Here is a 72,089-nt window from a genome sequence, read left to right as displayed (position 1 = left end):
TCTTCAATCACGCCTGATGGGTATTTAATGGAGCCATCAGCAAGTTGGAGACATATCCGGGTTGGTTTAACTTCCTCAGTTAAACCAAGCTTTCTGATAGTGGATGCAGGTATCAGGTTGATGCTTGCCCCAAGATCACATAAAGCTGTCTTGGTGCAATTACCTTCTAATGTGCATGGTATCAGAAAACTCCCAGGGTCTTTAAGCTTTTCAGGGAAGCTTTTCAGAATGACTGCACTGCATTCTTCAGTGAGGAGAACTCTTTCTGTTTCTCTCCAATCCTTTTTATGACTCAAGATCTCTTTCATGAACTTGGCATAAGAAGGTATTTGCTCCAGTGCCTCTGCAAATGGGATCTTTATTTCAAGAGTCCTGAGATAATCTGCAAAGCGAGCAAATTGCTTATCCTGCTCCTCTTTCCGGAGTTTTTGAGGATAAGGTATCTTGGCTTTATATTCCTCAACCTTAGTTGCTGTAGGTTTATTGCCTACAGAAGTGGTTGAAGAATCCTTTTTAGAGGGGTTGTCATTAGCACTTGTGTGTATCTGATCCCTCTCTGGTAATTGAGTGCCAGAGTTAGAAGCTGGAGTGACGTTAGACTCCAACTCCTTGTCTGTTCCTGGCGTCTGAACGCCAGAACTGTGCCCCTTTTGGGTGTTCAACGCCAGATCCTGCCCATTTTGGGCGTTCAACGCCAGATCCTTGCTTGTTTCTGGCGTTGAACGCCAGTCTTTGCTTATTACTGGCGTTGAACGCCAGTCTTGGGCATGGTCTGGGCGTTCAGCGCCAGCCTTCCACCAGATTTCTGGCTTTTTAGTGCCAGAATTACTTTTCCCTGGGCTCTTACTGTCCTCAGGTGAATTTTGGGTGGTTTGCTCATTCCTTAGCTCTTTGCTGCCTTGAGGTGGGGTATTTAATGTTTTCCCACTTTTTAATTGAACTGCTTGGCATTCTTCTGTTATTTGTCTTGACAGCTGCTGCTTTGTTTGCTTCAATTGTTCTCCCATATTTATATTAGCCATCCTTGTCTCTTGTAGTTTATCCTTAAATTCAGCTAACTGCTTTGTTAGGAAATCCAATTGCTGATTGAATTCAGCAGCTTGCTCTGCAGGACTGAGTTCAGCAGTTGCTGTTTTAGCCTCTTCTTTCATGGAAGGGTCACTGCTTAAGTACAGATGCTGATTTCTAGCAACTGTATCAATGAGCTCTTGAGCTTCTTCAATTGTCTTTCTCATGTGGATAGATCCACCAGATGAGCAATCTAAAGAGATCTGAGCTCTTTCTGTAAGCCCATAATAGAAGATGTCTAACTGAACCCACTCTGAAAATATTTCAGAGGGGCATTTTCGTAGCATCTCTCTATATCTCTCCCAGGTATCATAAAGAGATTCATTATCTCCTTGTTTAAAGCCTTGGATGTCCAGCCTTAGCTGTGTCATCCATTTTGGAGGAAAGTATTGATTCAGAAATTTTTCTGTCAGCTGTTTCCATGTCCTTATGCTAGCCTTAGGTTGGTTATTTAACCACCTTTTGGCTTGGTCTTTTACAGCTAATGGAAACAGTAATAATCTGTAGACATCCTGATCTACTTCCTTATCATGTACTGTGTCAGCAATTTGTAAAAACTGTGCTAGAAACTCTGTAGGTTCTTCCTGTGGAAGACCGGAATACTGGCAGCTTTGCTGCACCATGATAATGAGCTGAGGATTCAACTCAAAGCTACTGACTCCAATGGAAGGTATGCAGATACTACTCCCATATGAAGCAGTAGAGGGGTTAGCATATGACCCCAGAGTCCTCCTGGACTGTTCATTTCCGCTTAGATCCATGATGGAGAAAGGGAGATGATGTCAAATAAAAATTTTATTTTTATTTATTTATTTATTTCAAAAATGAAATAAATTAAAATACAATAAACAAAAATGGTTGAAAATTTTCGAAAGAATAAGGAGAGAGAAAGTGGTTAGGAAGTTTTGAAAAGGATATGATGATTTTTGAAAAAGGTTTTAAATTTTAAAAAAAAAATCTGAATTTTAAAGGTAAATTTCGAAAATTTGCTTTAAGATAGAGAGAAAAGATATTTTTGAATTTAAAGAGGAGAGAGAAAAATAATAAGATAGCACAAGATTTAAAATTTTAAGATCTAATGCTCCTTGTTTTTTTTTTTTTTTTTGAAATTTTGGAAGGAAAACACCAAGGAACACCAAACTTAAAAATTTTAAGATCAAGACACAAGGAAAACTCAAGAACACTTTGAAGACTCACAAGAACACAAGAACATGAAGAAAGAACACCAAACTTAAAATTTTTAGAAAACCAAGCTAAAATTTTCGAAAACCAAAGGGAAATCAACAATAAAACACCAAACTTAAAGTTTGGCACAAAATTTAATAGAGAAATTATTATTTTTGAAAAAGATTTTTAAAAAAATGAGTATACCAAACTGCCACGGACTTAGACCAACGCTCTAGCCAAAAAGAAAAATTTTTCCTAATCTAAGCAACAAAATAAACCGTCAGTTGTTCAAACACGAACAATCCCCGGCAACGGCGCCAAAAACTTGGTGCACGAATTATGAATAACACGTTTCAAAACTGGTACCACTAATCAGCAAGTGCACTGGGTCGTCCAAGTAGTACCTTACGTTAGTAAGGGTCGATCCCACGGAGATTGTTGGTTTGAAGCAAGCTATGGTTATCTTGCAATTCTCAGTCAGGATATTAATTGGTGGTTATCAATTGACTTGCAAATGGACAAGGGAGCATAAATTAAAAGTTACTTGTTATGCAGTAATGGAGAATATGTTGGAGTTTAGGAGATGCTTTGTCTTCTGAAATTCTGGTTTCCTCTGTTTCTGATTCACGCATGCACGTCCTCCTATGGCAAGCTGTATGTTGGCGGATCACCGTTGTCAATGGCTACCATCCATCTTTCCAGTGAAAAGGGTCCAAATGCGCTGTCACCGCACGGCTAATCATCTGCAGGTTCTCAATCATACCGGAATAGGATTTACTATCTTTTTGCGTCTGTCACTACGCCCAGCATTCGTGAGTTTGAAGTTCGTCACAGCCATTCAATCCCAGAATCCTACTCGGAATACCACAGACAAGGTTTAGACTTTCCGGATTCTCATGAATGCTGCCATCAATCTAGCTTATACCACGGAGATTCTGATTAAGGAATCTAAGAGATATTCATTCAATCTGATGTAGAACAGAGGTGATTGTCAGACACACGTTCATGGAGTGAGGAAGGTGATGAGTGTCACGGATCATCACCTTCTCCATAAGGAGGCGCGGATGGATATCTTAGATAGGAACCCGCATGTTTGAATGGAAAACAGAAATACTTGCATTAATTCATCGAGACACAGCAGAGCTCCTCACCCCCAACAATGGAGTTTAGAGACTCATTCTGTCAAAGAGTACAAAGTTCAGATCTAAAATGTCATGAGATACAAAGTAAGTCCCTAAAAGTTGTTTAAATACTAAACTAGTAACCTAGGTTTACAGAAAATGAGTAAACTATAGCAGATAGTGCAGAAATCCACTTCTGGAGCCCACTTGGTGTGTGCTAGGGCTGAGACTAAAGCTTTCACGTGCCTGGGGCTGTTTTGGGCAGCTTTGGATCCTTTTCTGGCGTTGAACTCCAACTTGCAACTTGTTTCTGGCGCTGGACGCTAGAATTAGGCAGAGAACTGGCGTTGAATGCCAGTTTACATCGTCTATCCTTAAGCAAAGTATGGACTATTATATATTGCTGGAAAGCCCTGAATGTCTACTTTCCAACGCAATTAAAAGCACGCCATTTGGAGTCCTGTAGCTCCAGAAAATCCATTTTGAGTGCAGGGAGGTTAGAATCCAACAGCATCAGCAGTCCTTTTTCAGCCTGAATCAGATTTTTTCTCAGCTCCCTCAATTTCAGCCAGAAAATACCTGAAATTACAGAAAAATATACAAACTCATAGTAAAGTCCAGAAATATGAATTTTTCCTAGAAACTAATGAAAATAAACTAAAAACCAACTAAAACATACTAAAATCTATATGAAATTAACCGCAAAAAGCGTATAAAATATCCGCTCATCAATTATCCCTATTTTTAAGTGAAATTACTAAAATGTCCCTAACCCTAATTTTCAAAATGATGAAACCCTAACCCTGAAACCATAACCCACGACCCGATTTCCTCACAACTGCTGCAGCCCCTCCCTTCTAACAGCAGCCGCCCTTGTTTCCCCTTTCTAACAAAACATACGGCACAAAGAAAGAAACAGAAAGAAAGAGGAATCTGAGGGGGAGTAGAGGAGATCGGAGAAGAAAGGGGGAAGGTGGCCACGTTGCTGCCGCTACCCAATCCGCGCCGCCATCGCTGTCCGTCCATGGAGCCATGTGGCGCGCCTCTGTCACCGAGAGGAGGGAGAAGGCGCGACGCTGAGGAGTAGCACCCAGTCCCTATCGCGTCGCGTCGCACGCAAGAGGGTCACCGGGGGAGAGCAATGCCGAAGAGAGAGAGAGGCCAAACGTAGGGCCTTCGTCATCACTCGCGCCGCTGACTAGCTCGTCGCCGCTGTTGTGGTGTTCGCGCCGCCGCTTCTGTCCTTGCCGTCATCGTCACCATCGGTGGAAGAGAGAGAGAGATCGCGTCGGAGACTGGAGAGACGTGGTCTGAGCTGCTGCTGCCTCCGTCGCGACTGGTTCGCCGGCGCCACTGCTGGGGGTCGTCGCCGGTCTACGCGCCGTCGTTGTGCTCCTTGCTGCAATGCCGCCGCTGTGTGCCGGCGAGAGGGAAGCCGCCGGGTCGTACAGAGGAGAGGAGGCATAACCGCGCCCAGCCACCGCCGTTTCTGCTGCCAAGAAACCCCGTTGTGCCTCTAGTTGTCGGGAAACGGTGTGGTTGCTACAGGAGGTCGCCACTGGAGCTGCTGCTCCATTCTTCTGGTAAGGGTTTTAATTGAGGTTTCTGCCTTTCTGGATTTCGAGAAGGTTTTAATGCTGCGTGGTTTTTATAGTTGATCCATCGGAGCTTCTGGCCGCCGCCGGAGCTGTTGCCGGGCTCGTCCGATATTGCAGCTACTTCATTTCGCTTGTTCAGTAAGTATTTATGTTTCGGAAAGCCTCGCGTTAGTATTCTGTTGTGTTCGGTTAATGAATGAGTTTTGATAACGTGGGGTCGAGTCCTGATTATTGTATGTTGCGATTAGTGTTGCTATGGTTATTGCGAACGTGATTGGGACTGAGGTTTTGGTTGCCGTCAGCTCAGGTTGAGGCAGAAAGGACTCTGTGAGGCGTTTGGGTTATGGAATTGCGTTTTGAGGTAGGGGCGCTTTCCAAAAACTATAGTTTATTATTGGAATTATTACATATGGGTACTGATGTGAGATATTGTGTATTTGGTGATTGTATCTGCCTTACGTATTATTTGATTGACCCGAATGACTATGGATGTTGGTTTGGCTGAATTGTTATGTGGCTTGTGAAATGTAATGTTTGAAGTTGATTCTTTAAAGATTTGAAATGAGTTTAATCCGTTGAGGATTGGTTTGAATCGAGTCAATTATTTTGATGATGTGAAAGATAGAATACTCTTGAAATTCAGCCTGGGTTTCTTTAATTGATTTGGTTTTGATAAATGATTTATTGCTGAACCGATTCTTTAAAGCGTTAGAAATGAGTTAAATCGGTTGATATTGAGTTGATTTTTGAAATGGTTTCCTTGAGATGTGCCACTGAGGCGACTGTTGGATTTAGCTTGCTTTTGAATTGATTTCTGGTTTTGAGCTGTTGAAAAGGAATGAGAAACGATTTAGTTGGGACCCGAACCGGGTGGCAAAAGTCCAAGTTTTAGGGGAGGTGCTGCCGAAATTTCTATAAAATCTTAGTCTTGTTTGAAAGGTTATTTAAAAGGTTTGGATTTGAGAAATTGTATTATTTGATTTATTAAGAGGATATTTATGCTTTCCAGCTTAATTTATTTGATGAACCTTATACGTTGAGTTCGGCTTATTTAGAATTGAACTATTTTTACCGTTTGAATCACTGAAGGAAATAATGATGCTCTAATATTGATTTCAATATAAAAAGGAGTTTTTAGTAATTTTTAAAGGAACCTAGACTTTTGATTGAGTAATCAAGTTTGAGGCATTTTGGAAGAGTTGGAAAAATGGGTTCCAAAAAGAAATCTGAAAGCGGTTTGATTCAAATGAACCGGTTCCGTTTCGAATGAGTTGATTTTTGGACCGGGTTGGAACTTGTGATTTTGTATGGTTCGGTTTCATAATAAATTCAATTTTATTTACTTGAACCGAGAATCTATAATTTTAAAAGTTTCAATGAATTTTTAGGAATTGATGTAAGTTGACCTTCCCTTAAAGACTTGGGACTCTGCCGAAAAACTTTTGTTATGAAATTCCACTGTTGGGTGGGTGATTTTGGATACTTTGAAATAAATCCTTAACTTGCCATGGTTTCGGAAGTTTTGGAAAGAGAATGCCGAGAGTGGCTTTGTTTTAAAAAGGGAACTCACTTTGAGTAAAAGTGGCTTGTGAGTCTAAGATGATTTGAGAAATGAGATCTTTAAAGCCAAGGCTGAAAAGAGTTGAAATTTGATTTCAAAGTGAAATGGCTTGAGAAAAGTGATTTATGGCTTAAATGCCGGTTTATGAATTTGATGATGTTGAGTGGTGGAAGTGCTGTTTTGTTATGGGCCGGAATGGCTGTGTATGATTATGAATATTGGCTGGTTTTGGATTGAACCGTGAGCCGGAATGGCTGTGTATGATATTGATTTATGGCTGATTGTCGAATGAGTTATGGGCCGTATGGCTGACTATGAATTATGAATTTAAGCCGGATGGCTGAGATGGATGTTGATCCATGACTGGGACTGAATGAATATATGCTTGAGATACCTGGGTAGTAGCAAGGGTTGTGGTTCGTCCCACTTGCTCCAGGTCAGAGACTGTGACGCCTGGGTAATAGCGGTAGTAGTGGTTACTCTACTCGCTCCAGGTTGAGCTGTTAAACACCCGCCTGGGTAGTAGCCACAGTAGTGGTTATTCCACTGGCTCTGGGTTGAGCGGGTAGTAGCAATGGGGTTGTAGCTCAAACCTACTTGCTCCGCGATGGGTGTTTCTGTCCATGGTTAGCTACCAGGACGTGTCGGGTTGGCTATATAATCGACAGATGATATCATCAGCCACTAGGGACAGGCATGCATCATATGCATCTATGTGATATTGTTTGGGTGTGCATATTATACTTGGTTTACCTATGTGATTAATTGCTAATTGTCCTACTTGCAATACCTGTTTGTTTGTGCTTGAACTTCCTATCTGTGTTTGCATCTGGGACTCTGTTGGTGTGTGGTTATTGGTTGATGGATTGGATTGTTTGGGCCTAGGGCCGTGGTTGGAATGAGATGAGCCGATGGTTGATTTCGTTTTTGTGTTTCTGGTTTGGAATAAAATATGAAAGGCTATTTTGTTTCAGCATAGATAAACCATTTTGAAAGACTTTTGAGTTTTTGAGAATTGAACGGTTCCTCTTTTAGAAAAGATTTCCGACCTTACTTTTATTGTAAACAGTTGTTTTTGAAAAGAGGCATAAGTCGGTTATTAATCACTGGTACGGTTTATCTTCATGTATCCTATTACAGTAATTCCCAAAAACCCTCTACTGAGAACCCTTTCGAGGATGATGTTCTCACCCCCCCTACATTTTTCCCCCTTTCAGGATATGGGTGCAGAAGTCACGAAGAGTTTATTTTGTTATTAAGATGCTCTATGTTGCTTTAGATTATTATTTTTGTACCCTCGCCTTTATCTTGATTTATTCCGTAAGAGGGATAGGACTTGTATTGGTTAATGTTTGTAATATTATTTATGTATACGTATGTATATATATGGATGTACTCTTTATGAGTTTTTGTAAGTTGTATGGTATCTATGGATGTACGTTATCGAACAAAAGTAATTTTCGAGAGTGGTTTTGCGGTTTAAAGTTTCAAACAAGCTCATATTTTAGTTTTAAATAGTATAAGTGTCGTCGTAATGTCCGAACTATCAGAGTAGCGCAGCCGGAAGTGTGAGCTTTGGTAGTTAGGGTGTTACAAAGTTGAAAAGGTTAAATGCATTAAATAATTAGCTTGGTGATGATATTGGATAAATTTATGATTGAGTTTGAATTAGAATTATGAGCTTAAGTTATTGATATTGTTGAATGTGTGCACTTGGATTTATTAATGATGGGTTGGTGTTGATGTTGATATATGTTAATAAAGGGTTGATATACGTGTTGATGGGTTAATATATGTGAAGGGTTGATATATGTGTTGAAGGATTGATATATGTGAAGGGTTTATATATGTTAATGAAGGGTTGCTCATATATGTGATATATGTTGATATGAATTGGTGGTTATGGCTTGTTGAATTTGTTAAAGGTAGTTTGAGAGTGGTTGTTGATGAATTGGGGCTGGATATGTTATTAACATGCAGGTTTTATAGGTAAGGACTATGAATGTGGTGAAAATGAAGTTTGGATGTTGTTGGTAAAAGTGAATTTTGGTGAACTTTGGAAGTCCATAACTTGCTCCTCAAATATTGGATGGAAATGTGGTTTACTTCAAATAAAAGATGGTTTTATAAGCTTTTAAATGATATCAATTTTGTGAAAAACAGAATTTTGTAGAGAAAGTTATGGACGATGGAAAATTGGTGTATAAAAATGTATTATGCAGGTGTTAAAACTGGTTTGTAGTAGCTTTCTGGGCATTCTGCCAATTTTTGAAAAACGCATATCCACGCGTACGCGTGGCACAGAATTTTAACGACGCGTGCATGAGTAGCCATGCGTATGCGTGACGTGCTATTTTCACCACGCGTGCCCGTGGCCCATGCGCACGTGTGGCCCCTGTTTGCTGCAAAATTGGATTTTAACCTTTTAAACCATATTTTCCACTTCTAAACCTTCATTTTCTCCTTTTTAGACTTAAGGTATAGTACTAAACCCAGTAGCTAGCTGAAGCTAGGAAAATAAGGTAACTTGAAGGTGAAGTAAGAGACAAAATGATGAGTTTTACAAAGAAGATGAGAATGTTAAAGGAAGTTTAATACCATTTCTTGATAAATAATTATATAATGATTATGAAAATGAAATGGCTTATGAATGATGATATCTGATATACAAGTTTCCCTGGGTAAGAACCGTGGCTTGCCACCACGTGTTCCAGGTTGAATCTCGATACTCTGTTCACCCTACGTCGTAAGGGTGACCGGGCGTATAAATTCCCAGGTATGGATAGCTCCCATTGAGTGATTATATGATGAATGAATATAAAATCTATGCATAGACTCTTGGGGATGCGCGACGGGGAACAGTCTAAGGTTTTCGGACTTGTCGGGTTGGCTGGATAACCGACAGATGAGCCTCATCAGCTATAGGACAGGCATGCATCATATGCATTTGTGTGTTTTGATTGCTATGCATTTCTTGGGTTTGCTGGTGCACGAATTATGAATCACACTTTTCACAACTCGTACCACTGACCAGCAAGTGCACTGGGTCGTCCAAGTAATACCTCACGTGAGTAAGGGTCGAATCCCACGGAGATTGTTGGTTTGAAGCAATCTATGGTTATCTTGTAAATCTTAGTCAAGAAGTCAATTATGTTTATCAGTTGAATTGCAAATAACCAAGAGAGCATGAATTAAAAGTTACTTGTTATGCAGTAATGGAGAATATGTTGGAGTTTTGGAGATACTCTATCTTCTGAATCTCTGTTTTCCTCTATCTTCTGATTCACGCACGCACGTCCTCCTATGGCAAGCTGTGTGTTGGTGGATCACCGTTGTCAATGGCTACCTTCCATCTTTCCAGTGAAAACTACGCTCACGTGCTCTGTCACAGCACGGCTAATCACCGATTGGTTCTCGATCCGGTTGGAATAGGATTTACTATCCTTTTGCGTCTATCACTAACGCCCAGCCTTCAGGAGTTTGAAGCTCGTCACAGTCATTCAATCCTTGAATCCTACTCGGAATACCACAGACAAGGTTTAGACTTTCCGGATTCTCATGAATGCCGCCATCAGTTCTAGCTTATATCACGGAGATTCTGATTAAGAAATCTAAGAGATACTCATTCAATCGTATATAGAACGGAGGTGATTGTCAGGCACACGTTCATGATTTGAGGAAGGTGATGAGTGTCACAGATCATCACCTCCATCACAGTTAAGCGCGAATGAACATCTTAGATAGGAACAAGCGTGTTTGAATGGAAAACAGAAATACTTGCATTAATTCATTGAGACACAGCAGAGCTCCTCACCCCCAACAATGGGGTTTAGAGACTCATGCCGTCAGAGAATACAAAGTTTAGATCTAAAATGTCATGAGATACAAAATAAGTCTCTAAAAGTTGTTTAAATACTAAACTAGTAGCCTAGGTTTACAAAAAATGAGTAGACTATGATGGATGATGCAGAGATCCACTTCTGGGGCCCACTTGGTGTGTGCTGGGCTGAGACTTAAGTAATTCACGTGCAGAGGCCATTTGTGGAGTTGAACGCCAGTTTTTATGCCAATTTGGGCGTTCAACTCCAGCTTTTGATCCTTTTCTGGCGCTAGACGCCAGAATTGGGCAGAGAACTGGCGTTGAATGCCAGTTTACATCATCTATCCTTATGCAAAGTATGGACTATTATATATTGCTGGAAAGCCCTGGATGTCTACTTTCCAACGCAATTGGAAGCATGCCATTTTGAGTTCTGTAGCTCCAGAAAATCCACTTTGAGTGTAGGGAGGTCAGAATCCAACAGCATCAGCAGTCCTTTTTCAGCCTAAATCAGATTTTTGCTCAGCTCCTTCAATTTCAGTCAGAAAAGTACCTGAAATTACAGAAAAACACACAACTCATAGTAAAGTCCAGAAATATGAATTTTTTCCTAAAACTAATGAAAATAGACTAAAAACTAACTAAAACATACTCAAAACTATATGAAATTAACCCCAAAAAGCGTATAAAATATCCGCTCATCACAACACCAAACTTAAACTGTTGCTTGTCCTCAAGCAACTAGACAAATAAAATAGAAGACTAATAGGTTGAGAAGCAATAATATCTCAGAGTTTTTGAATGAAGCTCAGATTCTAATTAGATGAGCGGGGCTAGTAGCTTTTTGCTTCTGAACAGTTTTGGCATCTCACTTTATCCATTGAAGCTCAGAGTGATTGGTATCTATAGGGACTTAGAATTCAGATAGTGTTATTGATTCTCTTAGTTCAGTGTGATGATTCTTGAACACAGCTTCTTTATGAGTCTTGGTCGTGGCCCTAAGCACTTTGTTCTCCAGTATTACCACCGGATACATAAATGCCACAGACACATAACTGGGTGAACCTTTTCAGATTGTGACTCAGCTTTGCTAAAGTCCCCAATTAGAGGTGTCCAGAGTTCTTAAGCACACTCTTCTTTTTTTTTGCTTTGGACCTTGACTTTAACCGCTCAGTCTCAAGTTTTCACTTGACACCTTCACGCCACAAGCACATGGTTAGGGACAGGTTGGTTTAGCCGCTTAGACCAGGATTTTAGTCCTTTAGGCCCTCCTATCCACTGATGCTCAAAGCCTTGGGATCCTTTTCATTTGCCCTTGCCTTTTGGTTTTAAGGGTTATTGGATTTTTCTGCTTGCTTTTTCTCTCTCTCTCTCTTTTTTTTTTTTCAAGCTTTGTTCTTTGCTGCTTTTTCTTGCTTCAAGAATCATTTTTATGATTTTTCAAATTATCAATAACATGTCTCATGTTCATCATCCTTTCAAGAGCCAACATATTTAACAGTCTTAAACAACAAATTCAAAAGACATATGCACTGTTCAAGCATTCATTCAGAAGACAGAAAGCATTGCCACCACATGTTACTAATTAGAATTTTTCTTATTAAAAACTCAAAATTTTATTGCCTCTTATTCAAAAGATCTACTATTTTATTCATGTTTGCTGATGATGAGAAAAATAGACTATAACTTAATTGGGGATAAAATCAAACTAGACACTAATTACTACTAATGATCATGTAATGAAGACACAAACATAGATAAGCACTTAACATAGAGAAAACGAAAAACAGAGAAAGTAAGAACAAGGAACGAGTCCACCTTAGTGATGATGGCATTTCCTTCTTGAGGCACCAATGATATTCTTGAGCTCTTTTATGTCTCTTCCTTGCCTTTGTGGCTTGATTCCTAGTGATTTTTGGTATTTCTATCCTCAGTTGCTTCCAATAATTATGTGGAGGGAAGTGCATCCCCTGAGGTATCTCTTGATTTGCAGCCACATGTTCTACCACTGAGCTATAGATCCTTCACATAATTGTTTTACCACACCAAACTTAGAATGTTGCTCGCCCTCGAGCAAAAGAAGATGGAATAGATGAAGAAGAAGATGTGGAAAGAAAAAAACTAGGATTATGAGGAGGGAAGGCGGGGATCCTGTGGGGTCCACAGATCTTGAAATGATCCTGTGAGGTCCACAGATCTTGAGGTGTCAAGGCATTTACATCCCTGCACCAATTTGGGCATGCAAAATGCCCTTGCACACAACTCTGGGCGTTCAGCGCCAGGTTGGTGCCCATTTTGGGCGTTCAACGCCCATTTACTAGCCATTTCTGGCGTTGAACGCCAGAACCATGCTCTGTTCTGGCGTTGAACGCCAGACAGGTGCTTCCTCCAGGGTGTGATTTTTCTTCTGCTATTTTTGATTCCGTTTTCAATTTTTAATATTTATTTTGTGACTCCACATGATCATGAACCTAATAAAACATGAAAAACCATGAAAATAAATAAAAATTGGGTTGCCTCCCAACAAGCGCTTCTTTAATGTCCTTAGCTGGACCTTGCTGAGCTTTTAATCTAGCTTCAGCCTTGAGCATTCTTGCTCAATGTTGCCTTCAAGATAATGCTTGATTCTCTGTCCATTGACAATGAACTTCTTATCAGAATCAATATCTTGAAGCTCCACATAACCATATGGTGATACACTTGTAATCACGTATGGTCCCCTCCACCGGGATTTCAGTTTCCCGGGGAATAGCCTGAGTCTAGAGTTAAACAACAGAACCTTCTGTCCTGGTTCAAAGATTCTAGATGACAGCTTTTTGTCATGCCACTTTTTTTATGTTTCTTTATATAGCTTGGCATTTTCGAAAGCTGTGAATCTGAACTCCTCTAGCTCATTTAGCTGGAGCAATCTTTTTTCTCCTGCTAATTTGGCATCAAAGTTTAGGAATCTGGTTGCCCAGTAGGCCTTATGTTCCAGTTCCACAGGCAGGTGACATGCCTTACCATACACCAGTTGGTATGGAAAGGTCCCTATAGGGGTCTTGAATGCTGTTCTGTAAGCCCACAGAGCATCATCCAAGCTCCGTGCCCAATTCTTTCTACGGGTATTTACTGTCCGTTCCAGGATTCTCTTTAATTCTCTATTAGAGACTTCAGCTTGCCCATTGGTTTGTGGATGATATGGAGTGGCCACCTTGTGGCGAATTCCATACCGAACCACGGCAGAGTAAAGCTGTTTATTGCAGAAGTGAGTGCCCCCATCACTGATTAGTACTCTAGGGACACCAAACCTGCTAAAGATATGTTTTTGGAGGAACTTCAGCACTGTTTTAGTATCATTGGTGGGTGTGGCAATAGCCTCAACCCATTTTGATACATAGTCAACTGCCACCAGAATATAAGTGTTTGAGTATGATGGTGGGAAAGGTCCCATGAAGTCAATTCCCCATACGTCAAACAACTCAATCTCCAAGATTCCTTATTGAGGCATGGCGTAACCATGAGGCAGATTGCCAGCTCTTTGACAACTGTCACAGTTACGTACAAACTCTCGGGAATCTTTATAGAGTGTGGGCCAATAGAAGCCACATTGGACGAACTTGGTGGCTGTTCGCTCACCTCCGAAATGGCCTCCATATTGTGATCCATGGCAATGCCATAGGATCCTCTGTGCTTCTTCTCTAGGCACACACCAACGGATTATTCCGTCTGCACATCTCTTAAAGAGATAGGGTTCATCCCACAAGTAATACTTTGCATCAGTGATTAATTTCTTCTTTTGTATCCTGTTGTACTCCTTGGGTATGAACCTTGCAGCTTTATAGTTTGCAATATCGGCAAACCATGGTGCTTCCTGAATGGCAAATAGATGCTCATCAGGAAACGTCTCAGAGATCTCAAGAAAGGGGAGGGACGTCCCTTCCACTAGCTCTATCCGGGACAGATGGTCAGCCACTTGGTTCTCTGTCCCTTTTCTGTCTCTTATTTCTATATCAAACTCTTGCAGAAGCAATACCCATCTGATGAGCCTGGGTTTTGAATCCTGCTTTGTGAGTAGATATTTAAGAGCAGCATGGTCAGTATACACAATCACTTTTGATCCTACTAAGTATGATCTGAACTTGTCAATGGCATAAACCACTGCAAGTAATTCTTTTTCTGTGGTTGTGTAATTTTTCTGGACATCATTTAGAACGCGACTGGCATAATAAATGACATGCAGAAGCTTGTCATGCCTCTGTCCCAATACTGCACCAATGGCATGATCACTGGCATCACACATTAGCTCAAATGGCAACGTCCAGTCTGGTGCAGAAATGACTGGTGCTGTGACCAGCTTAGCTTTCAGCATTTCAAACGCCTGCAGGCACTCTGTGTCAAACACAAATGGCGTGTCAGCAGCTAGCAGATTGCTTAGAGGTTTTGCAATTTTTGAAAAATCCTTTATAAACTTTCTATAGAATCCTGCATGCCCCAGAAAGCTTCTGATTGCCTTAACATTGGCAGGTGGTGGTAATTTTTCAATTACCTCTATTTTTGCTTGATCCACCTCTATTTCCTTGTTTGAGATTTTATGCCCAAGGACAATCCCTTCAGTCACCATGAAGTGACATTTTTCCCAGTTTAAAACTAGGTTGGTCTCTTGGCATCTTTTCAGAACAAGTTTCAGGTGATCAAGACAGGAGCTGAATGAGTCTCCATATACTGAGAAGTCATCCATGAAGACTTCCAGAAATTTTTCCACCATATCAGAGAAAATAGAGAGCATGCATCTCTGGAAGGTTGTAGGCGCATTACACAGCCCAAATGGCATCCTTCTATAAGCAAACACTCCAGATGGACATGTGAATGCTGTTTTCTCTTGATCCTGGGGATCTACTGCAATCTGGTTATAGCCTGAGTAGCCGTCCAAAAAGTAGTAATACTCATGACCTGCCAGTCTTTCTAGCATCTGGTCTATGAATGGTAAAGGAAAATGATCCTTTCTGGTGGCTGTATTGAGTATTCTGTAGTCAATACACATGCGCCATCCTGTAACTGTTCTTGTAGGAACCAGTTCATTCTTTTCATTATGAATCACTGTCATGCCGCCCTTTTTTGGGACGACTTGGACAGGGCTCACCCAGGGGCTATCAAAAATAGGATAAATGATCCTAGCCTCTAGTAATTTGGTGACCTCTTTCTGCACCACTTCCTTCATGGCTAGATTTAGCCGCCTCTGTGGTTGAACCACTGGTTTGGCATTATCCTCCAATAGGATTTTGTGCATGCATCTAGCTGGGCTTATGCCCTTAAGGTCACCTATGGACCACCCAAGAGCTGTCTTGTGTGTCCTTAGCACTTGAATAAGTGCTTCCTCTTCCTGTGAATTTAAAGCAGAGCTTATGATCACTGGAAAAGTATCACCTTCTCCCAGAAATGCATATTTCAAGGATGGTGGTAATGGCTTGAGCTCGGGTTTAGGAGGTTTTTCCTCTTTCAGAAGAAATTTCAGAGGCTCCTTCATGTCCTATGAATCCTCCGAATCAGGCTGAACATCTTTAAAGATGTTTTCCAACTCTGATTCGAGATTCTCAGCCATGTTGATCTCCTCTACCAATGAGTCAATAGGATCAACTTTCATGCAGTCTGTTGATGTGTCTGGATGCTGCATGGCTTTGACAGCGTTCAACTTAAACTCATCATCATTGACTCTCAGGGTTATTTTCCCCTGTTGGACGTCAATGAGGGATCGTCCAGTTGCTAGGAAGGGTCTTCCTAGAATGAGAGTAGCACTCTTGTGCTCCTCCATTTCCAGCACAACAAAGTCAGTGGGAAAGGCGAATGGCCCAACTCTGACAATCATGTCTTCAATCACGCCTGATGGGTATTTAGTAGAACCATCAGCAAGTTGGAGACATATCCGGGTTGGTTTAACTTCTTCAGTTAAGCCAAGCTTTCTGATAGTGGATGCTGGTATTAGGTTGATGCTTGCCCCAAGATCGCATAAAGCTGTCTTGGTGCAATTACCTTCTAATATGCATGGTATCAGAAAACTCCCAAGGTCTTTAAGCTTTTCAGGAAAGCTTTTCAGAATGACTGCACTGCATTCTTCAGTGAGGAGAACTCTTTCTGTTTCTCTCCAATCCTTTTTATGACTCAAGATCTCTTTCATGAACTTGGCATAAGAAGGTATTTGCTCAAGTGCTTCTGCAAATGGAATCTTTATTTCAAGAGTCCTGAGATAGTCTGCAAAGTGAGCAAATTGCTTATCCTGCTCCTCTTTCCGGAGTTTTTGAGGATAAGGTATCTTGGCTTTATATTCTTCAACCTTAGTTGCTGCAGGTTTATCGCCTACAGAAGTGTTTGAAGAAGCCTTTTTAGAGGGGTTGTTATCAGCATTTGTATGTGTCTGATCCCTCACTGGCAATTGAGTGCCAGAGTTAGAAACTGGAGTGACGTTAGACGCCAACTCCTTGTCTGTTCCTGGCGTCTGAACGCCAGAATTGTGCCCATTTTGGGCGTTCAGCGCCAGATCTTGCCCAAGTTGGGCGTTCAACGCCAGATCCTTGCCCATTTCTGGCGTTGAACGCCAGTTTTGCCTTGTTTCTGTCGTTGAACGCCAGTTTTGGGCGTGGTCGGGGCGTTCAGCGCCAGCCTTCCACCAATTTTCTGGCGTTTTAGTGCCAGAATTATTTTTTCCTGGGCTCTTACTGTCCTCAGGTGAATTTTGGGTGGTTTGCTCATTCCTTAGCTTTTTGCTGGCTTGAGGTGGGGTATTTAATATTTTCCCACTTCTTAATTGAACTGCTTGGCATTCTTCTGTTATTTGTCTTGACAGCTGCTGCTTTGTTTGCTTAAACTGTTCTTCCATATGTATATTAGCCATCCTTGTCTCTTGTAGTCTATCTTTGAATTCGGCTAGCTGCTTTGTTAGAAAGTCCAATTGCTGATTAAATTCAGCAGCTTGTTTTACAGGACTGAGTTCAGCAGTTACTGTTTTAACCTCTTTATTCATGGAAGGGTTGCTGCTTAGGTACAGATGCTGATTCCTGGCAACTGTATCAATGAGCTCTTGAGCCTCTTCAATTGTCTTTCTCATGTGGATAGATCCACCAGCTGATTAATCTAGAGACATCTGAGTTCCTTCTGCAAGCCCATAGTAGAAGATGTCTAACTGAACCCACTCTAAAAACATTTCAGAGAGGCATTTTCGTAGCATCTCTCTGTATCTCTCCCAGGCATCATAAAGAGATTCATTATCTCCTTATTTAAAGCCTTGGATATCCAGCCATAGCTGTGTCATCCTTTTTGGAGGGAAATATTGATTCAGGAATTTTTCTGTCAGCTGTTTCCATGTCCTTATGCTGGCCTTAGGTTGGTTATTCAACCACCTCTTAGCTTGATCTTTTATAGCAAATGGAAACAGTAATAGTCTGTAGACATCCTGATCTATTTCTTTATCATGTACTGTGTCAGCAATTTGTAAAAACTGTGCCAGAAACTCTGTAGGTTCTTCCTGTGGAAGACCGGAATACTGGCAACTTTGCTGCACCATGATAATGAGCTGAGGATTCAACTCAAAGCTACTGACTCCAATGGAGGGTATGCAGATACTACTCCCATATGAAGCAGTAGAGGGGTTAGAATATGACCCCAGAGTCCTCTTGGACTGTTCATTTCCGCTTAGATCCATGATGGAGAGAGGGAGATGATGTAAAATAGGAAAAATATTTTTATTTATTTATTTATTTATTTATTTCGAAAACAAAATAAATCAAAACAAAATAAATAAAAATGAGTGAAAGATTTTCGAAAAAAAAATTTGAGGAGAGAGAAAGTGGTTAGAAGATTTTGAAAAGGATATGATGATTTTTGAAAAAGGTTTTAAATTTTGAAATAAAAATCTGAGTTTTAGAAATAAATTTCGAAAATTTGCTTTTAAAATAGAGAGAAAAGATATTTTTGAATTTTAAGAAGAGAGAGAAAACAATAAGATAGCACAAGATTTAAAATTTTTAGATCTAATGCTCCTTGTTTTCGAAAATTTTGGATGGAAAATACCAAGGAACACCAAACTTAAAAATTTTAAGATCAAGACACGAAAACACAAAGGAAGAACACCAAACTTAAAATTTTTAGAAAAACAGAATAAATTTTCGAAAATTTTAAGGAAAATCAACAAGAAAACACCAAACTTAAAGTTTGGCACAGGATTTAATAGAGAAATTATTTTTGAAAACTATTTTAAAAAGAAAATAAGGATTCTAAAATTTTAACACGACAATAATAAGAGACTCTAAACTAAAAAGAAATTTTTCCTAATCTAAGCAACAAAATAAACCGTCAGTTGTTCAAACACGAACAATCCCCGGCAACGGCGCCAAAAACTTGGTGCACGAATTATGAATCACACTTTTCACAACTCGTACCACTGACCAGCAAGTGCACTGGGTCGTCCAAGTAATACCTCACGTGAGTAAGGGTCGAATCCCACGGAGATTGTTGGTTTGAAGCAATCTATGGTTATCTTGTAAATCTTAGTCAGGAAGTCAATTATGTTTATCAGTTGAATTGCAAATAACCAAGAGAGCATGAATTAAAAGTTACTTGTTATGCAGTAATGGAGAATATGTTGGAGTTTTGGAGATGCTCTGTCTTCTGAATCTCTGCTTTCTTCTGTCTTCTGATTCACGCACGCACGTCCTCCTATGGCAAGCTGTGTGTTGGTGGATCACCGTTGTTAATGGCTACCTTCCATCCTTCCAGTGAAAACTACGCTCACACGCTCTGTCACAGCACGGCTAATCACCGGTTGGTTCTCGATCCGGTTGGAATAGGATTTACTATCCTTTTGCGTCTGTCACTAACGCCCAGCCTTCAGGAGTTTGAAGCTCGTCACAGTCATTCAATCCTTGAATCCTACTCGGAATACCACAGACAAGGTTTAGACTTTCCGGATTCTCATGAATGCCGCCATCAGTTCTAGCTTATACCACGGAGATTCTGATTAAGGAATCTAAGAGATACTCATTCAATCGTATATAGAACGGAGGTGGTTGTCAGGCACACGTTCATGATTTGAGGAAGGTGATGAGTGTCACAGATCATCACCTCCATCACAGTTAAGCGCGAATGAACATCTTAGATAGGAACAAGCGTGTTTGAATGGAAAACAGAAATACTTGCATTAATTCATTGAGACACAGCAGAGCTCCTCACCCCCAACAATGGGGTTTAGAGACTCATGCCGTCAGAGAATACAAAGTTTAGATCTAAAATGTCATGAGATACAAAATAAGTCTCTAAAAGTTGTTTAAATACTAAACTAGTAGCCTAGGTTTACAAAAAATGAGTAGACTATGATGGATGATGCAGAGATCCACTTCTGGGGCCCACTTGGTGTGTGCTGGGCTGAGACTTAAGTAATTCACGTGCAGAGGCCATTTGTGGAGTTGAACGCCAATTTTTATGCCAATTTGGGCGTTCAACTCCAGCTTTTGATCCTTTTCTGGCGCTAGACGCCAGAATTGGGCAGAGAACTGGCGTTGAATGCCAGTTTACATCATCTATCCTTATGCAAAGTATGGACTATTATATATTGCTGGAAAGCCCTGGATGTCTACTTTCCAACGCAATTGGAAGCATGCCATTTTGAGTTCTTTAGCTCCAGAAATTCCACTTTGAGTGCAGGGAGGTCAGAATCCAACAGCATCAGCAGTCCTTTTTCAGCCTAAATCAGATTTTTGCTCAGCTCCTTCAATTTCAGTCAGAAAAGTACCTGAAATTACAGAAAAACATACAACTCATAGTAAAGTCCAGAAATATGAATTTTTTCCTAAAACTAATGAAAATAGACTAAAAACTAACTAAAACATACTCAAAACTATATGAAATTAACCCCAAAAAGCGTATAAAATATCCGCTCATCATTGCCTAATTGAATATATACCTCCTGCTACCTGTTATACTTGCTACTTGCACTATCTGCTTATTACTTGTGCGTGAACTTGTTTGGTTGCTTGTTTCTGCTGAATTATGGATGACAGAGGTATGGAGGAAAGGGTGAAATGGTTTGATATCATGTTAGGTTTAAAATTGGGTGAGTTTAGGAAGGTCTAGATTACCTATCCCTATTTATGGCTTCTGTTTAGTAACTAAGTTTTACAATTGTACGACAGAGTTCTAGGATTGCCTCTGGCATTCCCAGGACCTTATTTATTATATGCGTGGCACCTTTACCATGTTGAGAATCTCTAGTTCTCATCCCATGCTGTGTTATTGTTTCAGATGCAGGTCGAGAGGCTCCTCACTAGGCGTCTGGATCTTAAAGCGGAGTAGTCTCTGGGTTATTTTGGGTTTTATGATTGTATATATATATATATATATGTACCTATGTACTTAGCTTGCTCTCCAAGAAATTTGATTATTTTGTTCCTCATAAAGGTTATAGGAGAGCTAGGGACTTGTTTCTGTATTTTGGGTATATATATATATATATATTCTTCGACCAGCCTTGGCTTCGCAGGCTGAGTCAGGAGCTAGTTTCACTGTATTCTTGGCCTTTTTTTTTATTCTTTTGCTTATTCATATCTGTAATCTTCAAGTTTCTTCGCACGCAAGTTATTCCGTTCCGGAGCATTGCGCTTTTTATTTTACGAATTTTGTTTTACCCATTTTTCAAGGCTCCTAGTTTATTATATTCTTTCTACTATTATATGTATGTATTTTATTTTAGCAGTCGTAGCGCCTCGCCGCCTCTGTTTTACATCCTAGGTGTAAAGCTCTGTGTGGTAGGGTGTTACAACATTTTTGTTAGTTGTTGTATTCTTTTCTTTTAGAAATATCCTCATTACAAAACATTCAATTTAACCAATATAATAATGTCAACTGTTATCATTAAAATTTAATAAAAACAAACAGATTTGAAATAAACCCTTAATCAAAGACACTAGTAAGGACAACTATGAAACTTGAACATCATAGAACACATTAGTTAGATTATTATCCTTCTGGAACACAGAACAACTAACATTTGGTTCTAATAAGACCAAATGGGCCTGAACAACACTTTTCCAAAATGACAATACCAAAAGAGTAGAGAACAACATAGTTGATACCCTACAAAAGCACATCCAACATTTCCCCTGACCCTACCATACTTAGAACTATGATTAAACCATGTAGAGCCCTTCATAGTGTAGAGTAATCATCTTGACAAATAAATCTTCATGCTAAGTACGAACCAAAAAATTTTTCCTCCTCGATGTCGTTTATCTGAGCTTTGAAACCAAGATGTCGGTCATTTCAACATCATTTGCTCTCCCATAACTATTTTTGGACTCCAACACTGAAAGAATATCATTCTCCATATATAAAGTTGGGTTAAATGGAATTCCAATACCTAAAATCTTCAGCATTTTGTCCCAAAACAACACACCATCTCCAACGCAGCAAAACTACTAGACAGAGACGGTCCTGGTAAAGTCAATGCTTCCATAAGAGACAAGTCGTATGCTATTTTTAAAATGTGTCAAACAATGATAGGTTGACTTCACTTGCTCCGGGATCTTTGCCTCATTAAAGATCCTTTGTTGCAGAGAGAAGAATAATATGGTGGTAGGCTCCGCATAGCCAACTCCTTCCCACCCAATCCAATAGACAACTCCTTTATCTACAATAGACTTAGTCCAACCTTCAGAACATCACTGATAAATGTTTCTGAATGTTTCTAGTCCGCTTCAAAAGAATTGTACAACATCCATGAAATGTGTCTCTTAGAAAAATATTTTTGGTAAACATGGACAATGCGATATTCAATGGAATCCACCAAGTATTTGAAAGCATATATATTAATAGCATGACACTAGTGCCTCTTGGCCTCATCAGATACATAGTTCACATTTTGGGTGAGGGGATTCAGTATCATCAGACTGAAGTTAAGACCACCCTGGCAATACCTTATGCATAGGTTCCTATTGTCAGACCCAATAATGGAATAGTACCCAAATTGGTTTATGTTAGCTAGAATGTTCAGTTGAAGCTGATGTCCATATTCTACATCAGTTATCATAAACCATTGAGTTGGAATCTGATGAAGGGTAGCCAATTCCAATGATAAGACTAATTTCTATCCTTATTTTTCTTGAAATTTTGTTTCACGATCAGTGCCGTAAAGAACTTGAACCTCCATGTTTTGTTTAATATCTTACACCTCCTAATAGTTTACGATTCTGATTGTATAAAGATCTTCCATAAGAGGTCATCAGTAAGATTTGGAAGAGGCACTTTGGTTAATGTTAAAACAGTTGTTTCTCTCACTAAAAACTATAGAAGATGATTGTTTTGCTGTGTGCTCCTTCATCCTAACAATATGTGTATTTATATAGATGTTTGGCCAGTTTAATTTTTTCTCCAACTCTCCTATTAGATATATGCTCCACTTAATATTATTTAATCAAGATTAATTGTGTCTTCTTTTATCTAGTAACCCTTTTTATTAGGTTTTTTTCACCATATAAATAATATATTTATTATCCCAAAGTATTAAATTTTTTTAGAATAAAAATCAAAATAAATATACAATTATTTATATTTTTATTTAATTAGTTTAAATTTTAAAATAAATAATTTATAATATAATGTTAATTTTTTTTATAACTACAATATAACTTTTCTTATATTACCCAAACAATTTTAATGTAACCTATTCATAGCTCTGCTTTATAATTTAATAACTTTTAACTCTGTCCCATATTATATATAAATTTCTAAAGTGTATATAAACTAATATTTTGAATAGGGTCCTCCACCCATACTCTAAGTCTATTTTTAAGTATGTTACAAACTAACGACATAGTAACTCACACATGTGCTAAAATAATTGTTTAAAGATAAAAAGTAAAACCATTTACCTAGAAACTAATTGCTTTGATTAAGAGAGCCTTTTTGTGTGGTGTGCATAGTCATTGTATCTGATATTACACTATAATATAAGTAGATAGTATATTCATTATTCCAAAGTATTAAATTTTTTTAGAATAAAAGTCAGAATAAATATACAATTATTTATGTTTATTCATTTAATTAGTTTAAATTTTAAAATAAATAATTTATAATAAATGTTAATTTTTTTAATAACTAAAAATTTTTTAAAATATAATAGTGTATATAATAGGAGAGAAGTAATAGTAAGTTCATATAGATTTTTAAAATTAACTTCTTCATATAAAACTATTATAGTTGGAAGTTATTAGCTCAAACCAAACAAATTTAATTAGTACCCATTGTCAGATCCAACAATAATTGATAATATATAATGTTAAAAGGTTAAAATATTTAGGAACATCGAAATACATTTCTTCATAATTATTCATTATCCCAAAATATTATATTCTTCAATTTTTTTATTGTAATAAAACTTTACATTGTATGCTAATCTGAGTTGATGTCGATAGCCCACAAATTTAATTTCATTTACTTATTTACATGCAAAAGAATTTTTCATTGATCCTTTTTACATGGGATAGTTAACAACATCTCATAATAATATATGTCCAAATCTGATTCATATTTTACTTCATATTGCCTTTAAATACTACTATAGCATAAATCTAACACCTTAAACTATGCTTTGTACTTTATTTCATTATATTATCTTATTATATTGTTATAGCAAAATTTAGTTGCAGGACTATTCACAAAAAATGCAATTAGTTGTGTAAAATAGGTTATGTTGTTCTTCACACTTTACTATTTGATATTGCCTTCAAACACTGCTATAGCAAAACTGAGGATTATAGACCTTATTTTTTACCCTATATAATTATATTGTCTTATTGGACTATTATAGCAAAAACAAAAAAGTTTATCCTCCTCTGGATAACATTAAATCTTCACCATTACTAAATTTATCTTTATTTGATTCATTTGGTTATCATAAACAATTGAATTGTCAAGCATTCCATAGCAAATAACAAAAAAAAAAAAAAAGATTTTTACGTTGTCACTTCAAGTTAAAACTTTAAAATTACATAACATAACCCGTCAACATTCCATTCTATACCATTTTAGTTTTTAGTATATCAAAAAGTATGTAATAAAAAAAGACAGGGTATATGAATTTCTTCATTTATTATTTTCTTTTTAAAGAAATATGTCTCTTTTCACTTTTATAAATCGGTCAAAAGTATATTTAACCTCATTATAATTTAAATATAAGCTTTATTATTGACATCATTTCCATTCGATTGATATGATAACCTCCAATATAAAGTTATATTGTAAATATATAAAAAAAAATCATGGAGAGAGAGAAAGATAAAAAAAAAGAAGCAATTTAAACCTTCTTTGTTAGTTGTGATTTTTTTTTTCTTCCTTAATTTATGCATGTTTGAAAGAGTGAAAAAAAATAAGTATAGAGGTATAGAGATATACAATATTAAAAAAGGCATACTCAACTTCATTTAAATTTAAATATACATATTTTCTAAATGCACACTTTCAAATCTCAATACCAAATTATATTCTTATTTTTTGACTATATATAATAACCTTAATTTCAAAGAATACATCTTTAAAATTAGAAATCATCTTCAAACATATTTACTTGAAGTTTTCTTTATCTTCAATAAGGGTTTTTTATTGGTTATTTAATGAAACACATCTCTAAAGACATAAATTCAGTGAATATTTAACATATAATTTAGTCTATAAAATTATGTAATTAAGTAGAAAGTGTAGGTTAATAGAATTTTAGACTGCTAAGTCTCTAAATTTATTATTTTTCTCATTTTTTAAAAATAAAATTATACTTTGTATCTGACCTGTATTGATGCCTAGAGCCCACAAATTTAATTTTATTTTTCTATTTCAAGTCAAAAGGGATTTACTATTAAGTATTAACCCTTATTATATAGGATAGCTGACAACATGCCATAGTAATGTATATCAAAAGTAGTTTAGAATTTATTGCACAATGACAAAAAATACAATTACTTCTACAAACTTGATTTAATTTTGCTTCACACTTTACTATATGATATTATCTTTAAGCACTGCTATAGCAAAAATTAGCACCTTACTCCATGCTTTACTCCCTATTTATTATATTGTTTTATTAGACTGCCAAAGCAAAATCCAGCTTTAAAATTTTTTTCCACACAAATACACTTAGTTGTGTAACTTTGATTACATCCTGTCTCACACTTTATTATTTAATATTGTATTTAAACACTGGTATAGTAAAATTTAGGGCATTACACCCTGCTTCTGACCTAAATAATTATATTGTCGTATTACACTACAAAATAAAAAATTTAGCTGACCACATATGTTTTCGTAAAAATAAAATCCCATATAAAAAATACATCCAATGAGGTCTAGGTTCAATTTAAAAATCATAGAGGTCTTTCTTTTCCTAGTCAAATTATTTTTGGCAAATTTCAGTCATTTGAATGCATCCATATAGTTAACCCATTACTATAGTCTCATTTGGTTGTTATGACTGTTCTAGTGATAACTTTTATAGTTCTTCAGATTATAGTTCCATCTACTTCAAAAATAAAAATTATTCTAGTGATAACTCTTGTATCTTTTGGAATTACTCTGACTTTTAAATAATTTATAATATAATGTTAACTTTTTAATATGCAGTATAAAAAAGTTAATAATTAACTCTACAAATTTGACTATTTGATTTTCTCACATGCAAAACTTTCATAGTAGAAGTAAACTTTACAATCAATCGAATAACCCAAAATTGTATATGGCAACAATTCTATAAAATGGTTCTTTTACACTGCATATTACAACAGAATAGATAAAACCTAATATAATTTTATTAGGTACTCTCAACAACCGAAAAATTTTGGGGGTGCAGATTCTTACATTGTCAAGAAAAACGAAAAAAAAATGAATCTCTATTTTTTATTTAAACCAAAAAATTAAAAATACATGTTTCATTTATTCAACAATACGTTGCACTGTACCATTATCTTAGAAGTCCTGGTAATTACATCGGTCATATAGAAATTTTCTACGGTAGTCTCGAATGCAGGGGTATCCCTCTTAGTATTAAAGGTTGGCTTCAGAAAAGATAGTAATGTATAATTAAAAATTATTTTTTATTATTCTTATTTTACAAATAAAAAAGCCATAATATATAATAATCTCTTTATAATAGGTTCATAACTTCATATAAATTTTCAAAATTTACTTCTTCATAGAAAACTATTATAGTTGAAAGTTATTAACTCCAGCCAAACAAATTTAATTAGCATTCGTTGTCAGTCCCAACAATAATTATAATATATAATACTGAAAAATTAAAATATTAATCCATCTCCAAAATATATATATTTCTCAAGTTAAAAATATTCCACATGTAATCCTTCAATATATATTCTTCATTTATAAATATATTTTTTTAAATATCATTGTCGAGTCCCAATATGATAAATAATTTATTCCAAACATTCCAAACAAACTTAAAGATAATGCATTAGGAATTTGGCTTAGGAACATTCAAACAATAATATATAGATAATGAATAAGTTAACTACATAACATTGTCAAACACTTTCAAACTAAAACTTAGGATCATCTAAGCTTAGTAATCCAAGAAACCTTAGCTAATAATAAACATATAATATGAAGTTGGCTTAGGAACATCCAAAAAATAACACAAAATGACTCTCCCAACTATTTTCAATGGTTGAGCACTTTCAAAAGGTCTTATCTCAAGAAGTTATTTCACTTACACAAATCATAGATAATACCTATGAAACAACATATTTTTTGATAAAAAATAATATGAAATTGTTACTAAATAAAATAGATGCATATAAATAAAAATTACTAATTGCATAAACAATTCAGTTAGCCACATTTATCAGTTAGCTCTTTTGTTTCTTGCCCTCCCTACGACTGAACTTATTGGTTGAGAGCTGCCCCTTTTTTTTTTCATTTTCATTAATGGTTGTTGTTTTCGAGTTTACGCTATTGAGAGCTCTATTAGCAGGAGTCTTGCACTTGAGGCTTGAAACAGCCTCTTCCACAACATCCTTTAGAAAACGTAATGGATATCAAATAGTATTTAGGATCAACTTCACAATGAAACATATATTAAGTATTTTTAATCTTTTTTAGTGTGCATTTAGGAAATATGTATATTTAATTAAAAATTTTGTTGATGTTGAGTATGCTTTTTTTAACATTGTATATCTATGTACTTTTATACTATTTTTTTTCACTCTTTCAAACATGCATAAATTAAGGAAGAAAAAAATTTCACAACCAACAAAGAAGGTTTAAATTGTCTTTTCTTTTTTTAATCTTTCTCTATCGAAGGTTGTCAAATCAGCCGAATGAAAAGGCTGTCAATAATAAGGCTTATATTTAAATTATAATGAGGTTAAGTATGTTTTTGACTAATTTATAAAAGTCAAAGGGAGCTATTTCTTTAAAAAGGAGACAATAAGTGAAGGAGTTCATATACTTTGCCTTTTTCTTATTACATGCTTATTGATATACTTTGTCTATGATGGTACTGCTGAGTACTTAATTTCTTTTGGTTCTACATCTATACAAAAACTAAAGACATAATAACCTATATATCACTGGTTGCGAAACTATAAAATAACTAATATATCTTAAATGCATTTATGTTTGAAGAAAAACTACAAATGAAACTATCTCCATACTAGAATACACAGATTATCACTATCAGTCTTAATATCAGCCACATTTTTTGAGCTCTCGAGGGAATTATTGCATCCGATTCTCTATAGATATGGGAATGAGAATTCTAATTATATAATTAGTGAACAATTTATCTTTAAAAAAACACAATGCATAGAAAACATTAACAATAATTTATTAACTCACAGTGAGATTAACAGATGAATTAGTATTTGGTTCTTTTGGGAGGTTCTTTTCTATGATGTTCTCATCATCACAAATTTTACTAACAGTATAAACTTGGTCATAGATAGATATCATATATCTATATCTTTTTTAAAGCTCCTTACTTTTATAATCTTTTTTCATACAATTTGTAATACTCAAAGGGTCAATTTTTTTCGTCTTAGTTTTTACCTTTCCAAAAAAAACTATATTGAATTTGAATCAGATTTCATATCAATCTGCAATTAAAAAAGATAATCTATAACGAAGAATCAATCTCTTTTTTATTGAGCCGTGCTTGTTCATTTTGATATGGTGGGGGGATATTCCACCACATCAATAGGCTGCGATCAGATTCACAAAAAGGAATTGCTTTACATGGATACATTAACATTTTGAAGTTATCAAGTTATGATTTTGCACTTATTTCCTCTTCCTTGATTTGATTTGCCTTCTTTTCACAAAGTTGAATTACTTCCCTATCCCAAAGGAGCAAAGTCATACTACCAGTACCATCATAGACAATCACCTCAGTATTTTTTATTCAACCCGTAATTCATAATTTCTACCCTCTATTTATTTTTTTTAGAGCTAATAATACAATTTAAAATGAAATATAGTCTTCATATTATAGTGCTCTCCACTTACAAAATTTGTCATCTAGTGATAAGTTTTGTTATCTAGTTTAAATGTCTAACCTAGTTGAGGCAGTTCCTGCTACGTGTCCACAACCCTTACATTCATATTTTCGATGGTAAAAGGTTTAACTTTTTTGGAACTTTTTACATGTTTTGTATAACCAATCATTCTTTCCATCATTGATAGAAACAATGGTTGCATCAATCCAACATGTAACTACCTATTTAAAACTCGATTAGGCACTTCAATCAATTTCTAACATTAAAACATATTTGTATAAAAGAATTAATTAGCGAATGTTTCCATTAGTTTATCTTTGTAGCATTTAGGACCTCCCCGATGGTCTTCACTCCCATGGACCCCTGCTTCAGTTCATCAGCCGCAAACCAAGCTCCCTGAGATAAAGCTTGACTAATCCTAATTGAGCTTAGTGGTGCACTACTCTGGATCCTACACAATTCAATGTAATATTGAATCTATAAAATTTTTGACTGATATTAAATGTGTTGGATACAAACTGGTTAAAGTTTAAACAAACAAATCTGTTCTCTTTCTGTTGAAAACATAAGGATGCATTATGATATTTTATAGTCTGAGCATATGTTTACACAGATTAGTCAATTTTTCAAAATAGCACATACTCTAATTCTTCTAACACAACAGTCAGACGTTTGGTTTTCTTGCCTTTACTGGTAACCAAATTCCTTAAATTTTTCTTTTCAACTACTTTAGCAATCATGTTTAAAGAGCAAGAACCATCAGTAAGTTATAACTATCAGTCTTAAAAATCAGATTTCGAATGCAGTTCACACAACAAATTTTGAATCAATGTAAGTAATACTCACCAAACAAATATGTGTCGTCCAACCTTTTAGGATTTAACAAATTCAAAATAGACCTGAAACAAAATGTTTCAAGAGGGTAGCTAGGGTTGTTTACATGTGTGATTTTTGTCTGTTGGAAAAATAGTAGTATCCAGTTGCTATTGGTAGTCCTTGGCTTAGTTTTGTTGTCCGCAACTATGAAGTTATGAAAGTACATCTGAAATTCAAAGATATTGTCCCTTCACCTAGCAACAACACACTTGGATATGGATACATGAATTCTATTGTCCTAAAATTAGTGTAGACCCAAGAAATAAGTATCAGTAAATTAAAAAATAAATATTTGCACAATAACTGTGATATTTAAAAAGATTAGCTATCTTACTGTCCTAGAGGATCATCTTTATTGATCTAAGTTCCTTCTCATTATACTTGTTTGGAGCCTCCCAAATTCTTACTACATATAGGTTGAAACTTTATGCTAGTTTTCTTGGGTTGATATTGAGCAGGTAATCAAATGTTTCGGTTATTATACTTTATTTTTAGTGTTTGAGTTCTCACATAAAATGGAGGCAAAATATTTAAAAGGAGAGTTTACGCTTTTTTCTTTCTGAAGATGGAAGAAGAGTATTTAAAGGGAGACTTTACTCTTTTTTCTTTTTAAAGATGGCTGAAGATAGATAGAAAGTATTTAAAGGGAGAATTTGCTCTTTTTTCTTTATAAAAATAGAGAGACAGAATATTAAAATGGAAGATTAGAATAAACAATTTAAAATGCCAAAAATTTAAACACGTGTGATAAGTATAAAAATTTTGAAAATATAAATATTTTTCATTTTTGTACCATGTGTAATGTATAATAGTTTATTAGATAATATAAATGACTCTCTCTTAATTTTTTTTATAATTGCCACTTATCAAATATCAGAGTACAACACTTGTTGTTTATTGGTTGTTTCCCTTGTCAAACAGATAATCTTAAAATGCTCTTTTATTATATATATATAAAGAGTTTATTACATGACAAATTTTGTGACATGTGAAATTTATCTTCTCTTCATGTTTCATAATAAATCAATTGCAGCATATTATTTGGAGGAATAAATTATGGTGTGACCATCTTTATTTCAGTAAAATATATATCTAATCTGCTTTTTTGTTCTTTTACAAACTATCCCAAGTATAAATTTGATTCTTTTGTGACAAAGAATAATTAAAATATTATTAAATTATTTCCATATCCATTTAAAAATTTGTTAATTTTCCTTTTGCTTACACATAAACACTAATATCTGGAAATACAATTATATAATATATTTTTTTCTACATTTTTAAATTATGTAGGTTTTTAGTACTAACTTCATGTCTTCAAGCCTTGTGAGTTAACTCTTATTTTAAAATTCATGGTCGATAAATAATGTACTCTCTTAGCTATAAATACTTTCCCATGTAAAGATAATTAAGGCTGCATTTAGAATCAGAAATAAAGTTACAGCAAATCAAAATAATATTTCAATTTTTATTGTGCGTCTCTTTATCCTTATTTCAATACAATAAAATATATAAAAAATAACTAAAAAATTATCATTTCTTTATTATTATCTTAATTTTTATGTAAGATATGTTTGAATTTTTATTTCTTTTTATGCATATTAAAGCTATCTTATATATTTAAAGTTTCAGTATTTTAAATATGTAATTAAAACGATAAATTAACCTTCTCAATTATTACGTTAAATATATTTATGGTATAACATATTAAGGTCATGTTAAGCGCTAAAATAATTTTTGAAATAAATTGTATGTATTAAAATAATTATTGAGATCTCAACTGTACTAATTAAAATTGATACGTTCAGATATTGGTAAGTATACCAAATCGCATCAAGTAATATCACGGTGAGTAAATATCGTTTCCACGAGAATTAACGGATTGAAGCAAGTAATGTCTAATTAAATCTCTAATTAGATCAATCAAGCTTTGGTAAGAGGATTATGGATCTTAAATTAGAAATAAGAACAGCGAAGAAGAGAATTGAGAGAACGAGAGAAGACTTAAAGACTTTAGAGAAATAATCAAAGATAGAAAATATTAAAGGTTTTGGAGATGTTAAATTCTTAGAATAGCAATGTTTGTGTTTCCTTATTTAGACTCATGCAAAAAATCTTTTCACAATAAATTATTATAATCAAATTTCAAATTCTTGGAAATTTAGTTTCTCTTAACTTAATTAATTACCAATTCCTTGATCAATTAATTAAGAGAAAAGATGAAGAATGATTTTGATTTAAAGCCACACAATTTTTAAAATATTATTCTTAGTCAAGTTAAAAATCATGAGAAAGAGTTTAGAGCTAATTCTGATATTAAATTTTTCAAAGTAATAACAGAATTCAAGACAGAATTAGAGTATTTTTCAATACTTCTAACCATTAATGATAAAAAGTGAAACTCAATCTTAAAAAAATAGAAAAGCATGGATCAAAATAAAGAAAACACTTGCATTACTAATCCATAAAAATAAGATAGAGCTCCTAACCTTTAACAAGAGAGGTTTAGTTACTCATGGTAGAGAAAAAAACAACTAAACTAAAGAGGTGCTGGATGGCTCCAATATGATTCTTCGATCAAAGATGGTATCTCTAGATGTGAACTATGTTCACTTGTTTATAATCTAACTTTCTAACTAATTGAAATTTAAAAACTAATCTTATCTTTCAAAGAGAAAGATAACTTGTTCAAATTCAAATATAATCCAATCTAAATCCTAACAACAAAATTCTATTTTTCTAAAAGAGGTTGTTGCTAACTAGTCATTTAAATCTTGAATATTGACTTGAAATTAGAGCTTTTTGAGAGTTGGTTACATACTTGGTGCTGGGCTTGATGATTAGGTGCCCAGCTTGGGTGCCAGGTCTTGGAACTGGGTGCCCAGTACTTATGATTTTGGTGGAGCTGGGCGCCAGCCACCTTGCCTTCTCTCAGGCACTAACGCGCTGGGCTTGGAATGGGGGAGTTGGGTGCCCAATTTAGGTGATGGGCTTTGGGATAGGGTGCTGGGCACCAATCCTTGGAGCTGGGCTTCGGATTTGGGTACATAGCTTGGAGTACAGGCATTAGGTTTGGCCTCTTGAAGCCTGGCACCACTAAACTTTGTGTTTTCTTCTGAATTTCATTCTGATTTATATCCTGAAAACACAATCATTCTAATACAACTCCAATCATGATTAGTCATCAAAACTTCATTAAAAATATAAGAACTTTGATTTACAAATAAGAAAACTAATAAAAAAGAAACCTAAAAATAACTTAAGATACCTAGTCATCAAACTCCTAGAGAATGAAAAGGTGGCACGCATCACATATATTTTTCCCAAATCTTAAAGATTTTTAAATGATTATAATGCTTGTGAATGTTGCTGATTTTATGGCCAAACCATCATAATAGAAGGTCCTATGGAGTAGTTTGGATCATATTGGAGTTACACCACATTACATTATTGTTTTGCCAACAATATGATTCTATAATTCTTTACTCTATATACATATTATTTCGTTATTTGCACAATTAAGTAATGTTGTTTTACAAATGATCATTTTCTACATATTTTGAGTTCACCAATTGGATAATACCAACAGAAATCAAATAATTTTACATTTGCAAGCAAATCCAGAAAGTAAAGGCAGGTGACAGTAAAATTTGTTAGTAGAAAAAGGGTGATAATGAAAGAGGAGAGTAAGAAGATGGTGGAAGAGATAGGAGGAGTGGTAGAGGAAAATAAGGGTGGAAAAAAGAAGAAAATGCGTGAAGTTGGGGACGAAGTGTTTGGTAGAATCCCACCGAAAAGATTGAATTGAATGGAGGAGGGTAGCTTCAAAGATCGGTATTTGGGGTTAGGAGAGAGCAGAGAAATGGCGATTTAGGAGCAAGAATAATTTCTTGTGTTTGAAGTTAGAAGAGAGTATCATGCCATTTTTGTTTTTTCAAACTTAAAAGGTATGAGCATATAAGTAAATTTATATTTTATAAACAAGATCTAATTACAAAAATTAATATAATACATAAATTCAATTGAAAAGAAAAAAATTATTTGGATCTAATTAAAAATTTAATAAATTATAGAAAATGATGGCATAATTAAACTTTTTTTTTTCAATTATTTTTTTAACAAAGTATTATATAATCAATTATATATGAATTAATATTTAATAATTATTTATGTTAAAATTTATTAATAATTTTAATATTTTATTTTATAATTTTTTAATTATTATTATTATTATTTATATTTTATTGAGTCAATAATCAATAATTATTATATTATTTTATAACGAGTTATATTCTTATGTCAAACATATTAACGTGGCATGTTTTAGTATCAGTTTATGTAAATTTTTCTTCTCATGTAATTAGTGCTTAATAATCTGAAATTATTTTTGTACATGCCCACTTTGTAGCTTAGGTATATTAATTATTAAGCTGGCTTAAAATTTTGACCCAACGGTTATAGAACGGACCCAAAGAGAGGCCTAGGAAGTGAAACAGAGTGCACATCAGAGAGAGAGCGAGAGAGAGAGAGAGAGAGAGAGAGAGAACCCTGAACCACACCCCACCAAAACCCAATTCTTTAAGTGGGTCCCACCGATGGACGCGGGATCCACCGCCCCCTCCTCCTCATCCGCCGCCTCCGCCGCCGCCGCCGCCGCAACCGCGACAACCTCAATGGAAGATTTTCAGACCCCGGCGGCCGCCATATCGCGGTGGAAGTTCGAGGTATCCCGTCAGTACCAGCACCTGCTTGACAAAACTACCCCGCACGTGCTGAACCGTTGGCTGGGAACGTTGGCGGTTGCGTTCGTGTACGCGCTGCGCGTGTACTTGATCCAAGGGTTCTACGTCGTTTCGTACGGACTCGGAATTCACCTGCTGAACCTCTTGATTGGGTTTCTCTCCCCTCAGGTTGATCCCGAGATTCAATCACTCTCAGAGGGACCCACTTTGCCAACAAGAAACAACGATGAGTTCCGTCCCTTCGTTCGTCGCCTCCCAGAGTTCAAGTTCTGGTACCTAATTTCTACTTTTTCTTCTTTGTGGCGTTTGACTTTTGGTTCTAGGGTTTTGTTGCTTTGATTCTAAATTGAAAATTGAGGATTGAGGTGTATGTTTTGGATTAGTTATTTTTCGGTTGGAAATATGCCAAGAGCTCGTATATCGTGAATGAAAATGATATTTTTAATTGCATAAATAGTTCGAAACTAAGTGTGACTTTGGTTTCTGATGAGTTTGTTGGTTGAATCGGTAATTTGTTCTATTATTTATTTATTCTTTCTGGAGATGAAAAATTTGGAGAGTTCTGCAGGGTAAGGACTAGGCAATTATCTTTAGTGTGTATACCAGAATCCCAATCCAATTCCATGGTACATTCACTCATAGGCAAAAAGCTTGCCTTTTTTGTCCATGGCATATTAGGTGGAGGCTGCCCTGTCTTCACGGTGAAGGTAATAGTTGAGAATCATTAAATGATTTGATATATTTGACTAAATTATTATTTAGTGGTTTTCAACAATTAGCATCACATGAAAACGTGAGATTTTGCTGGCATATTAACTTATAATCCTAATTAAAAAGGTGTTCCTTCACTTTTAATTAATCAAAATAGGACATCCAAATTAACGAGCCAACTAAGTTTTGTTGATGTAAATCTAGCTCAGCCTTTTCTAGTTGGTCTCTAGCATTTGTTGGGAGAGTTACATACTTACATGCCTTTAGATATAGCATAATTTGCCTGTTGCCCGTCGTAATCTGGCGCACATTTATCTTCTCCTGCTATCGGAAATTATGTTCATATTTTTCTTCTCCACATTGACATGAGATCAATATGTATAGCATGGAGAAGATAACCGCATAAACAGTTACTCTTCTGCTCAACTTTGTTAATTTACTAATGTTACGGTGTTCTATGGATCATGTCTTCTGTGAAAAATATAGATCATCTGAAAGAGATTCTAATCATGTGCAAACCTAAAATAATTGGCAACTGAAATTGGCTAATAGATCTGATCTATGGGTTCTGTTCTGACAAGAATCTATATTTTTTATTCATTTAGATTATATGTTGGATAAATGATCGTGATGTATAAGTACTGAATAATGATCTCGATGGACAGCATCTTTTCTTATAGGTTTCTATATGCTGGATATCAATGTCTATTGCATATTGTTTGCTTTGTCATTTTTGCTTAAGTGGGCTTGACAATGTTGTGTACTTGTGTTCACTGAATTACTTGAAGCCAGTGTCTTTTCTCTCAATAGAAGGAAGTGCTATTTACATCCTCTTCTCTTGGTTTTCCATTGCATCGAGTTATCAAGCGTTCTGTGCTTGCTTAGGAAAGCAATGAGCTCATCATCTTTTTCCTTTAGGGTATCAACACACAGACGTTACTCTACTGATGCTTCTTAATTTTTGTTGGTGGACAGGTACTCAATAACAAAGGCTTTTTGCATTGCGTTTGTGATGACATTTTTTAGTGCATTTGATGTTCCAGTGTTCTGGCCAATACTCCTATTCTATTGGGTGGTCCTATTTACACTTACTATGAGGAGACAGATATCACACATGATCAAATACAAATATGTACCGTTCACATTAGGCAAACAGGTAAACTCACATTCCTCCAAAATTGTTGTCAATATGTTGGCTGCTAACAATATTGATCTGGTTTCATCAATTTTACTTTTAGCGCTATAATGGGAAGAGAGCATCAGCAGAAAGCGCAAGCCTTTCGGAGGACTGAGACCTTCAGGTTTATTGATCTTTTATATATTCATTTAAGTCGCAAACCGTTGCAGTATATTTTAAACGGATGGAGCAATCTGAGTAGGTCAATGTGGACCCAAAGAAGGTTGCTTTGTGGTCGAGTGTGCGATGTTTAATTCCCAGAGGAGCAAGTGTTTGATTGATCATATTGAAATGTTCTTATGCTCTTTCGAAAGATACGTGTTTCCGGGGAGATGTCTGAATTTCTGAGGGCTCTTTGTTCATTTACTTACGTTATTTTCTATTGCTATGCAGGTGCATTACCAAAAGAAAAAAAAATGTTATATACATATGCATCTTATTGTTGAATTCGTAGTCAAATAACGAGAATTTTAGGTAGCTTATGTAGAATGAATCCCTTTTATTATTTGCTACGCCTGCGTGGTTATATTGATCTACAATTCCAAATTTGCTTGAAAAAGTGATTTACATATAAAATGGACGAAAGTGGATAATGTTTCCTTGTTACTTCTCTTTGAACAAGCATTAATAATTTTTTTAAGGCTATTGCTCCGGTCCCTTCTGAAAATTAGAGGATAATTTATACACACCTTTTAAGGTAGGTAATTATCAGAATTATTATCAATTCAACCAGTAGTAAAAGTTTGGACAAAGAATATTTATACAAAGAGAATTATACAAATATTTATTAAACATTAGAATTATACAAATATTTATTAAGTTTTATACTTTCATAAAAATAGATTGAATGGGATAAGTTAATTATTTAGAATTCTTTTCTAACATTTTATAGTCTAATACAGCATGCAAAAAATTTTATTGTATGCATTAAACGAGTACATAATTAAATTTATCATGCAACAATAAACAACAAAATGTAATTTAAGTTTCGGAGCAATTGCCTGATTTCAAACAACCTTCATTATTATATGTTAAATGACAGAGAGTTGTATCCTTTCCCTTCATAAAATGAACCCATTCCCACCAACTTTTAGAATTGTCAATTCTCAAGTCAATGATCTTCCATGAACCCAAAAAGAAAAAAATCTCAATGATCTTCAGTTTAATTAGCCTAGATTGCAAGAGTTGTTAATTGACGAATAATCTTTTATACAGTAAATATGCAACAAAAGATTAAATAAAAAAATGGTGTTATTATATGGATCTGGTTTTAGAATTTGGTGATCTTTTATACAGTAAATATGAAAGTAAGAAAAGATTAATTCAAAGAATGGTGTTATTAGGATATTATAAAATTGAAGTTTAGTTAAATTAAGAACTAAAATTGATTAAGAAGAGTATGTGATAGAGTGGTTTATATCAAATCTAGGAATGATAAAATAAGGGTTGATGCAAACTAAGATAAATTAGATGTTAAGGCATTTTACTTAACCAATGCCTTTAAATTAATTGAACGTGCCACTTTCAATTTACTTGATCCTTAAAGCGCAAACAACGTCAATTTCCTCTGAAGCAATTGTTATTATCTTAGCAAATGAAGTCGCAATTTGTGGCAATTTGATCCACTTGTCTGTGTATATACATCACAAACGTGAGATGCTGAAGATATAGAGCTACTTCAGCATATGAATTGAGAACCATTAATGTCATATAACGACCTAGCAACCAAAACAAGAAACAGAAAGAAAGAAAACAAACAGAAACAGGGGAAAAAAAAAAAAACTGCAACTTAGGCATCGCTTCCAAGCGACCAAGCCAGGATTTAGTCATCCGATATCAATGAAGGTCACTCGTTCCACGTTAAAAAAGAAAAAAAAAATATGAAGGTCACGCATTTCGGTAGAACATATACCAAGTAGTGTATGAAATAAATATCACCCAAAAAAAAAATGAAATGAAGATATCTTAGCATATGATGTTATTGCTGCAATCCATGACACTAGCTGAAGAAGTTAAATTGACTCAAATATAGACGATTTAATGGAGGTAATAGTAAACTATTTCTTCAACTTTGTTCAAGACTTTGAACTTGTTTTTCATGAGAAACTATTAGTCACTTATGTTTCATTCTTTGTTTTCTAATATGTGAAGCGTCATGCTCAAACACAAAAGGAACTTAGGAACAAAATCTTAGAAAACAAAACAGGTCCATAACATAAATTAATTCACTACACAAACCAGAAATCTTTACCATGAACCACATGATGTTCTAGATTTCAATTAAATCCTAAGCAACATTTTGTTACTGTAAAAAGAATTCTAAAGTATTTAGAAGGTACTAATCTTGGTCTATAGTATGAAAAATGTACCGGATTTTACTGGAGACATAGTTGATAAGAAAAACACAAGTGAAAGTTGTTGCTTCTTTAGCAAGTATCTTATCACTTGGGAAAGCATCAAGTAAAACATTATTGTTCTAACAAATATTGAACTTGAGTATGTAGCTGCCATTAATTGTTATAGAAAAGTGTCATGACTCAAAATTCAACTTGAAGATCCTTATCATGTGTGATAATACTAGCATTATATGCATAGCAAAGAACCCTCTTCATCATTTAGGACTAAACATATTGAGACTAAGTATTGTCAAATTGGAGATCATGTTCAAAAGAAAAATATAAAACTCAAATTTATCAAAACTAAACTTCATATTATTGATATTTTCACAAAACTTTTTGGTGAAGATAGATTTGAGTTTCTTAAAACTTTTCTAAACATGAGAGAAAGTCAGGTCATGCTTACAAATGTGTTCTCTAAACTTATGGGATGAAGATATTGAGATGAGATTTTGAGATGAGATGTTTCTATATCTTTATCTTCTCAAAATCTTCATCATTTAAAGAGCTTTCATGGCTTTGTTTAAATAGTCTTGAAGTTTGAAAAAACCATTGGAAACCTTTTGAGACGTTATTCTTATACTTCCTTAAAGATGAATGAAGGACAAAATAGTTCTAAGGAAATCACAACATATCTCAAATGTTCCAAGAGAACTTGGTACAAGTCTCCATGGCCATAATGTATGTAGGAAGATTGAAACGTTTGTGAATTCAGCAGCTCCAAATCCTATTCTATTTCAGAGATACTGCCATAGAACTTTTACAACACAGAACAAGGCATTCTCAGATTTACAAGTGTAATATATAACTAGTTGTACAATGAATTCCTAGGTTGGAAGCTACTTCTCTTGTCGGGTGAAGACGTAGAGAAGAGGCTCTATGAACAGATTCTTCAATCTATAAACTTTTAAAAAATCTTCATAATCCAATAGAGATTTTAAAGCTCTGCTTATGTAGTCTCAAGCTGAAAAGTGACATAGAGATGTGTGAGGGGTGATGTGTCTTTTGCTTCTGTCACTGTCTTTTATCATTTTTCAAAGTTATACAATGTATTTTGTAGCAGAAGAAATAAGAGCTTCTTCGGAACTGTTTGACTTATTGAGCATGTGCTGAAATTCAAACGTTGGAGGCAAAATGAACCGTATCATGCTTTCTAAGATACACAGTTTCACACCTTCAACAATTTCGCACATGGAAAGGACAACATTCTTCTGAGATGTGCTATGTTTCTTCTAAGTTAGCTACATAGCTTCTCAGATAAACAATTTACTTAGCTTAGCTTCTGAGATTGTATCAATTGATGTTTTGACTGTCTCAGTTTTCGAAGTTACCTAGTTTGCTTATATTAAGGAGAAATTCTTTAGTTCATAGACATACTTGAACAAACGTCAAATAACACATTAATGAAATCATTAAATTATATTTGATTTTGTCGGTCATCAAAATTTAATTTGACATATCATGAAGCTAACAAGAAGAGTGACCAAAAGAGAAAAAACCCCTTAAATTTTGATACCATATTAAAAACCAAAAGAGAACACCTGATGAATATGTCCTAATATTTACTGTGTGCAAATATGTTACAAGATACAATTTATCAAGGATGCTACACATCCATGTAACCATGTAACCAAGTTGGCCCGACACCAAAAAATCCAATACCATTAATGAAACGTGAAATACACGCGTCCAACACACACAAAATCGCTCTTGCCCAATGCTTCTTCTTCTTCTTCTTCTTCTTCCCCACGCTTTTTCTTCTCACGCTCGTTTACGCATGGAGCGTCTTCTTTTTCTTCGCCTTCTTCTTCGCGTTCCTCCTCCTCCTCCTTCTCCTCCTTTTTCGCGTTCCTTCTTCTTCACGTGTTTTCTCCTTATCGTCATTCTTTTGTTGTTATTACTACTGTATTTTTTTGTCTTTTCCTCCTTCTCTCTCTGGTGAAGAAGCAGTAGAAGGTGAGGAAGAAGAGTTTTTAATAGTGTAGAATGTACCGAACACAGTGCTCATGGTGAACCGAACACAGTACTTGTTCCGAGGGTTACCTGAAACTGTAGGTCGATCTCGGATGAGATCTTCTGTGCTGGTCGGAGCTCACAACTAGAAAATTGATTAATACAGACAGATTTACAGACGGTTTACTCTTTATTACAGACGAATTTTTGGTTACCGACGAAATTACCGACGGATTTTGTCCCTCTGTAAAAGCCCCGTCGGAAATTATTTACCGACGGATTTTTTTTCGTCGGAAAATTACAGACGGATTTTTATCAGTTACCGATGGATTTTTCCTCTGTAAATTTTCTATCCATTTCCCAAAGGCGACGAACTTTCCGACGGATTTTCCGTCTGTAATTACAGACGAATTTTCCGATGGATTTTCCGTCTGTAATTTGAACCTTAGAAAATCATCTCACACTCTGATTACAGACAGAAAATCCGTCTGTAAATCCGTCAGTAAGGTAAAATAGAATTTTTTTATTTTTCAATTACAAAATCAACTTGTTTTCATACAAAATAAATATAAATTTAATACAAATTTTTATCTAATTTGTATTCAAATATTTATAATATTTCAAAAAAATAAACAAATTTATTGTATTATCAAACTAAAAGAAAAGTACTATAATAAACAAACAAGTCAATATAATTCAAAATACAAACAAAATGTATTGATACATCAACTATAATCCTCAATGTATTATTCAACCATACTAAAACTATTAACTATACTAAAAGCTGTGTTATTTTTCATACTAAAACAGAAATTGAAAAACTTCAAAATCTTCAGATCAATTTAGACCTCAGATACAACAATCTCTCAAGTGAAATCCCAACTTTTCTTGGGAATCTGTTGAAATTAGAAGCACTTGATTTTTCCCACAATCAACTCACTGGAAAAGTCCCTCCACAAGTTGGTGACATGAGCAGCTTGGGAGTGCTTGATCTCTCCTACAATAACCTTCAAGAAAAATTGGACAGGAAATTCTCTCATTGGCTGGACAGGAAAATCATGATCATGCTCACTATATACTGGCTTTGAATTAAGGTCATTAATCTCAAAATTATAGAAAGTGCAGCAAGCCAAATGTTCTACTTAGTTGACCAATAAAAAGTCTTTTTTCTTTAATATTTTTTTTAATAACTTAATTACAAGAATAATAATCACAAATTGAGAAGTATTATGTGTGATTCAATTTGTTAGCTATTCCATTCTACCGTATACACTTGACACAAGCAATGAAAAAGGATACACATGAGAGAGACAATAACCATTCATGCTACCTGCTGCCATATGTCCTAGACATGTTACCACACACATGAAAACACCAGTGCAAATTAAAGTATAAGCAAACCTGCAACAAAAAGTGAAAGCATAGGAGCATAAATCATTACTTCAAATCAAAAGCTCTAATATTAGTTAGTATATAACATGGTTCTAATCATTAGTACTAATGTCATTATTAATTTATTACTAATGAAGAATGATAACAGATTTCAGACAGTATCAATGTTGATTTCTATTGATACCCATCCAGATTTTGGACACTCTGTATAGAGGAGACAGAGTAAGAAAATCAGTATAAACATAATAATATAAAGATCCATGAAAAATAAAAGAAAAAAGAAACTAAAGTTAGTACCTTTTGCTGTTTGAATTCCAGAGCCCATCAATCCTCCTCCAATGATTGCAGCCTTTACATTTGCAAGCAAAACTTCCCTACATCAATCATAGAAGTCATTAAAGGCACTCAAGACGTGAGGTTTTGATCACAACTTAAAGTAGCACAGCTGCATCAAAAAACTTGTTTTTAACATACTTCAAAATGTATTATGTCAATTTCGATGTGTACATAAGTACACACAACAATTTCAAATCAATATCAAGCTTTATAACAATAGACTTTCTATACAATGGTGTGTTATTAGTTTTCTCATATATATAAAGCCAATTTTCTCATATATATAAAATTCAAGAGTATTATTTATGCAATACACAAGCTAATGTTCTAGCAGGAGATTGCATTGGAGTCTTTCCCTTAATACTCCACTCAATAAATGGTGTAGCTTCATTTATGTCATATCCACTTAATAGATCAAGTGTCTAAAGAGTATGGTACTGAATTTTATCATGATGATTCATATAAATGGCATGTATCACTTCACTCACTATGCTCAACTAATATTAAGTTGGTGCACGAAATTGTGATGTCCAGGCTCAAACAATCCCTGGCAACGTGAGCAACTTGGTGCGTTGATCTCAATACATAATTGTCACAACTTCGATACAACTAACCAGCAAGTGCACTGGGTCGTCCAAGTAATACCTTACGTGAGTAAGGGTCGAATCCCACGGAGATTGTTGGTATGAAGCAAGCTATGGTCACCTTGTAAATCTCAGTCAGGCGGATATAAAGTGATAATGGTGTTTTCGAATATGATATAATAAAAGAGGGATAGAGATACTTATGTAATTCATTGGTAGGAATTTCAGATAAGCGAATGGAGGTGCTTTCGTTCCTCTGGACCTCTGCTTTCCTGCTATCTTCATCCAATCAGTCTTACTCCTTTCCATGGCTGGCTTTATGCAAGGGCATCACCGTTGTCAGTGGCTACATCCCCTCCTCTCAGTGAATAATATGCTCACGCACCCTGTCACGGCACGGCTATTCATCTGTCGGTTCTCGATCATGCTGGAATAGGATTCACCCTCCTTTTGCGTCTGTCACTAACGCCCAACAATCGCGAGTTTGAAGCTCGTCACAGTCATTCAATCATTGAATCCTACTCAGAATACCACAGACAAGGTTTAGACCTTCCGGATTCTCTTGAATGCCGCCATCATTCTAGCTTACGCCACGAAGATTCTGGTTAGGAGATCTAAGAGATATTCATTCTAGCTTAATTCATGTAGAACAGAAGTGTTTGTCAGGCACGCGTTCATAAGGGAGAAGGATGATGAGCGTCACACATAATCATCACCTTCATCACGTTCTTGGGTGCGAATAGATATCTTAGAAGCGAAATAAGAAGAATTGAATAGAAAACAGTAGTACTTTGCATTAATCTTTGAGGAACAGCAGAGCTCCACACCTTAATCTATGGAGTGTAGAAACTCTACCGTTAAAAATACATAAGTGAAGGTCCAGGCATGGCCGAGATGGCCAGCCCCCTAAAGCGTGATCACAGGATCGAAATACAATCCAGGATCCAAAGATGGTCAAAAAGACTAGTAAAGGGTCCTATTTATAATAAACTAGCTACTAGGGTTTACATGAGTAAGTAATTGATGCATAAATCCACTTCCTGGGCCCACTTGGTGTATGTTTGGGCTGAGCTGAAGTGTAGCACGTGCAGAGACCATTTGTGGAGTTGAACGCCAGTTTCTGTGCCAGTTTGGGCGTTCAACTCTGGTTTTGGATCCTTTTCTGGCGCTGGGCGCCAGATTTGGGCAGAAGGCTGGCGTTGAACGCCAGTTTACGTCGTTAATTCTTGGCCAAAGTATGGACTATTATATATTGTTGGAAAGCCCTGGATGTCTACTTTCCAACACAATTGGAAGCGCGCCATTTCGAGTTCTGTAGCTCCAGAAAATCTACTTTGAATGCAGGGAGGTCAGAATCCAACAGCATCAGCAGTCCTTCTTCCACCTCTGAATCTGATTTCTGCTCAAGTCCCTCAATTTCAGCCAGAAAATACCTGAAATCACAGAAAAACACACAAACTCATAGTAAAGTCCAGAAATGTGAATTTAACATAAAAACTAATGAAAACATCCCTAAAAGTGACTAGATCCTACTAAAAACATACTAAAAACAATGTCAAAAAGCGTATAAATTATCCGCTCATCACAACACCAAACTTAAATTGTTGCTTGTCCCCAAGCAACTGAAAATCAAATAGGATAAAAAGAAGAGAATATACTATAAATTCCAAACTATCAATGAAACATAGCTCCAATCATATGAGCGGGACTTATAGCTTTTTGCCTCTTGAATAGTTTTGGCGTCTCACTTTATCCATTGAGGTTCAGAATGATTGGCATCTATAGGAACTTCAGATTTTGAATAGTGTTATTGACTCTCCTAGTTCAGTATGATGATTCTTGAACACAGCTTCTTTATGAGTCTTGGCCGTGGCCCTAAGCACTTTGTTTTCCAGTATTACCACCGGATACATAAATGCCACAGACACATAATTGGGTGAACCTTTTCAGATTGTGACTCAGCTTTGCTAAAGTCCCCAATTAGAGGTGTCCAGGGTTCTTAAGCACACTCTTTTTTTTTTTTTTTTTTTTTTTTTTTTTTTTTTTGCTTTGGACCTTGACTTTAACCGCTCAGTCTCAAGTTTTCACTTGACACCTACACGCCACAAGCACATGGTTAGGAACAGCTTGGTTTAGCCGCTTAGACCAGGATTTTATTCCTTTAGGCCCTCCTATCCACTGATGCTCAAAGCCTTGGGATCCTTTTTATTTGCCCTTGCCTTTTGGTTTTAAGGGTTATTGGCTTTTTCTGCTTGCTTTTTCTTTTTCTTTTTTTTCGCCTATTTTTTTCTTTTTTCTTCTTTTTTTTTCTGCAAGCTTTGTTCTTTGCTGCTTTTTCTTGCTTCAAGAATCATTTTTATGATTTTTCAGATTATCAAATAACATGTCTCCTAGTCATCATTCTTTCAAGAGCCAACATATTTAACATTCTTAAACAACAACTTCAAAAGACATATGCACTGTTCAAGCATACATTCAGAAAACAAGAAGCATTGTCACCACATCAATATAATTAAACTAAGTTCAAGGATAAATTCGAAACTCATGTACTTCTTGTTCTTTTGAATTAAAACATTTTTCATTTAAGAGAGGTGATGGATTCATAGGACATTCATATCTTTAAGACAAAGTTACTAACTACTAATGATCATGTAATGAAGGAACAAACATAGATAAGCACATAATACAGAAAACGAAAAACAGAGAAAGCAAGAACAAGGAATGAATCCACCTTAGTGATGGTGGCGTTTCCTTCTTGAGGAACCAATGATGTCCTTGAGCTCTTCTATGTCTCTTCCTTGTCTTTGTTGCTCCTCCCTCATTGCTTTCTGATCTTCTCTTATTTCATGGAGCATGATGGAGTGCTCTTGATGTTCCACCCTTAGTTGTCCCACATTGGAACTCAATTCTTCTAGGGAGGTGTTGATGTGCTCCCAATAGTTATGTGGAGGAAAGTGCATTTGAGGCATCTCAGGGATCTCATGGAAGTGAGCTTCTTGCGCCTCTTGAGCTCCATGACTGGGCTCTCTTGCTTGCTCCATCTTTTTCTTAGTGATGGGCTTGTCCTCTTTGATGAGGATATCTCCCTCTATGTCAATCCCAGCTGAATTGCATAGGTGGCAAATGAGGTGAGGGAAGGCTAACCTTGCCATAGTGGAGGACTTGTCAGCCACCTTGTAGAGTTCTTGAGGTATAATCTCATGAACTTCCACCTCTTCTCCAATCATGATGCTATGGATCATGATGGCCCGGTCTATAGTAACTTCAGACCGGTTGCTAGTGGGAATGATTGAGCATTGAATAAACTCCAGCCATCCTCTAGCAATAGGCTTGAGGTCCAATCTTCTTAGTTGAACCGGTTTGCCTTTGGAGTCAATCTTCCATTGAGCTCCTTCTACACATATGTCCATAAGGACTTGGTCCAACCTTTGATCAAAGTTGACTCTCCTTGTGTAGGGGCGTGCATTCTCTTCCATGTATGGCAAGTTGAACGCCAACCTCACATTCTCCGGACTAAAATCTAAGTATTTCCCCCGAACCATTGTAACATAGTTCTTTGGATCCGGGTTCTTACTTTGATCATGGTTCTTGGTGATCCATGCATTGGCATAGAACTCTTGAACCATTAGGATGACGACTTGTTGGATGGGATTTGTTAGAACTTCCCAACCTCTTCTTTGAATTTCATGTCGGATCTCCGGATACTCATTTCTTTTGAGTTTAAAAGGGACCTCAGGGATCACCTTCTTCTTGGCCACAACATCATAGAAGTGGTCTTGATGGGCTTTGGAGATGAACCTTTCCATCTCCCATGACTCGGATGTGGAAGCTTTTATCTTCCCTTTCCCTCTTCTAGAGGATTTTCCGGTCTTAGGTGCCATCAATGGTAATGGAAAAACAAAAAGCTTATGCTTTTACCACACCAAACTTAGAATATTGCTCGCCCTCGAGCAATAAACAAAAGAATAGAAGAAGAAGAAGAAGAAATATGGAGAGGGAGAGGGAGATGTGGTTTCGGCCAAGAGGAGTGTAGAGGGGTGTGTTGTGTGAATTTGATGAAAAATGGAGGGCTTTATATAGGGAAGGGAAGGGGGGGAAGGTTTCGGCCATATGGGTGGGTTTGGGTGGAAAATTGGTTTTGAATTTTTGAAGGTAGGTGGAGTTTATGAGGTAGGTTTATTGGGAAGAGTGGGTGGATGTGAGTGGCGAAGGTTTAATGGGGAAGAGAGATTGAGGTGATTGGTGAAGGGCTTTTTAGGGAAGAGTGTTTATGGGGTTGTGTGAAAGAGAGTGGTGAGAAGAAGTGAGTGGAGGTAGGTGGGGATCCTGTGGGGTCCACAGATTCTGAGTGGATCCTGTGGGGTCCACAGATCCTAAGTGGATCCTGTGGGGTCCACAGATCCTGAGGTGTTCAAGGATTTACATCCCTGCACCCATTAGGCATGTAAAAATGCCTTTGTACCCAACTCTGGGCGTTCAGCGCCAGGTTGGTGGCCATTTTGGGCGTTCAACGCCCATTTGTGTGCCATTTCTGGCGTTGAACGCCAGAACCATGCCTGTTCTGGCGTTCAGCGCCCAGAAGCTGCCCATTTTGGGCGTTTAGCGCCAGAACCATGCTCTGTTCTGGCGCTGAACGCCAGACAGATGCTCCTCCAGGGTGTGATTTTTCTTCTGCTGTTTTTGATTCCGTTTTCAATTTTTTTATATTTATTTTGTGACTCCACATGATCATGAACCTAAGAAAACATGAAAAATAATAAAAATAAGAATTAGATAAACATTGGGTTGCCTCCCAACAAGCGCTTCTTTAATGTCAATAGCTTGACAGTGGGCTCTCATGGAGCCTCACAGATGTGCAGAGCTTTGTTAAGACTCTCCAACACCAAACTTAGAGTTTGGATATGGGAGTTCAACACCAAACTTAGAGTTTGGTTGTGGCCTCCCAACACCAAACTTAGAGTTTGACTGTGGGGGCTCTGGTTGACTCTGCATTGAGAGAAGCTTTTCATGCTTCCTCTTCATGGTTGCAGAGGGAGATCCTTGAGTTTTAAACACAAGGGAGTCCTCATTCCATTGAAGGACTATTTCACCTCTGTCAACATCAATCACAGCTCTTGCAGTGGCTAGGAAAGGTCTTCCTAGGATGATGGATTCATCCTCTTCCTTTCCAATATCCAGGACTATGAAATCAGTAGGTATGTAAAGGCCCTCAACCTTTACTAATACATCTTCTACTTGTCCATAAGCCTGTCTTCTTGAGCTGTCTGCCATCTCTAGTGAGATTTTAGCAGCTTGCACCCCATAGATTCCCAGTTTCTCTATTACAGAGAGGGGCATGAGGTTTATTCCTGAACCAAGGTCACAAAGAGCCTTAAAGATCATGGTGCCTATGGTACAGGGTATTATGAACTTTCCAGGATCCTGTCTCTTCTGAGGCAATGTCAGTTGATCCAGATCACTTAGTTCATTGATGAACAAGGGAGGTTCAACTTCCCAAGTATCAATGCCAAATAATTTGGCATTCAGCTTCATGATTGCACCAAGAAACTTGGCAGTTTGCTCTTCAGTAACATCCTCATTCTCTTCTGAAGAGGAATACTCATCAGAGCTCATGAAGGGTATAAGGAGGTTCAATGGAATCTCTATGGTCTCTAGATGAGCCTCAGAGTCCTTTGGTTCCCTAGAGGGAAGCTCCTTATTGATCACTAGACGTCCCAGGAGGTCCTCCTCCTTGGGATTCACGTCCTCTCCTCTCCTCAGAGGTTCGGCCATGGCGCTTATGTCAATGGCCTTGCACTCTCCTTTTGGGTTCTCTTCTGTATTGCTTGGGAGAGTACTAGGAGGGATTTCAGTGATCCTTTTACTCAGCTGGCCCACTTGTGCTTCCAGATTTCTAATGGAAGACCTTGTTTCATTCATGAAGCTTACAGTGGTCTTAGATAGATCAGAGACTAGATTTGCTAAATTAGAAGCATTTTGTTTAGAGTTCTCTGTCTGTTGCTGAGTTGATGATGGAAAAGGTTTGCTATTGCTAAACCTGTTTCTTCCACCATTATTAAAGCCTTGTTGGGGCTTTTGATCATTCCATGAGAAATTTGGGTGATTTCTCCATGTTGAGTTATAGGTGTTTCCATAAGGTTCACCTAAGTAATTTACCTCTGCTATTGCAGGGTGCTCAGGATCATAAGCTACTTCTTCAGGAGAAGCCTCTTGAGTACTGTTGGATGCAGCTTGCATTCCATGCAGACTCTGAGAGATCATATTGACTTGCTGAGTCAATATTTTATTCTGAGCCAATATGGCATTCAGAGTATCAACTTCAAGAACTCCCTTCTTCATAGGCGTCCCATTACTCACAGGATTCCTTTCAGAAGTGTACATGAACTGGTTATTAGCAACCATGTCAATGAGTTCTTGAGCTTCTGCAGGCGTTTTCTTTAGGTGAATGGATCCACCTGCAGAAGTGTCCAGTGACATCTTTGATAGCTCAGATAAACCATCATAGAATATATCCAGGATGGTCCATTCTGAAAGCATGTCAGAAGGACACTTTTTGGTCAACTGTTTGTATCTTTCCCAAGCTTCATAGAGAGATTCACCTTCTTTCTGTCTGAAGGTTTGAACATCAGCTCTAAGCTTGCTCAGCTTTTGAGGAGGAAAGTACTTGGCTAAGAAAGCCGTGACCAGCTTATCCCAAGAGTTCAGGCTGTCTTTGGGTTGAGAATCTAACCATAATCTAGCTCTGTCTCTTACAGCAAAAGGGAAAAGCATGAGCCTGTAGACTTCAGGATCTACTCCATTAGTCTTAACAGTATCACATATCTGCAAGAATTCAGTTAAGAACTGAAAAGGATCTTCAGATGGAAGTCCATGAAACTTGCAGTTCTGCTGCATTAGAGAAACTAATTGAGGTTTCAGCTCAAAGTTGTTTGCTCCAATGGCAGAAATGGAGATGCTTCTTCCATGTAAATTGGAATTAGGTGCAGTAAAGTCACCAAGCATCTTCCTTACATTATCATTATTTTCGGCTGCCATCTCCTCTGCCTGTTCGAAAATTTCTGAAAGGTTATCTCTGGATTGTTGTATTTTAGCTTCTCTTAATTTTCTCTTCAGAGTCCTTTCAGGTTCTGGATCTGCTTCCACAAGAATGTTCTTGTCCTTGCTCCTGCTCATATGACAAAGAAGAAGGCACAGAAAAATAATAATAATAATAGAGATCCTTTATACCACCGTATAGGGATCCCTTTGTGAGTGGAAGAAAAGAGGGGGAGACAAAGAATGTGATGTAAAGGAAGAAACACAACTGTACGGATGGAAGAGATGTGAGATGAGATGTTAGGATATGAATGAATAAATAGAATAGGATGGGGGAGGGATAGTTTTCGAAAATTATTTTGAAAAAGAGTTAGTGATTTTTGAAAAATGGTTTTTGAAAAATGTTAGAAATTTTCGAAATTTTTTTTTTAAAATTTAAAAATAAAAATAATTAGTTAATAAAAAAAGAAATTTTTGAAAAAGAGGGGAGATATTTTCGAAAATTAGAGAGAGAGAGAGTTAGTTAGGTAGTTTTGAAAAAGTTAAGAAACAAACAAAAAGTTAGTTAGTTAGTTGAAACAAATTTTGAAAAGATAGGAAGTTAGGAGGTTAGGAAAGATATTTTGAAAAGATATTTTTGAAAAAGATAAGATGAGAAGATATTTTTGAAAAGATATGATTGAAATTAGTTTTGAAAAAGATTTGATTTTTAAAATCACAATTAATGACTTGATTCATAAGAAATCATAAGATATGATTCTAGAACTTAAAGTTTGAATCTTTCTTAACAAGCAAGTAACAAACTTCAAATTTTTGAATCAAAACATTAATTGATTATGTTATTTTCGAAAATTTGGTATAAAAATAAGAAAAAGATTTTTTGAAAAATATTTTTGGAATTTTCGAAAATAACTAAGAATTTTGAAAAAGATTTGATTTTTGAAAAAGATTTTGAAAAAGATAAGATTTTCAAATTGAAAATTTGATTTGACTCATGAGAAACAATTTAATTTTTAAAAATTTTTGAAAAAGTCAACTCAATTTTCGAATTTGATGAGAGAAAAAGGGAAAGATATTTTTTTGATTTTTGAATTTTTATGATGAGAGAGAAAAACACAAAAAAATGCAATGCATGAAATTTTTAGATCAAAACATGTGATGAATGCAAGAATGCTATGAATGTCAAGATGAACACCAAGAACACTATGAAGATCATGATGAACATCATAGACACAATTTTGAAAAATTTTTAATGCAAAGAAAACATGCAAGACACCAAACTTAGAATTCTTTAATGCTTAGACACTAAGAATTCAAGAATGCATATGAAAAACATGAAAAGACACAAAACAAAAAATCATCAAGATCAAACAAGAAGACTTACCAAGAACAACTTGAAGATCATGAAGAACACTATGAATGCATGATATTTTCGAAAAATGCAAGATGCATATGCAAGTGACACCAAACTTATGATATGACTCAAGACTCAAATAAGAAACACAAAATATTTTTGATTTTTATGATTTTCTATTTTTTTTGGATTTTTATTTTATATTTTTCGCATATTAAAAGGAAAAATAAGGATTCCAAAAATTTTTAATATGAATTCTACGAATCTTGCCATGTTAGTCTAAAGCTTCAGTCCAGGAACTAGACATGGCTCACTAGCCAGCCAAGCTTTCAAAAAAAGCTCCAATCCAAAACACTAGACATGGCCAATGGCCAGCCAAGCTTCAGCCTTTAACACGAGAGTATATTGCTCTTTGATAACAAATTGCAAGCCTCAGTCCAAATAAATTTAGACATGACTTTACAGCCAGCCAGGCTTCAACATGCTTCATGAAACACTAGAATTCATTCTTAAAAATGTTGAATAAATTTTTGAAAACATTTTTATATAAATTTTTTTTCGAAAACAGATGAGAAAATTTTGAGAATATTTTTGAAAAATTTTTGAAAAGAAAACGAAAAGAAAGTTACCCAATCTGAGCAACAAGATGAGCCGTCAGTTGTCCAAACTCAAACAATCCCTGGCAACGGCGCCAAAAACTTGGTGTTGTTGCCGGGATTGGGATCTTTGACAACTCTTGCCGAAAACTCAGACGATTATTGGCGCCAAACAGAAATAAACAAATCCCCGGCAACGGCGCCAAAAACTTGGTGCACGAAATTGTGATGTCCAGGCTCAAACAATCCCTGGCAACGTGAGCAACTTGGTGCGTTGATCTCAATACATAATTGTCACAACTTCGATACAACTAACCAGCAAGTGCACTGGGTCGTCCAAGTAATACCTTACGTGAGTAAGGGTCGAATCCCACGGAGATTGTTGGTATGAAGCAAGCTATGGTTACCTTGTAAATCTCAGTCAGGCGGATATAAAGTGATAATGGTGTTTTCGAATATGATATAATAAAAGAGGGATAGAGATACTTATGTAATTTATTGGTAGGAATTTCAGATAAGCGAATGGAGGTGCTTTCGTTCCTCTGGACCTCTGCTTTCCTGCTATCTTCATCCAATCAGTCTTACTCCTTTCCATGGCTGGCTTTATGCAAGGGCATCACCGTTGTCAGTGGCTACATCCCCTCCTCTCAGTGAATAATATGCTCACGCACCCTGTCACGGCACGGCTATTCATCTGTCGGTTCTCGATCATGCTGGAATAGGATTCACCCTCCTTTTGCGTCTGTCACTAACGCCCAACAATCGCGAGTTTGAAGCTCGTCACAGTTATTCAATCATTGAATCCTACTCAGAATACCACAGACAAGGTTTAGACCTTCCGGATTCTCTTGAATGCCGCCATCATTCTAGCTTACGCCACGAAGATTCTGGTTAGGAGATCTAAGAGATATTCATTCTAGCTTAATTCATGTAGAACAGAAGTGTTTGTCAGGCACGTGTTCATAAGGGAGAAGGATGATGAGCGTCACACATAATCATCACCTTCATCACGTTCTTGGGTGCGAATAGATATCTTAGAAGCGAAATAAGAAGAATTGAATAGAAAACAGTAGTACTTTGCATTAATCTTTGAGGAACAGCAGAGCTCCACACCTTAATCTATGGAGTGTAGAAGCTCTACCGTTAAAAATACATAAGTGAAGGTCTAGGCATGGCCGAGATGGCCAGCCCCCTAAAGCGTGATCACAGGATCGAAATACAATCCAGGATCCAAAGATGGTCAAAAAGACTAGTAAAGGGTCCTATTTATAATAAACTAGCTACTAGGGTTTACATGAGTAAGTAATTGATGCATAAATCCACTTCCTGGGCCCACTTGGTGTATGTTTGGGCTGAGCTGAAGTGTAGCACGTGCAGAGGCCATTTGTGGAGTTGAACGTCAGTTTCTGTGCCAATTTGGGCGTTCAACTCTGGTTTTGGATCCTTTTCTGGCGCTGGGCGCCAGATTTGGGCAGAAGGCTGGCGTTGAACGCCAGTTTACGTCATCAATTCTTGGCCAAAGTATGGACTATTATATATTGCTGGAAAGCCCTGGATGTCTACTTTCCAACGCAATTGGAAGCGCGCCATTTCGAGTTCTGTAGCTCCAGAAAATCCACTTTGAGTGCAGGGAGGTCAGAATCCAACAGCATCAGCAGTCCTTCTTCCACCTCTGAATCTGATTTCTGCTCAAGTCCCTCAATTTCAGCCAGAAAATACCTGAAATCACAGAAAAACAGACAAACTCATAGTAAAGTCCAGAAATGTAAATTTAACATAAAAACTAATGAAAACATCCCTAAAAGTGACTAGATCCTACTAAAAATATACTAAAAACAATGTCAAAAAGCGTATAAATTATCCGCTCATCATAAGTCATCCCAAGATTTCCCTTGAGCAAGGCACAGATATCGAGGTGCCTTAGGATTTACAAATGAAATTGGAAACTGCAATGATCAATGGTTAGCAATTTTATAAAATAAAAATCAAATACAGAATCATTAGTCCATGAGAAATATTACCGTGAGGCCCATCTTTCTTTCCCCAAATTTCAAACAATGAATCCAATATTGTAACATAATGAACAGTTACAAGCATTGCAATGTTAAACCCTCTATAAGCAAGATATAATCACAAACAGTTACAATGCATAGCCCTGAAGAAGAATCTAACCTGCAGTAACAGCTACAATGCATAGCCCTGAAAAGCAAGATATAGTAATCTAACTATGGAAAAAAAAGCATGCTTTCTTCAAAAATTACCTGAATTTCCACACGAAGGGCTGTGATTTCCTCATCTCTCCCATCTTGTGTTTGTTTGCCAGCCTTGAGAGCAGCCTGTGACAATAAATAAATAAAAAATTGAGTATTCCACAAAATTCTGTCTCTCAATATAATCATTATGCTCACAAACATAATCTCCTAAACCAACAAAAAAAGAAAAAGTTTTTGAGAGAGAGAGAGAAACCTGAAAGTGTTGCTAGTGAAAATCTGAATTGCAGAAAATAGTTGCTATGGTTATCATGCTCCCTTCCATGATACCAATATACCACACAAAAGAAAAGCACCTTAACTTCAATGCTTTGTTAATATCAGAGGAGTCTTTAATACAAAAGGAGTACATCAAACTAAATTTTAGATAGCCAAAGTCAGAAGATCAACTGACCCTCTTCAGGAATCTGGCACCAAATGCTCTGGTGACTTTTAATTGTCCTTTCACTCTATCATTCAATATGGCTTGATTATCATCTGGGTGTTCTACTCTTATTCTAAACACTTCCTGCAAGAAAAATTGAAAAAAAAATAATCAACAAAGGAATAAAACCAACATCTTAAAAATACGAAAACTTTTCTTTCTAGAAAAGGCTTATAATTAATTATGTTCATAAATAGCACCACACAAACTTTTCCTTTTAATTTGCTCTTATCCATTTTTAGAAGTTTCAATCAAGCTATCTCATCTAAATAATAAGGTCAATCTTGTTCTTGACTGCAATATGTGTTGCATATGTAAATCATGGATATGAAAATATGCAGACATTGCTCACAAAAAGGGGATAGTAAAAAATATTATGATGATGAAATGTGAATAAAAGCCAATGAGACAGAAAAAACTGAAACATAAACAAAATTATTCAAATTTCAAACAACTCACACATACACATGCAAGCACCAAGTAGTAGAACGCAATTCAATAACTAATGTATGTCTAGTGGATCACATTTCAGAATTTCAAGATGTGACCACAATTCCTTAGCTTCTCAAAATAAATACCATTTGTTATTTACTTCATTGATCAACAAAAACATTTTTTTTTCTGAAAAAAAGAAAGAAACACACCTCTTCAATACTTGTGCTGTGATCTGTTGAAAGCTGAACAGCCCTCATTTTCAGTCCACAAAGGGATATCTCTCTGTTTTTGTTCATCATGTTAAGACGACTGTTTATGTTGTGCATTGAGACTCCTCTGAAATTGTGTAGCAGAATATCAAAGGCTCATAAACAACAGAAAAATTGTGGCATTTCCCTTATAATAGAAAAGGAGCATAAATACCCGAGCATTGGCTTTAAGAGTGAGATTTTCAGAGACGTCGCACTTGACTCTTGCATTGAGCCTTCCATCAGTCAATATTCTCCCTAACAGCATCAACTAAACCAAGCACAATAATATCATCGTCAATGAGTGTTGGAACTTACAACAACGAAACGAAACTAAGCAAAATCAGAGGGGGGGGAAAGCACCTTGGGATGATCAATGAAGGTTGCACCAAACTCATAGTTAGCGGTAGGAATCTTAATAGTCTCTGTTGACTGAGAAGGGATCTCAGTAGGCCCCATTGAAACGCTGGTCGCAATCAGATTCCAACCAAGAACCAATTAAACAAATTAGATAAATATTTTTGCATAATTTAATTTGAAGTCAGCTAAAAGATATGAAGAGGTACCTGTGATTGAGGGAGAACTTCTGGTTGAGCATCTTGGTGAAATTAAGTCAGCTTCTCATTGATTTTCTTCACAATTTCGGGCAGAGTTTTGGATATGATCATGCCTTGAACTTGAACTAGCCTCTGTGCCAGAACAGGAACACCAACAATGGATTTGTCAATCTTTGAAAGCATTGGATGAGACTCAAACCAGTTAACATCATCAGCAGTTACCTTCTCCAACAAGCCTTCAGGAGACTTATCAACCTTTATTACAACAGCCAAGGTTCTCAAACTAGTTTTATCCACAGACTGAGACATTCTTATGGATTCACAAGTAGTAAAATCAACGGTAGCAGAAAGAACATTCAGAATAATGCTCTCTTCAGGCCTAATATACTCCATGATAATATCCTTGATCTGATCATAGATATTTTCAGGCTGGCCATGAACAGGAACCCTAGTTATACCAGGAAGATCCACCATTGTCAATTTCCCTCCCAAACTAATACTGACAAAATATTGTAAACAATTATAATTCAGATTCAAACCAATCATGGTCCTCAATCAAAAGTTTGAATTAGTAACTAAAAAAGAAACTGAAAAAGCACATAGATCACAATAAGTAATGAGAAAGCACAGCGATTACGATAAGCAAAAAAAATCATATGAATTTTGAGTTGAAGTCAGGGAAAAATATAATGCTGCCAATACGAAGATCACCTTGAATTTAGAATGCTTGAGAATAGGAGCATCGCCAGTGGCTCTCCGATGAACAACCACTGCCACAAAACCAAAACCCTAGTTCACGCACCATATCGGTTCGAACAGGGGGCAAGAGAGAGGTGGAACCGCGGCTGACGGTGGAACCGATTTTGGTCGCCACGGAGCTAGGGCTTGCGCGAAGGTATGCGAGCCAAAACTGAAGGGGATAAAAGGAGAGAGAGGCGCGGCGGTGGTGGAGCTTGAGCTTGCTTTGTTCTGCGAACGAGAGACACAGGGGCTGTATTCTACTGGTTCAGTGTTTAAAGAAGAGGAGAAGAAGGAGAAAGTAGCTGCGGCGGTTAGAGTGGCCGGCGGTGGCGCTGTGGGTGAGGAAAGGAGAAGAAGAAGATCGTCGGCGGTGGCGCTGTGGGGAATGCTAGGTTTGATTTGTGTGCTGTGAATGAATGGAGCTCGTGGATAAACATAACCCCAACCATCATAAACCTAAAATATCAAATATTTCCGACGGAAAATTTTAAATTACAGGCGGATTTTCCGTCTGTAATAATTTAATAGAATGCAGCATTTTGTCCGTTTAATTACAGACAGATTTTCCGTCTGTAACTATTTTTCACGGAAAAAAAATTAATTTTTCCGACGGAATTATCGACGGATTTTTTCTCTGTCTGTAATTTATGCTAATTCATTTTTTTTGTTTTCCGACAAAAAATCCCTCTGTAATTCCGTCTGTATTTCCGTGGGATAAAATCCGTCGGAAATATCCCTTTGTAATAACTACTTTTCTAGTAGTGGCTGTTGTGTCCGACTTATTGATGGTGGCCGGAGCCGCCGCGTCCGACTTGTTGGACTGGCTGCACTGCTGATCCTTGGTCCCGGAGGGTGGGGGGTACCTGCAAGAGACTCCGATGCTTAAGTTAGCATGGGTATTAAACAGGTTTTTATGTAGAATCAGAGTATGAGTTATACATGGGTGCTCCAGTGTATTTATAATGGTGTGGAGTGACCTTCTTAGATAAGATAAGTTAGTTATCTTATCTTATCTTATCTTATCTTTGGGTGAGGTCAGCTTATCTTCAACGGAACCGCCTTTATCTTTCTGTAGGCTTGGGCTGCCTTTGGATTGGGCTGTGTTCCTTCGTTTGGGCCTTCTTGGGCCTCTGTGGCGTTTTGTCCGAGCTCTTTGAGAAGAGGTCGGATAGTCTGACTTGAAGAGGTCGGTCGGCTTGTCGCTAAACATCCCGGGTCGGACAGCTTGACCCAGGGTATGAACAGTGCCCCTGCTTGAGTTCGATCTTTCCATGAGATCGTTCTTTTTAGAGCTTCGATCTCTTTGGAAGTCGTGCTCAAGCATCTGTCTGGCTTGTTTCTTCATTGCTTTGCAATCTTTGCAGATTTTCTAGAGGTTTGGTACTTCACAGTCCGTCCTCTTTTGAGTGATAGTGTGGGTTTTCTACCTTTGCCTTCTGGATCACGCCTTGCTTTAAGTTTGTGTTGACAACCCTCTGCCTTGGCGAAGTTATCCTTGCGGCTTGATATTCGAGCTTTTAGTGACTTGTCCGATGACTTTTTAGTGTTCTTTATATAGAACCTTTTTTAGTCTCGGATGACGTTCGTAGCCCTGTTTGAGATTGTGCCTTCTTTGAGTGGAGTTGTATCCCTTTTAGCTAAGCACATTTGAGCCTTAAGTTGTTTCCCAACGTTTTGGCTTGTTCTTTTTTGAGATCGTACTTGCGCCTCTTCTTAGCTGACGTTGACCTGTCCGACTTTGCCCCTGCTTGAGTTCGGACCTTTCCGTGAGATCGTGCTTTCAGAGCTTCGATCTTTTTGAGGAAGTCGTGCTCAAGCATCCTGACTTTGGTCGATCTTGAGTAGTTTCTCCTTGTGCGAGTCTGGTATTGCCCTTTTTAGTTTGTTGAGAGGTCTTTTCAGCCTTCTTCCGACTTGTTTGTCTTCACTGTTCAGGCTTTTTAGTCATAATCCAAAAACTTTTTAGGTATAGTTCCTGATGGGAAACCTTTTATAGTCTGTTTGGATGACTTTTTAGCGCCGTTTTGATTTGTGCTTTTGCCTTTTGAGTAGTGTCTTTTTTCAAGACTTCGTACCTTTTAGCAAAGCATTCTTAACCTTCCTTTGGCCGTTTGTGAGATGTCTTTGTCCCATTTGTGGATCTTTGTAGAGTGTCGGTATTTTGTTGTCCGACCTCTTTTGATCACTGCTGGTTTTGTCCACTTTCTGCTTGGTCGAGGTGGTCCTTGGGGCTAACTTGTCCGACGACTTTTTAGTGTTCTCGTAGAACATTTTTTAGTCATTCTGAACAATTTTGATAGCCTTGTCGTGGAGCCGTGGCTTTTTGGGTGAAGCTATGTCCCTTTTAGCGCACGCTTTTCATTGGTCCGACACCTCGTGTCGATCCGAGCTGTAGCTTTCGCCGGTCCGACTTCTCTTATCGGTCCGATCTGTAGCTTTCGCCGGTCCGACTTCTCTTGTCGGTCCGATCTGTAGCTTTCGTTGGTCCGACTTCTCTTGTCGGTCTAAGTTGTAGCTTTCGTTGGTCCGACTTCTTCTTGTCGGTCCAAGATGTAGCTTTTGTTGGTCCGACTTCTTCTTGTCGGTCCAAGCTATAGCTTTCGTTGGTCCGACTTCTCTTGTCGGTCCAAGTTGTAGCTTTCATTAGGTCCGACTTCTTCTCGTCGTCCTTTTCCAAGTTATTTTTGTAATCCTCTTTCTTGGACCTTGGTTAGGTCTCTTTCAGGGTTTACTTTTATAACTTGTTTTTTGTAGGAGACCGACTTCGTCTTGTCGATCTCTTCTAAGTTATTTTGTAATCCTCTTTCTTGGACCTTTGTCAGGTCTCTTTTAGGGATTACTTTTATAACTTATTTTTTGTAGGAGGTCGACTTCTTTGCGTCGTCCTCTTTCTAAGTTATTTTTGTAGTCCTCTTTTTTGGACCTTTGTTAGGTCTCTTTCAGGGACTATTTTTATAACTTGTTTGTTGTAGGAGACCGACTTCGCTATGTCGATCTCTTCTAAGTTATTTTTGTAATCCTCTTTCTTGGATCTTTGTCAGATCTCTTTCAGGGATTACTTTTATAACTTGTTTGTAGGAGGTCGACTTCTTTGCGTCGTCCTCTTTCTAAGTTATTTTTGTAATCCTCTTTTTTGGACCTTTGTCAGGTCTCTTTCAGGGACTACTTTTATAACTTTTTCATTTTGGGCTGACTTTGTCATGTCGGGCCCTTCTAAGTTAAAGTAATCCTCTTTAATAGGGTTGGCCAGACCTCTTTCCATGGTTTACTTATAACTTGGGTTGACTTGGTCTGACTTCTTAACGTTGGCCAGTCTTTAAGTTATTATTTAGCAATCCATAAGACCTCGTCAGGTTCTTTTTCCGGATCACTTTCGATAACTTCTTACATTATTCTGTGTTCATCTTTGCCGATTTGTAGAAGGTGGTTGCTATCTTTAGATCGTCTTTTAGGTGAATCGCGTTTTTACCTTTATCAGACGATTGTCTTTATCGTGATCGTGCAGTGAAATTGTTTTTCACTTTCTGTCGATCTGTTGCTTTATAATCGGACGATGAATGCTTCAGATTAATGCGTCTTCGTATAGCAGTGAATTTTGTTTTCACTTTGTCGACCTTTGTCGAAATCAAACGATGAATTCGGTTTTCATCGTGGTCGGGCGGTGAAGTTGGTTTTCACCTTACCGACTTGTCGCTTTGTAATCGGACGATGAATTTGGTTTTCATCTTGCCGACTTTGTCGTGATCGGTCGGTGAATTTGGTGTTCACCTTGCCGACCTGCCGTAGTCGGGCGTCTTGGTAGGAAACTTTTTAGGGAATCTGCAATCTTTTAAACAATAAATTGAAGATAAGAGTGTGTACATGTTAGTACTTACCTTTCTAGGTCGGGCAATCTTTTTGGATCTCGGCCTGGTGCCCGTTTTAGATTGCAGGCATGCCATGACCTTGGTAGCTCTTGCCCCTCGAGGTTGGACACTTTGTAGCAACCTTTCCTAATTCTTCTGAACAATTTAGTATGGTCCTTTCCAGTTGGCTGCTAGCTTCTCTTCTTCTGACTGACCTATTCTGATGTTATTTCAGATTCGGATAAGATCGTTGTTCCTAGATTACCATCCGATTATATCTTGAGGCCATTTGACGTTTTAACGCCTCTTCCTTGGTCCGAGCTCTTTCTCAGATTTCTGGAAGTAGGTCGAGTTCTTCCTTTTGAAGTTGGGAGTTGGCCTCTTTACTGTAGTGGATCAGTCTGGGCGATCCTTCTTCGACCTCCACTGGGATCATTGCCTCCATTCTGTAAGCTAATCAGAAAGGTGATTCCTTTGTGGTGGAGTGTGGAGTTGTCCGATATGCCCATAGGACTTGTGGGAGCTCTTCAGGTAGGGCTATAGGAAAGTTGGCATGCTTTTGATGTAAAGCTTTGACTTTGTATTTGGGTTTTTGCTATGAAGAACTTTGGTTCTTTCTGCAAAAAGTTTGCATCTTTGATCGTTTGTTGTGACTTTTCTTTTGTCGCTCGCCTTTGAGAAGAATGTGTGCTTTGCTTAGGGTTTGGTCACTGTTCCTGTTTCTTTTCATCGTTGCCTGACTCCTTTTGTACAAAAGTTCTAGCTTTTGCTTTGAACTTTTGAGAGGTGTTCGGACTGTTTGGGTATAGATTGTCGACTTTTTTTCTCTGTGTTCTTGCCCTGTTGCCTCCAAAGGGTGCCCCTGGACTTTCGTGTGAGTCCTGGGGTTTCCCTTTTACTGCCACGTCTGTCACTTGATGTTCTGCTATTATTGTCCGAGTTGTTTCCTTATTTTCCCGAGTTGTTTGGTAGTAATCCCATAGTCGACCTATGTCTTTGAGATGTCTACTAAGATCCCGGACAGCATGTCTGATTAGCTAGATTTCATAGTTTTAATGTGTGTTAATGTGGCTGACCCTGAGTACATCCCTTATACCGCCTTCGAGATTGACTCATTGTGGTCTTCTAGCCTGGATGAGGCTTCTGTTATTGCTCCTTGGTTTGGTGTTGGCTAGTTTTGAAAATGCATCAGCTCGGACATTCTGCTCTTGAGGTATGTGTCGGACTTCATGTTCCCCGAATTGTCCGAGCTGTTGGTGCTGGCTGGTTTTGAAAATGCATCAGCTCGGGCACATCAGCTCGGGCATTCTATGTGTCGGACTTCATTTTCCCCGATTTGTCCGAGCTGTTTTTTGTTTTTGTCCAGGGTCCCCCGAATTGTCCGAGATGTTCTTTGGTTTTGTCCAGGGTCCCCCGAATTATCCGAGCTGTCTTCTGTAGGATTCTTCCAGCTAAGTTTGTTTTCTGTAGGATGCCTTTTATGGGCTGGTTGGTCTGAACTCTGATAGTGTGAGCTTGAAAGTATGGGTGGAGTCGTTGAGAGGTGAGTACGAGGGCTTTGGCAAACTTTTTCTATCTTTTGATAGTTTAGTTCGGCCCTTTGTAGAGCTTTGCTGATGAAGTAGATGGGTTGTTGCCCACTTTCGTCTTCTCTGACTAGTGCTGAGGCTATTGCCTGACTTCCCACTGCGAGGTATAATATGAGTTCTTCACTTTTCCGGGGTCTAGTGAGAATGGGTGGTTGTCCCAAGAATTTTTGAAATCTCGGAAGGCTTATTCGCATTCCGTTGTCAATTTCAAACCTCTCTCCCTTCCTTAATATACCTTTTTGAGGTGTCTTTTGCAAGATGATTTGGAGATCGAACCTCCTGCGAATCCTCCATTTATCATATGAACACGTCTCTTAGGGGGGTGAGGTAGACGTTCAACTTGTCCGACCTCTTTGGTGTGAGGTGGATGTTCCACTCGTCCGACCTCTTCGGTGTGTGGTAGACCTTCAACTCGTCCGACCTCTTTGTTGTGAGGTGAACCTTCAACTCGTCCGACCTCTTTGGTGTGAGGTGGACCTTCAACTCGTCCGACCTCTTTGTTGTGAGGTGAACCTTCAACTCGTCCGACCTCTTTGTTGTGAGGTGGACCTTCAACTCGTCCGACCTCTTTGTTTTTGATTGGGCGAGATAGTGGGATCTTCTCAGTGTTGCATATTTCTCGGTAAACCTCCATAAGAGACACCCGAAGAGGGGTGTGATTACGGTATTTTCTAGGCTTCCCGGGTTGATCTTCTTTTTTCTTGGACTCTTTATCCTTGTCCTGTGGTGGGTTAGGAGAATTCGGTTTCTGAGCTCTCTCCTAGTCGAGAGTTCTCCTCCATGTTGATGTATTTCTATGACTGTTCCTGTACCTCGTTTAGAGATGTTGGGTGCTTCTTGGATATTGAGTGGCTAAAAGGTCCTCCTCGTAGGCCATTGATGAGACCCATGATATCTGCTTCTGTTGGCAGACTTTGTATGTCCAGGCACGCTTTGTTGAATCTTTCCATGTAGTTGCGAAGACTTTCCCGATCTCCTTGCTTGATTCCTAATAGACTGGGGTGTTCTTAGCCTTATCTTTTTGGATGGAGAATAACGGATTGCATCTGAGGCCTCCGTGAGATACATCCTGCTTCTGAAATTGCTAAGATGATGGCTTGGATTTGATGTGCCGTCGTACGGGGTCATGTTGGGAGCTTTGAAGTCCTTTGGGACTTTAGCTTTCATGATCTCTTTGGTGAATGGGTCTTGATCTTTGTGGGGGCTGTCTTCGTGACCGGATCGAGTTGTTTTGGCCTTGAGATCTGCTTCGAGTTTTAGGAGCTTGTCCTTTAACTCGCGGTATCGCCTTACATCTCTTTGTAGATCCTTGCCAACTTCTTGTTGATGCTGGCTTTCTTTTTCAAGTTGCTTTAGGCGATCTTGAAGCGCTTCTATTACTCCCGGATGTGATGAGTTTTTGTCTCTGTTAGATTTCGGAGTATCTTTTGGTGTAGCGTCCGCGTTTTTGTGCGGCGTTCTGTCCTCTAGATCTGAATTGTGGTCGTTGTCATGGTCGTCCGCCATGGTGATGGGATGACTTCCAGGTTCCCTGGCAACGGCGCCAATGTTCCGAGGGTTACCTGAAACTGTAGGTCGATCTCGGATGAGATCTTCTGTGTTGGTCGGAGCTGTTGTGTTCGAATTGTTGATGGTGGCCGGAGCCGCCGCGTCCGACTTGTTGGACTGGCTGCACTGCTGATCCTTGGTCCCTGGAGGGTGGGGGGTACCTGCAAGAGACTTCGATGCTTAAGTTAGCATGGGTATTAAACAGGTTTTTATGTAGAATCAGAGTATGAGTTATACCTGGGTGCTCCAGTGTATTTATAATGGTGTGGAGTGACCTTCTAGATAAGATAAGTTAGTTATCTTATCTTATCTTATCTTATCTTTGGGTGAGGTCAGCTTATCTTCAACAGAACCGCCTTTATCTTTCTGTAGGCTTGGGATGCCTTTGGATTGGGCTGTGTTCCTTCGTTTGGGCCTTCTTGGGCCTCTGTGGCGTTTTGTCCGAGCTCTTTGAGAAGAGGTCGGATAGTCTGACCTGAAGAGGTCGGTCGGCTTGTCGCTAAACATCCCGGGTCGGATAGCTTGACCCAGGGTATGAACAGTACTCATGGTGAATCGAACATAATACTTATGGTGAAATAATTGTATAGTACTGAGTGAACGAAACATAATCCATTATATAAAATTAAATTCAAACAGCCTTCTGCAGAATGAACCGAACACAGTACTCATGGTGAACCGAACACAGTACTCATGGTGAACCGAATACAGTACTCATGGTGAAACAATTGTATAGTACTAAGTGAACGAAACATAATCCATTATATAAAATCAAATTCAAACAGTCTTCTGTAGAATGAACCGAACACAGTACTCATGGTGAACCGAACACAATACTCATGGTGAAACAATTGTATAGTACTGAGTGAACGAAACATAATCCATTATATAAAATCAAATTCAAACAGCTTTCTGCAGAATGAACCGAACACAGTACTCATGGTGAAACAATTGTATAGTACTGAGTGAAAGAAACATAATTCATTATATAAAATCAAATTCAAATAACTCTACCTATAATTTACATATTATCAATTCAATTCAGTACACCTCCATCCATTTAATTCAATTCAAATTAGCAATTGTATTCCATTCAATTCGATTCAAAATTGAATAATCCAAACTTTGTCAGTTTGATTCGTTTCAGAAGAGTAATCTAAATCGCTCTCCATTCAAATGATTTGAAGTTGAGTCATTTATTGTTTCGATTCAGAAGTGCAGATCGAAGAAGAAAACGAAGAAGAATAGGAAGAAGATAAATACAACGTAACCAGATCGAAATAAGAAAATGAGAAGATGAACGCGACCAGAACAGAACGATGAAGACAATGTAGATCAATAAGGAAGAACGCGAGCAAAGAAGAAGAAGAAGAAGAAGAAGAAGAAGAAGAAGAAGAAGAAGAAGAAGAAGAAGAAGTAGAAGAAGAAGAAGAAGTAGAAGAAGAAGAAGAGGTTTACGTTGCACCAGAAAATTTACGTTGAGCAAAGCTTTAGATTGCAGCACGTTATATGTAGCGCGTGTATGATAAACGAGTGAGGGGTGGGGGACGCACCTATGGAGGAAATTACTTGGTTAACAACCATGTAAAAAATACATGGATGCAGAGCTTTTCTGATAATTTATTTATAGATAAGAAACAAATCAAAGAATAACCAAAGTAATAAATACCTAATATAATACCTTTAACAAGAGTTCATATAGTATCATTTTAATAATTAATAAATATACAAATATTTTAATTATTCTAAAAATAATAAATCGTATTACAATGATATTACTTATACAAGTCTTTTTGACAGCAAGTCTAATCAAGTTGGCACAAGTCTTTTTCGAGAATTTTTGTCTTTGGAACCGACCGGCCCACCACGTTTCTTACATGAATTTGTTTCGGTGACCATTTGTCCAACTGGAACATCAATTCGAATTGGAGCATTTTCAGCTGTTATATATGATTTAGTGATCCTTTTCGTATCAAAAAATGTATCAGGCAATTCATTCGCTATTCTTTGCAAATGTATAATCTTTTGAACTTCTAGTTCACATTGCCCTTATTGAAGATCTAAATGCATCAAGGATGATGCATTCCAATTAAGTTCCTTTTCAGGAAGCTTATTCTCTTCCTCTAATGTTAGAAATTTTAATTCATCAAAATGACAATCTAAAAATTGAGCTTTAAATACATCTACAGTTTGTATCTCAAGATACCTCAATATAGAGGGAGAATTATATCCAACATATATCCCTAATTTTTTTGGGGTCCCATTTTAGTGCGAAAAGATGGTGCAATGGAAACATATATCGGACACCCGAATATTCTTAAATGGGAAATATTTGGTTGCTGGCCAAAAGCTAATTGCATAAGAGAGAACTGATGGTAACTTGTTGGCCTCAAACGAATAAGTCCTGCGGCATATAAAATAGTATGCCCCCAAGCTGAGGTTGGGAGATTTGTTCTCATAAGTAAGGGTCTAGCAATTAATTGAAGGCGTTTAATAAGTGATTCTGCTAACCCATTTTGTGTGTGAACATGAACTATTGGATGTTCAACTCTTATTCCTTTAGCCATACAATAAGCATCAAAGGTTTGGGAAGTAAATTCACCAGCATTATCAAGACGAATCGCTTTGATTAGATTTTCTGAAAACTGTGCTTTAATCGAATAATTTGAGCAGATAAACTCGCAAACGCCAGGTTGCGAGAAGACAATAAGTACACATGTGACCATCTTGAAGATGCATCTATTAAGACCATAAAATATCTAAACGATCCACATGGTGGATGAATATGTCCACATATATTGTCTTGAATCCTTTCTAGGAATTCAGGGGACTCAAATCTAATATTTACTGATGATGGCCTTAAAATTAGCTTTCCACAACAAAATTCACTAGATTTAAGAATCTTCTGGTTCTTTAGTGAATGTCCATGGGAATTTTCAATAATTTTTCGCATCATGGTTGTTTTTGGATGACCCAATCAGTCATGCCAAATTATAAATTCATTTGGGCTGGTAAATATCGGATTTATAATGACATGTGATTCAATTACACTAATTTTAGTATAATATAACTTAGATGAAAGTGAGGGTAACTTTTCTAATATAACATTCTTATTTAAATCATCAGTTATGATACATAAGTATTCATGATTTTTCTCATTCATTGTTTCAACATGATATCCATTCTGGCGAATATCTTTAAAATTCAACAAGTTTCTTAGAAACTTGATAAACAATAGTGCATTATTTATTATGAATTTTGTTCCTCCGAAAAACAAAACCATAGTTTTTTCGGAGTTTTCTATCACATTGCTTGAGCCAATAATAATATTAACATATTCTTCTTCTGGTACAAAATGTGTAAAATATATATTACTTTTGAGAATGGTATGAGAACTTGCACTATCTGCAAGGCAAACATCTTCACTATATATTCTTACCATTTTTTTCAAAGACAAATAATAATAAAATGAGTAAAAGTATTTGCGTAGTAAAATTATTTTCTTGATTGAAAATATTTTTCTAAAAAATACTGTACATAGTATCATATACTAAAAATTTTATTATTATTATTATTATTATAGAACTTGGCACATTCAGTAATTTTGAAATTCATAAACATAAATATTTTATTAAACATTATTTATATACATCATACTTAAAATTCAAATGCATAGAAAATAAAACTTAACAAGAAGTTTCTTACATTATTTATTTACATGAGTACTTAACAAACTCACATATTAAACTTTTCCATCATTGATCAAATGACCAATATTTCCTTAAGGATCCTCAAAGAAATCAGATACATCATAATGAGTGGTGTAATTTTCAGCAACATCTTTTGAAACAAAATTTTTCTCCTTTTTCTTGTCATCCTTTTTCAAGGATGCTTGATAAAGATCAACTAGATGCCTCGGGGTACGACAAGTACGCGACCAATGACCCTTTCCACCATAACGGAAATATTTATCCTCTGTTGATTTATTTTACCCATTGTTTCTTTCTTTATCCCACTTCTGGTGAGATTCTTTCTTGTAAACATAATTTTTCTTCCTTCCATAATTTTTTTTGTTACTAAAACCTTACTATTTACCTCTTCTGGGGTAATGATTTGTAGCATTTGCTTCAGGAAATGGGATGGCGCCAACTGGGCGCTCTTCATGATTTTTTAAAAGCAACTCATTCTTGCATTCGGCAACAAGAAGGCAGGAAATTAGTTCAGAATATTTTTTAAATTCTTTTTCTCAATACTACTGCTGTAGGAGCACATTCGGGGCATGAAAGATCAAGAAAATTTTCTAACATGTCATTATCAGTTATCTTTTTCCCACATAATTTTATTCGTGAAGTAATTTGAAACATTGCTGAATTGTATTCATTTATGTATTTAAAATCCTATAGGCATAAGTGCGTCCACTCATATCGGGTTTGAGGAAGTATCACTGTCTTTTTATGATTATACATTTCTTCAAGGTTTTTCCACAAATCTGTAGGATCTTTTAGTGTGAGATATTCATTTTTCAATTCTTCGTCAAGATGCCGACGAAGGAAGATCATGGCTTTGCCTTTATCCTTCTACGATGCATTATTTTCAGCCTTAATGGTATCTCTAAGATCCATTGAATCAAGATGGATTTCGGCATCTAGTATCCATGATAAGTAGTTGTTTCCAGATATATCAAGAGCATTAAATTTAAGATGAGAGAGTTTTGACATAATAAAAATTTATTACCTGAGTCTTCCTAAATTTTGATTAGAATCTCATACTGATAAGATGTTGTAAAATAAATAAATAAGGAAGAGAATATAAAATAAGAGAAAGTGTAAATAGAAAACTCTACTATTAATATTTACCAATATTATTATCTCAATGTAATAGAAATAATTTATATATTAATATTATATATGTTGCAGCATAAGAGAAAAAGAGATAGAGAAGGGTTTTTTTTCTGAAATAAAATAAAAAAATTATTATTTTTTTAAATTCCATTTTTTAACTTTAATTTTTTAAATATGATTTTTTTTAGAGCAAGTTCGCCTTATCCTGGCGAACTCCACTCAAAATTTTCAAAACCCACGTTTTTAATCCATATCATCGTCTCCAAAATAGTATATAGATCTTCAAACAGTATACAGGAGAACACAAAAATATACAGACAACAAGCATGGGTTCTTTAAGAATTTTTTTAATTATAAATTTAAAAAAATAAGCCATATTTAACAATGGCAACCATTATCATCGTCTCCAAAAATACACAGGTACACCGGAACAAGCCATATTTAACAATTATTTTTTTAATTATAAATTAAAAAAAATATTTTCCAAAAATAAAATACGACTTATTCCTGTGTACTCTTGTGTACTCTGGAAACGATAATAGTGGTTACCATTGTTAACTTTTCAAACTCAATTTGATATATTTGAAGTGAAGTTCGTCGTGGGTAAGGCGTGTAACACCCTACCACAGAGTTTTACACCTAGGATGTAAAACACAGGTGGTGTGCTATTACGACCTCTAAAATAAAACATATATTAATACATAACAAAGGATAATATGTACTAGGAGCCTTGAAAAATGGGTAAAACAAAATCGCAAAAATAAAAGGCGCAACGCTCAAGGAATAGGAATATTTGCGTGCTAAGAAACCTTAATAGGAAATAATAAAGATAAGTAAGAGAGTAAAGAAAAGCCAAGGAAATAGCATAACTAGCTCCTGACTCAGCCTGTGAAGCTAAGGCTGGCCGGAAGATTTAAATATACATATAAACATACATAAGTATCCCCAAAATACACCAAAATACTAAATAAACTCCTATCTCTCCCTCAACCTCTAAAAGGAGCATCATACGCAAGTTACTTAGAGAGTAAGCTAAATACATATATACAAATATACAAACAGAAATCCAAAATACACCCAAGAACTACTTCGCTTCAAGGATCCAGATGTCTAGCGAAGAGCCTCTCGACCTGCATCTGAAAAATAGCAACACAGTATGGAATGAGAACCGGAGGTTCTCAGCATGGTAAAAGTGCCAAGCGTATAATAAATAAGGTCCTGAGAATGCCATAGGCAATCCTAGAACTCCATCACTCAATTATCCAACTTAATTACTAAACAGAAGCCATAAACAGGGGTAGGTATTCTATCTCTACCTAACTTACTCAATTTCAAACCTATCATAACACCAAACCATTTCACCTTTTCCTCCATTCCTCCATCACCCATAATGCAACAGAAACAAACAACCACAAAAATTCACGCACAAGTAATGAGCAGATAGTGCAAGTATAACAGGAAGCAGGAGGTATATAATCAATTAGGCATTCCCAATTAAGGCATAGCAAACAAAGCACACATATGCATATGATGAATGTCTATCCTACTGGCCGTGAGCTCACGTGTCGGTTATTTTGCCAGAACCCGACACATCTGGTAGCTAACCCAGACATTGGTCTCTAGGTTGCGCATCTCCAGGAGGATCATAAACGAAGGAGAGTGCCTTTCCACATCGAAGGAGTGTGCCTTTTCACCTTGCAACCAGAGAAGAACGTGGGGGATACGATACGAAGGAGAGTGCCTTTTCACATTTCCCACATCCACATCACGACAAGAGAGGAACTTCCACCCTCAACTTGCCATCCGAACATGTGTTCAAATTAATTACGCAAGCGGGATTATACCCAGACCTTGCCATTCCGACCATCTCGGCCACACACAGTCATCTTAAATCTCATCATTTATCACATCACGTTCTTACATTCATTCTTTATGACCATAGCGACGTATATTCATTCAGCTTTACACCACTTCCCTCACAATTCATCTTGTCACCCATTTTCTTCATTCTCAAGTTATCTCATTTTCCTAGCTTCTTTTATCCACTGGACCTAAAACCATACTTTAAGCCTTAAGGGAAGAAAATGGAGGTTTAGAAGTGGAAAATTAGTTTAAAAACAGTCAAAACTGGTTTCTGCCGCAGGCAGCATCCACGTGTACGCGTAGGCCATGCACACGCGTGAATATGCATACACGGGTACGCATGCTTCTCGCGCATGCGTCGCCAAAATTCCACTCCACACGTACGCATGAGCCACGCGCACACATGGATGGGCGTTCCTTCAAAAAAATGGACAGAATGCCCAAAAAGCTTGCTGCATCCAGTTTAGCCATCCTAAACACAAATTCATACACCAGATTTTCAATGTCCATAACTTTCTCTACAAAATTCTGTTTTTCACAAAATTGATATCAATCAAAAGCTCTTAAAACCATCTTTTATTTGCAACAAATCACAACTCAATCCAAAATTTGAGGAGAAAATTATGGACCTTCAAAGTTCACCCAAAATCACTTATTACCAAAACACTTCCAAACCTCATTTTCACCATATTCATAATTCCTTACCTATAAAACATGCATATTGCTAACCTCTCCATTCCCAACTCATCAACAACCACTTCAAGTTACCTTTAACCAATCCAATGAACCATAACCTCAACTTATATATATATATGAGCAATCCTTTACAATTCCATTAATGCAAATATCAACCCTTCACACACATTGTTCCATCAACACATTACCATTCCACTAATGTAATTATCAACCCTTCACACACATTAATCCATCAACTCACATAACAACTCCTTATTAACAAACACCAACCATAATCCATCAATATATCAACATCAACACAACCCATCATAAGCAAGTCCAAGAGTATAAAATTAATAACTTCATAATTCCATTATATGTTCATCAACAATTTATTCCAACAAAATTATAAAACTACTCATTAAATGTAATTAACAATTCAACTTATCCTATGGTTCCTCTAACCTAAGTTTTCACAACACCGTAAATATTAGACGTGCGAAACTTAAACCATACCTTGGTCGATCACTTAGTTTCACCCAAGGCAGCCTCACAACACAAAACACAGCCCCTCCAAGCTCAATTAAAACAGCCCCAAACCAAGCTTTGATCACCAACAAGCCTCCACATACTCCCAATTCTATTCCAATGCATATATACCCACTTAATCTACACCTAATTCATATACATGTTCTAATTTCAGTTTTCCCATTATAAATACAAGATTGAGCTAGGGTTAGGGTATCCTTACCATACCCATATGCTCAATAGCTTGAGCCCATAAGTCCCGGAAGCAAACTTGAACTTAGAACACAAAATTGGACAAGATTTTACTATAGGATTTTAATTTCACCAAAGAAAGAGGAATAGAGATTCTGAATCAAATATGAGGCCTACCAGTGAAATTGTCTGGATAGAAAGGTAGAGCTCAACGCACTGGACACGTGGCCGCAAACGATGCGGCAATCGGAGCTCACACGAGGAAGATACGGTGGTTTGAAGCTTGGATGAGGGTTAGGGATCTCCTCCTCTCCCCAATCTATTT

The 72,089-nt window shown here is 36.8% G+C and overlaps 3 protein-coding genes and 1 non-coding gene across 5 annotated transcripts; 2 read left to right on the top strand and 2 right to left on the bottom strand.

Moving 5' to 3' along the window:
• The first annotated feature begins 34,127 nt into the window (after nt 1-34,127).
• LOC107627142 (protein RER1A) lies at nt 34,128-36,968 on the top strand. Of its 2 annotated transcripts, none has more exons than XM_016330004.3 (3): nt 34,128-34,746; nt 36,161-36,341; nt 36,424-36,968. In XM_016330004.3, exons 1-3 carry the CDS (start codon nt 34,328-34,330, stop codon nt 36,475-36,477), a joined length of 654 nt encoding a protein of 217 aa, XP_016185490.2. In that variant the 5' UTR covers nt 34,128-34,327; the 3' UTR covers nt 36,478-36,968. The 2 variants fall into 2 exon arrangements, with proteins under 2 accessions (XP_016185490.2, XP_088357353.1); XM_088501227.1 differs by having other exon boundaries at nt 34,328-34,750; nt 36,165-36,341.
• Nucleotides 36,969-42,254: 5,286 nt separating this feature from the next.
• Nucleotides 42,255-55,628, bottom strand: LOC107627151 (uncharacterized). The gene is made up of 8 exons (XM_088502623.1): nt 55,561-55,628; nt 55,347-55,473; nt 54,673-54,786; nt 54,507-54,574; nt 54,270-54,344; nt 54,002-54,121; nt 42,401-42,477; nt 42,255-42,307 (listed from the first exon to the last, which is right to left on the bottom strand). Exons 1-8 carry the CDS (start codon nt 55,626-55,628, stop codon nt 42,255-42,257), a joined length of 702 nt encoding a protein of 233 aa, XP_088358749.1.
• Nucleotides 49,555-49,662, top strand: LOC148575925 (small nucleolar RNA R71). Its single transcript, XR_015904146.1, has one exon. It is a non-coding gene; the product is annotated as a small nucleolar RNA R71 (small nucleolar RNA).
• Nucleotides 55,629-55,993: 365 nt separating the features above from the next.
• Nucleotides 55,994-56,685, bottom strand: LOC107627134 (putative dynamin-related protein 4A). The gene is made up of 3 exons (XM_021118848.2): nt 56,654-56,685; nt 56,165-56,441; nt 55,994-56,074 (listed from the first exon to the last, which is right to left on the bottom strand). The coding sequence occupies exons 1-3, from the start codon at nt 56,683-56,685 to the stop codon at nt 55,994-55,996; spliced, it is 390 nt and encodes a 129-aa protein (XP_020974507.2).
• Nucleotides 56,686-72,089: the final 15,404 nt, after the last annotated feature.

The sequence above is a fragment of the Arachis ipaensis genome, chromosome B1, assembly GCF_059453495.1.
Source record: "Arachis ipaensis isolate K30076 ecotype BB chromosome B1, ASM5945349v1, whole genome shotgun sequence".
In the NCBI taxonomy this organism is placed as follows: Eukaryota; Viridiplantae; Streptophyta; class Magnoliopsida; order Fabales; family Fabaceae; genus Arachis; species Arachis ipaensis.
The sequence above is the reverse complement of the archived record's forward strand: the minus strand, read 5'-3'. Positions and strand labels throughout refer to the sequence as shown.

What these genes read in the sequence shown, in the direction of transcription:
- LOC107627142 (XM_016330004.3), top strand. Translation starts at nt 34,328, where the DNA reads ATGGACGCGGGATCCACCGCCCCCTCCTCCTCATCCGCCGCCTCCGCC. An exon ending in CTCCCAGAGTTCAAGTTCTG is followed by an intron (nt 34,747 to 36,160) that starts GTACCTAATTTC and finishes GTTGGTGGACAG; the next exon opens with GTACTCAATAACAAAGGCTT. An exon ending in CGTTCACATTAGGCAAACAG is followed by an intron (nt 36,342 to 36,423) that starts GTAAACTCACAT and finishes TTTTACTTTTAG; the next exon opens with CGCTATAATGGGAAGAGAGC.
- LOC107627151 (XM_088502623.1), bottom strand. Translation starts at nt 55,628, where the DNA reads ATGGAAGGCTCAATGCAAGAGTCAAGTGCGACGTCTCTGAAAATCTCA. An exon ending in GTGCCAGATTCCTGAAGAGG is followed by an intron (nt 54,575 to 54,672) that starts GTCAGTTGATCT and finishes ATTGAAGTTAAG; the next exon opens with GTGCTTTTCTTTTGTGTGGT. An exon ending in TGGAATTCAAACAGCAAAAG is followed by an intron (nt 42,308 to 42,400) that starts GTACTAACTTTA and finishes TCCTCTATACAG; the next exon opens with AGTGTCCAAAATCTGGATGG.
- LOC107627134 (XM_021118848.2), bottom strand. Translation starts at nt 56,685, where the DNA reads ATGCTCCTATTCTCAAGCATTCTAAATTCAAG. An exon ending in TCAAGCATTCTAAATTCAAG is followed by an intron (nt 56,442 to 56,653) that starts GTGATCTTCGTA and finishes ATATTTTGTCAG; the next exon opens with TATTAGTTTGGGAGGGAAAT. An exon ending in CTGAAGGCTTGTTGGAGAAG is followed by an intron (nt 56,075 to 56,164) that starts GTAACTGCTGAT and finishes GTTCTGGCACAG; the next exon opens with AGGCTAGTTCAAGTTCAAGG.